The sequence below is a fragment of the Rhinoraja longicauda genome, chromosome 33 (genome assembly GCF_053455715.1).
Source record: "Rhinoraja longicauda isolate Sanriku21f chromosome 33, sRhiLon1.1, whole genome shotgun sequence".
Lineage (NCBI taxonomy): Eukaryota > Metazoa > Chordata > Chondrichthyes > Rajiformes > Arhynchobatidae > Rhinoraja > Rhinoraja longicauda.
In genome coordinates this window covers 23,820,374-23,892,462 of record NC_135985.1, presented here as the reverse complement: position 1 = coordinate 23,892,462, position 72,089 = coordinate 23,820,374, and the positions used below count along the sequence as shown (strand labels likewise).

Below are 72,089 nucleotides of genomic sequence, written 5' to 3'. Positions count from 1 at the left end.
ACCATGGGTCGGACAATTTGGAAAAAGCAAAAGTTAATGGTTTATGGTCCGTAAAGGCCACAAATGGGCAGCCTTCAAGGAAATACCTGAAATGACGAACAGCTAAATAGAGGGCCAAAAGCTCTCGGTCAAAGGCGTTATACTTCAGCTCAGCCGAACTCAGTTGCCGGCTGAAAAACGCCAAGGGCTGCCAATGACCACCGACCTGCTGCTCCAAAACCCCACCCACCGCCACGTCTGACGCATCAAACGTCAGGGCCGTGGGGGCAGAGGCGCTTGGGTGGACCAACATGGTGGCGTCTGCCAAAGTTGCCTTAGCTGCTGCAAAAGCCGACTCCGCGGCCGGGGACCATATCAACTCTACAGGTTTACCCGCAAGGAACTGGCAGAGCGGGAGCACAACCCGCGCAGCTGCTGGGACGAACCTATGGTAGAAGTTAACCATACCTACGAACTCCTGCAGATCTTTCACTGTGGTGGGCCGGGGAAATGCTCGGATAGCCTCCACCTTCTCGGGCAAAGGAGTGGCGCCGGCAGGGGTGATTCTGTGCCCTAAAAAATCGAGAGAAGGGAAGCCGAATTGACACTTGGAGGGTTGGATAATGAGCCCGTGGTCTTGGAGCCGCTGGAATACAATCCGCAAGTGGACCAGGTGTTCCTGCACTGAGGGGCTGGTGACCAGGATATCATCTAAATAAATAAACACAAAAGGTAAACCCCGACCCACACGGTCCATCAGTCGCTGGAAAGCCTGTGCCGCGTTCTTTAAACCGAAAGGCATACGCAACCATTCGAACAACCCGACCGGAGTGATCGTGGCAGTTTTTGGTATGTCCTTCGGCCGCACAGGAATCTGGTGGTATCCTCGCACCAAATCGATCTTGGAGAACCCCACCGCACCTTCCAGCCCAGACGAGAAGTCCTGCAGGTGCGGTATGGGGTAGCGATCAGCCGTGGTGACAGTGTTGAGACGCCAATAATCGCCACATGGTCTCCACCCCCCAGATGCTTTGGAGACCATATGCAACGGCGAGGCCCACGAGCTGTCAGACTGACGGACAATTCCCATTTCCTCCATCTTCCTAAATTCCTCTCGCGCCACCACCAGTTTGTCGGGCGGTAGCCTCCGGGCTCGAGCGAAAACGGGGGGACCCTTGGTGCGGATGTGGTGGACCACGCCGTGCTTGGCCGAAAGGGCGTCGAAACGCTGGATGAGCAGCTCTGGAAACTCCACCAGGACCTCAGCATACGAGTCGGGGGCCGCGACGACGGCCTGGACAGTTGGGTTGGGCGGGGTGGCTGTTGTCGGAGCAACGGGCTCATCGCTGGCGGAGGGTCGGAGGTCGTTACCGCGGACGTCGGGGACCAGTGAAAAGGCCCAGAGAAAATCTGCGCCTAGGATCGCTTGGCTGACGTCTGCTATAATGAATGGCCATTCATACGTGCGGAGGCCTAAAACCAGGGACATCTTCCGCGTACCAAACGTGCGGATGGGGCTGCCATTAACCGCGATGAGGGTAGGACCTGTCTTACCCGATCTGGTCTCAAGGTCGGTCGGCGGCACTATACTGACAATGGCTCCCGTGTCCACCAAAAATTCTGTGTCCGTGAATCGGTCTCGGACGTAGAGGCGTCGGTTCTGGCCAATCGCAACTGCCCCTATTGTACGATCGGCCGAGGCATTTCCCGCGAAGGTACAAGGTGAGCGGCAGTTGCGGGATTCTCCACCCCATCGTAGATGGTAATAGCACCAGCCGCGCTTGTGCGGATCCTTTTGGCGGGCTTTTGGAGAAATGGCGGGAGACGCGGCGCTATCTTGATGTTGCTGTGGCGTGGTCATTGATGTTGAGACCTTGTTGATCGAACCGCTTCCTTTCGATTTGGACGCCATGAGCGCATCAGTTTTTTCTGCGTATGCCACGGGGTCCTTAAAAGAACAATCCGTGAGCATAAGTTTGACATCTTCGGAAAGCTTCTCTCGGAATGCCTGCTCGAACATGAGGCAGTCCGTGTGTTCACCTGCTAGCATTAACATCTCAGCCATGAGAACGGACGGCAGCCGATCTCCGAGATCCGGTAGGTGCAGAAGTTTTTTAGCTCGGTCATGCCTATTGAACCCGAAGGTTCGTAGTAACAGTGCCTTCATGGCCTCGTACTTGTCTTCCGCGGGAGGGTTTACGATGAACCGCATCACGCGTGTGGTCGTCTCCGGCGACAGAGCGCTGACGAGGTAGTAGTATTTCGTCGCATCTGCCGAGATGTTTCTTAAGTGAAACTGGGCTTCGGTGTGGACAAACCAAGATTGTGGTTGATGTGTCCAAAACGACGGAAGGTGAACGCTGACCGCGCTTAGCTCTGGTGTGCTGGGCGGAGCGGCCAACAGCGGGCGTCGTGTCCATTCATGGTCGGTGATCGCCCAGATCACGTCGGGGTCACCAATATGGCGAGTCTGGAAACTTGTTCTTTGTTGAAGAAGTTTATTGCGACAGCAATATTCGATCACAAAGTTTTCTTAACAAGATTACAGACAACCATTAAAACTAACTGTCCTCTTCGAAGACGTCTCCCACCTACCACCCTTTGTGTGAAAAGGTTACCCCTCAGATTCCTGTTACATCTTTTCCCCTTCACCTTAAACCTGGGTCCTCTGGGTCCTCGATTCACCTGCTCTGGGCAAGAGACTCTGTGCATCTACTTGATCTATTCCTCTCATGATTTTATACACCTCAGGAAGATCACCCCTCATCCTCCTGTGCTCCAAGGGATAGAGTCCCAGCCTGCTCATGTATAGTCTTTCCGCTGACTGGTTAGCACGCAACAAAAGTTTCTCACTGTTCCTCGGTACTTGGGTCAATAAACTAAACTAAACTAAACTCCTCCTGTGAGTAGAACAACTTTGACTTTCTACAGGGCTACCAGGTTAGTAAACATGTGATAGATCTCAGAGCAAATCACGGTGCATAGAGCAGCCATCTCTCAGACTTAGAGCAATATTCAGTGCTTAAGTATTTTTGGTATGTTCTTTGATTTTGAGGATTATAATCAGCCATAAAGAAGATCTAAGAATGTGCATGCTTGATTGGACATGGCCAGGTTGTTGATGAAGCATATTTGTCCTATTTCCCACCAAATAGCTGTTGTTGTTGAAATCAAAGCTTGTCAATGATCTTGGCTGAGTTCTCTTGTGACCAGCAAAGATGGACTGGACCTGTCTACTTACTTCTATTGCCACCTCTTGAACAGGTTCATCGTCCCACTGCATACCCCAAAAAACTGTGACTCCCAATAGATTGTCTCTCTCTCCACTATGGAGTTACAGGTCAGTGTCGTTGATCATCAAATGTCTTTTCTTTCTCTGGAGATGTGTCTGTTGTAGTGACGATTCTTGTCACCAGCTGTAATTCATTGCAGTATGATCCATGAATGGTATTAGTAGTGATTATCAATAATAATGGTGTAATAATCTCTCGGGGATATCAGGGACTTTGAAACATGCGTTTTAATCATCTTAATGGAAAACAACACACGTGGTTCGATGGTCTACATTCTATTACATCATGTGTAGGATGCTGGTTTATACTGAAGATAGACACAAAATGCTGGAATAACTCAGCGGGACAGGCAGCATCTGTGGAGAGGAATGGGTGACATTTCGAGTAGAGACTCTTCTCCAGGGTCTGTAGAAGGGTCTCTACCCGAAATGTCACCCCATTCCTTTTCTCCACAGTTGCTGTCTGTCCCGCTGAGTTACTCCAGCATCTTGTGACTGTCTTTCATTATGACATATGTATAATAATTTCATTTTAGCACAAGCACATATGCCTCATTTACATATGAACACACCACATTTTCTTCCCCTTCCCAGCCCCACAATCAGTCTTGAGAATGGTCCTGACCGGAAACGTCATCTATCCATGTTCACACAAAATGCTGCCTGAGCTACTCCAGCACTTTGTGGCTTTTTGTGTAAACCAGCATCTGCAGTTCCTTGTTTCTATATGAAACATCCTATGGATTTATGGTCACTTTTATTAATACCAGCTTTCCACATACATTTATCTCTTTATCAGAATCCCACATTACCTAGCACAGGGTTATAGGTGGACAGTGACAATGGTGTTCCTGGAGGAGTGGAAGGAAATCAATGTTATTTTGTATTTTGTTTAAAACTGAAGTTTTGTAGGTTCACTGGGTTGAAGGATATTTTAACCAGAATCTCACAGTGACACAGTTTGAAATGGGTGAGATGTACTCTTGGTGGGTATAAAGTACTTCAACACATAAGGATAAAATCTAATGCAAAATCATTCAGTCAATGTAGTCTCAAAGTGGTAATTATAAAGTGTTTACCTTTTGTCAATTGTTAAGCTAGTTTCATAAGTAAAGAATTCAGTTAGTTTTATAAGTAAAGATTTATGTTGGTTTTATAAGTAAAGAAATACGTTTATTTTATAGGTAAAGATTGAAGTTAGTTTTATAAGTAAAGAATGAAGTTAGTTTTATAAGTAACGATTTAAGTTAGACATAAAATGCTCGAGCAACTCAACGGGTCAGGCAGCATCTCGGGAGAGAAGAATTTAAGCTAGTTTTATAAGTCAATAATTAAGTTAGTTTTATAAGTAAAGATTTGTTAGTTTTATGTCAATAATTAGTTCGTTTTATAAGTAAGGATTTATGTTAGATTTTTAAGAATTAAGTTAGTTTTATAAGTAAAGAATTGTTAGTTTTATAAGTAAAGAATTAAGTTAGTTTTATAAGTAAAGACTTCAGTTTGTTTTATAAGTCAATAATTAAGTTTGTTTTATAAGTAAAGATTTGTTAGTTTTATAAGTCAATAATTAGTTCGTTTTATAAGTAAGGATTTATGTTAGTTTTATAAGAATTAAGTTAGTTTTATGTAAAGAATTAAGTTAGTTTTATAAATAAAGACTTAAGTTAGTTTTATAAGTCAATAATTAAGTTAGTTTTATAAGTAAAGATTTGTTAGTTTTATATGTAAAGATTTATGTTAGTTTTATAAGAATTAAGTTAGTTTTATAAGTAAAGACTTAAGTTAGCTTTATGTCAATAATGAAGTTAGTTTTATAAGTAAAGATTTATGTTAGTTTTACAAGAATAAAGTTTGTTTTATAAGTAAAGAATAAAGTTAGTTTTGCATGTAAAACACACAACGTAATTGGATTTCAAAAGCACATAATCACATTGCGTATGCAAGTCAACATGAGTGTTAATAAGAAAGTGGACGAAAATGGATGGAGTGTACAAGTGAAAGTGTGTGTGTGTGTGTGTGTGTGTGTGTGAGAGAGAGAGAGACATCAGCTGGCATCTCCCCTCCCTCTCCAATGCACAGTCTGCTTTGAATAAAAGTCACCCACTCAATATGGGGAGGATGCTGAGAGTCTAGCACTGTGTCTCCCCATCTCATCTCCGACTCAAAGACAACAGGAAGCCTCCGTGTCTGGACTCACAGCGCCGTGGCTGGCTGCTAAACGTCAATCAAAACTGAAAAAGAGATGTCTGCTCCCGACCGGCCACTTTCTTCAGTGAACTTTTTTCCCCCCCCCCTCTTCTCCACCAACTTTAGCACCACATGTATTCACACACTTCAGGCAGTGCCTAGCAACAGGAAGCGTGATGGAAGGTGCTTGTCTGGGACGGGTAAAAGGGCCCTTTCTTACTCGGTGAGAGATTCATCGTCCCCGGTTTGAAAGCTAACTCCTCCCTTCTGCCGACACTTGCCGTGAACAATGGCCGGGCCACTCGGCGGAAAAGATCACTCCCTAATCGCTTGTACATCATTGCGAAGAGCTGACACCAACTTAAAACGGCTTCACTGAAGCCCACCAGGCCGCCCCCTCTCCCACAACCACCACCCCCAAGCCGACACAGCGTGAATACCACTGAGCCCCCTATTACACAGTTTGATTTGTGCTGCTCAGAATGTTTTATGCCTGTCCCTGCCCGCTCTGAGCCTGTGTAGATTTAGTACGGGAGTGGATCTGAATTAAAGCATTGTGCTGCCCTTCGGCAACTGGAATTCATCCCAACCTTCCCTCAACTCCATCCCTGTTGTACGTGGGTATGAAGTACCTCATGGATGTCATTAAACCTGTCTCCCTTCTTTGTGTAACCCACAAATTGTGGCACCGTGCGCAGAGCACCGTGAAAGAAAATGCACAAGGCTGAGGGCAATTTGTCTAAAGGGATGATTATTTATGTATGTGGGAATTTCTATTTCCCCATTTTATTTTGACTGTTGCCGCTGCTATTTTCTTTCCCCAGATGTCTAGGACGCAGTCGAGTGTTCGGTTCCAACTGCGACAACAGCTTGTGGCCTCACACAGTTCTCTACGCTCTCCCGACACCGTCAGCACTGGATCAGGAGAGCCAGCAGCATGATTCAAATGTTGGTGGGGCTGGGACGAAGGTGGGGGTCACCGGTGGACTTGAGGTGATAAGGGGCATCGTTTCTACGTCCCTCGAAGCTGAGTCGGTCCCGAAATGTGTGGAATTGAATGGGAGTCCTCGAGTTGAAATCCACAACCTGTCACAAGAGCACACCCATTCCTTCAGGCAACCCTGTTAGATTTGAAAAAAAAATAATCAGTGAAAAATGCATTTAAAAGATTTGTTTCTTCGAAATGGAGACAGCAAGTACCTCGATAAATGCAAAGCATGGAGGCACCAACCACACAGCTCCACAAGTGCAACATAAAATAATATTTAATTGCACAATAAATCTGAATTCATTTTAACAAACTAATGGTCTGGTTATGCTACTGGTTTTGCATTGAGGCAAAGCATTCTTAAATGGTACCTGCTCTATCAACAATGTCATAAAGTGTGCGGTCTCTGCTGAAGGTTTTGTTAAGGTTAACAGTGCAGCACTTGAAGTTACATAAGCTGGACTTCAATTTAGAAGCCTTAAAACATTGCTATAAAATCCTAAATACCATTGGTCATTTGCTTTAGGTAGACACAAAGTGCTGAGTATTTGGAGAAAAAGGATGGGTGATGTTATGGGTTGGAACCCTTCCACACCAACCCAGTGATCCACACCGGTCCACATCGCCCAGTGATCACCCTGCACACTAACACTATCCTACACACTAGGGACAATTGCGAAATGCAGATGTGCAGAACAGCCTACGGGTTTTGGTAAGAGCGAGATTGAGCCAATCTTAGCTGTGTGGAAAGATTGGACAGTATTAGTTACATGACACGGTTGTGCAAACTTGCATTTTTTTCTCCAGAACACTGGAAGTTGTGGGGAGACCTGATAGAACTATATAAAATTATGAGGCATAGATAGGGGAGACAGTCAGAACCTATTTCTCAAGGTGGAAATGGCAAATGCCGGAGGGTACGATATTAAGAAAGTTTAAAGGAGATGTGCCGGACAAACTCTGTACATCTGGTGGTCACCCGGAAAACACTGAAAGGAGTGGTGGTGGAGGCAGATACGATAGGGAGGTTTAAGAGGTGTTTTGATAGGCACATGGATATTCAGGGAATGGAGCAATATGGAAAATGGCAGATAAGAATAGTTTATCTTGCCATCATATTCGGCACAGACATTGTGGGCCGAAGGGCCTGTTGCTGTGCTACACTGTTCTATGTTCGATGCTACAGATAGATGAACTCCAGTGGGTCTGAACAGTGCGGATGCAAAGAGGCACAGTTAAGTAACTTGAAGCTGTTGAATTAACTATTGAATCTGGAAGGTTGCAATACACTTTGACCAAAGATAAGTTGCTGATATTCAAGCTTACATTGAATCATGTCATAACAATGGTCAGGACAGGGTTAGAGGGATGTGGACCAAATGCAGGCAGGTGGGACTAGTGTAGCTGGGACATTTTGGCCAGTGTGGGCACGTTGGGCCGAAGGGCCTGTTTCCACACTGTATCTCTGACAACGTGGAGCGTCACAGACAGATCGGTTAGTGCGGATGTAGGATGGAGAGTTGATGGGACCGGCAACAAAAAGCTCGGGGCCAGTACTGAGGATTGGATGAAGGTGCTCCACAAAACGATCATTAAAGTGCAGCGGTAGAGTTGTTGCCACACCGTGCCAGAGACCTGGGTTCAATCCTGACTACGGGTGCTGTCTGTTTGGAGTATGTACGTTTTTCCCGTTGCTTGCATGTTTTTTTTCCCAGATCTTTGGTTTTCTCCCACACTCCAAAGACGTACAGGTTTGTAGGTTACTTGGCTTGGTGCAAATGTAAAAATTGGCCCTAGTATGTACAGGGAGTTTTAATGTGTGGGGATCGCAGGTTGGTGCGGACTCGGTGGGCTGAAGGGCCTGTTTACAAGCTGTATCTCTAAGTGGCTGGTACAACAACAACATGTAAAGGATATTTGGACAGGAAAGGGTTAGCGGGATATAGTCTATGTACAGGCAAATGGAACTAGGTTGGATGGGGTATCCATGTCAGCATGGATGAGTTGTCCGTGCTGTATGACTCTATGACACCATCTGATTTAATTTCCTTGTTGCAAAAGAGACAATATTTTTACTTTTAGACTTTAGACTTCAGAGAAATAGGTCCTTAGGCCCACCGAGTCCATGCCGACCAGAGATCACGCTGTACACTAAAACTATCCACACATTCGAGACAATTTACAAACCTGCACATCTTTGGAGTGTGGGAGGAAACAGGAGCACCCATGCGGTCACGGGGAGAACGTACAAACTACATACAGACAGCACCCGTAGTGAGGATTGAACCCGGGTTCCTACCGCTACCAACGTGCATGCCACTGTGAAACACTCTACGCGCAAATAATCTGTCAAGATAGTTACAAAATTGGCAAGTTTTTATGAGATGTTATCTCTCCTAAATTCCAGAGAATATGGTCCTCACCTTCTCAATCTCTCCTCGTATGGCAACCTGCTCATCCCTTGAATCATTGTTGCACTCTCCCTGGGAAATATATTCTTTCTTGGGTTAAAAAGATCAAAAGGTTATACAATATTCTAGGTGTGTTCTCACCATTGCAAATAAGAATTCCTTATTATAGACAATAGACAAAGGGTGCAGGAGGAGGCCATTCGGCCCTTCGAGCCAGCACCGCCATTCAATCTGATCATGGCTGATCATTCTCAATCAGTACCCCGTTCTTGCCTTCTCCCCATTCCCCCTGACTCCGCTATCCTTAAGAGCTCTATCTAGCTCTCTCTTGAATGCATTCAGGGAATTGGCCTCCACTGCTTTCTGAGGCAGAGAATTCCACAGATTCACAACTCTCTGACTGAAAACGTTTTTCCTCATCTCAGTTCTAAATGGCCTACCCCTTATTCTTAAACTGTGGCCCCTTGTTCTGGACTCCCCCAACATTGGGAACATGTTTCCTGCCTCTAACGTGTCTAGGGCGGAACGGTAGCGCAGCGGTAGAGTTGCTGCTTTACAGCGAATGCAGCGCCGGAGACTCAGGTTCGATCCTGACTCCGGGTGCTGCACTGTAAGGAGTTTGTACGTTCTCCCCGTGACCTGCGTGGGTTTTCTCCGAGATCTTCGGTTTCCTCCCACACTCCAAAGACGTACAGGTATGTAGGTTAATTGGCTGGGTAAATGTAAAAATTGTCCCTAGTGGGTGTAGGATAGTGTTAGTGTGCGGGGATCGCTGGGCGGCACGGACTTGGTGGGCCGAAAAGGCCTGTTTCCGGCTGTATATATATATATGATATGATATGATAACCCCTTAATAATCCTATACGTTTCGATAAGATCTCCTCTCATCCTTCTAAATTCCAGTGTATACAAGCCTAGTCACTCCAGTCTTTCAACATATGACAGTCCCGCCATTCCGGGAATTAACCTAGTAAACCTACGCTGCACGCCCTCAATAGCAAGAATATCCTTCCTCAAATTTGGAGACCAAAACTGCACACAGTACTCCAGGTGCGGTCTCACTAGGGCCCTGTACAACTGCAGAAGGACCTCTTTGCTCCTATACTCAACTCCTCTTGTTATGAAGGCCAACATTCCATTGGCTTTCTTCACTGCAATAAGCCTCTTTCGGAAAGGTAGAAGCTGATGGGATATTTGACCATGTCGTCCACAATCTGTGGCAGGTTGACAAGGCGAATGGGAAGGTGCTACTTGCCTTTGCAAAAAAATGTCAAGGGAGCACGATGGCGCGGCGGTAGAATTGCGGCCTTACAGCGTCAGTACGGAGTTTATACGTTCTCCCCGTGACCTGCATTGGGTTTGTTCCTGGATCTCTGGTTTCCTCCCACAGTCCCAAGACACTCAAAATCTCTCACAGATATTTCTAAGTTAAGACCTTTTTAAAATTAATTGACCTCATGGTATCTTTAGGACTGGGAGATTCACCGGACTCCCCCACTGTCAGGTGGTACCGAACTTTATTTTGTACTGTCCAATTATTAAAAGTCGGATTCAGGTTACATAAACTGTTTTCACTTCCCATGACTGATCCCTAGTTAATCCCCATCTGCAAGCATTGTGGAGATCAACTTGCAATCTGACCAGAGCTGTATGGTTAGTGTCGTACCAAATGGGACATTGATATTCAAATGGACCCTGGAAGACTAGTTTACACTGAATGTGGTTTATATCTTATTATTGTATGCTTGTATCTTTCAAATATGATCAAAGTACAAATAAAAGAAAGCATTCCTGAGAGTGCATTTAATGCATTAAAAAATAAGGCTTACAGGTTTGTAGGTTAATTAGCCTGGTATAATTGTAAATTGTGCCACTTGTGTACAGGGTAGCGTTAGTGTGTGGGGATCGATGGTCGGCGCGGATTGGGTGAATCAAAGGGTCTGTTTCCGCATGGCATCTTTAAACTAAACTAAACTAAACTAAACCTACAACATAAACGTACTGTCATAGGTAAAATGATTAAACATAGAAACATAGAAACATAGAAAATAGGTGCAGAAGGAGGCCATTTGGCCCTTCGAGCCAGCACCGCCATTCATTGTGATCATGGCTGATCATCTACCATCAGTAACCTGTGCCTGCCTTCTCCCCATATCCCTTGATCCCGCTAGCCCCTAGAGCTCTATCTAACTCTCTTTTAAATTCATCCAGTGAATTAGCCTCCACTGCCCTCTGTGGCAGAGAATTCCACAAATTCACAACTCTCTGGGTGAAAAAGTTTCTTCTCACCTCAGTTTTAAATGGCCTCCCCTTTATTCTTAGACTGTGGCCCCTGGTTCTGGACTCCCCCAACATTGGGAACATTTTTCCTGCATCTAGCTTGTCCAGTCCTTTGATAATTTTATACGTCTCTCGAAGATCCCCTCTCGTCCTTCGAAACTCCAGTGAATACAAGCCTAGTCTTTCCAATCTTTCCTCATATGACAGTCCCGCCATCCCAGGGATTAACCTTGTTAACCTACGCTGCACTGCCTCAATAGGGAGGGGTCCAAGGACTAAAGAAGGTCTGAAACTCACTGCCTGACGTGGGATTAAGGCAGATTCCCTCATGTATGTGCAAACCTGGTCTGCATGACCCATCGTCAACTAATATGAATACAGTGGTCCGAATGGTTATTTCTGTGCCATAAATTTAAATGATTCAGTTTCCTCTGATTTAATATACTCTAGCCCAAAGATGGTTTTACTATCGTGAATTTGCAATAAAGCATTAAACTTGTCAGAATCTAGCTGTCGAGTTTAGTTTAGTTTAGTTTAGAGATACAGCGCGGAAACAGGCCCTTCAGCCCACCGGGTCCGCACCGACCAGCGATCCCCGCACATTAACACTATCCTACACCCACTAAGGACAATTTTTACATTTACCAAGCCAACTAACCTACAAACCTGTACATCTTTGGGGTGCGGGAGGAAACCGAAGATCTCGGAGAAACCCACGCAGGTCACGGGGAGAACATAAAAAAATGCACACCTCCAGATTCAGGGACAGTTTCTTCCCAGCTGTTATCAGGCAACTGAATCATCCCACCACAAACAGAGAGCAGTGCTGAACTACTCTCTACCTCTTTGGTGACCCTCGGACTATCGGCGAGACCAAACGCAGGCTCGGCGATCGTTTCGCTCAACACCTTCGCTCAGTCCGCCTTCACCAACCTGATCTCCCGGTGGCTCAGCACTTCAACTCCCCCTCCCACTCCCACTCTGACCTTTCTGTCATGGGCCTCCTCCAGTGTCATAGTGAGGCCCACCGCAAATTGGAGGAACAGCACCTCATATGTCACTTGGGCAGTTTACACCCCAGCGGTATGAACATTGATTTCTCTAACTTCAGATAGTTCCTCTGTCCCTCTCTTTCCCCTCCACCTTCCCAGTTCTCCCACTAGATTTCCTGTCTCCAACAACATCCTATCTTTGTCCCGCCCCCTCTCCTGACATCAGTCTGAAGAAGGGTCTCGACCCGAAACGTCACCCATTCCTTCTCTCCTGAGATGCTGCCTGACCCGCTGAGTTACTCCAGCATTTTGTGATACCTTCGATTTGTACCAGCATCTGCAGTTATTTTCCTACTATTTTCCTACCTTGATCGGACTTGCACTAAACGTTATTCCCTTATCTGTCAATGGCTAGATTGTAATCATGTATTGTCTTTCTGCTGACTGTATTGATGCAACAAAATATTTTCATTGTACCTCGGTATACGTGACAATAAACTAAACTGAAACTGGAACTCTTATCTGCCAGAGCTATCACTTGTAACATTTTCGCTTTTCTAATATCCTTTTTAATCCTCCCCTTAGTCCCCTGACCTCCTCCATAAATAGAAGGTATTTATTCACAAAATGCTGGAGTAACTCAGCAGGTCAGGCAGCATCTCAGGAGAGAAGGAATGGATGATGTTTCGGGTCGAGACCCTTCTTCAGACTGAAGAAGTCCTCCATAAATAGACATGATCACACCTGCATACACGTGGCCTATTGCTCCTTCTTTTTCTTGACCAGGGCTTCAATTTCTCTCATCATCCAGGCTTCTTTACTCCCACCAGCCTTGCTCTTCACATCAGTGGCAGCTAACTAGCTCTCTGATGATAATCTGTGCTGTTGTCCTTCACCATAGTTCACGATTTACCCCGATCGGTTTTGTAAATCCTCTTTAAAATCTTAGGTAAGAAAGGTGTGAAGAAGGGTCTCGACCCGAAACGTCACCCATTCCTTCTCTCCTGAGATGCTGCCTGACCCGCTGAGTTACTCCAGCATTTTGTGTCTAACTCTTTAAAATCTTACACGTTCTCCCCTCCATCCGCCTTTGAATAGTCTTTCTGAATAGTTATTCCCTCAGATATATAAAGTAAATCAATCTTCCACTTCCTCATCAGTGAATAGAGTTTGCTTTGATCTCTCCATTGCTTTGTTCTTGTTCCATTTTTGCCAAAAATTGTCTCGGCTCGAATGTGTCTCAAAGGCCCAAACTCTTTAATTAATGTTTTATTCACAAAATGCTGGAGTAACATCTGCAGTTATTTTCTTATACTCTTTAATTAATGTTTGTACTTTCGCCTAATTTCAATCCTGAAAGATGACAACTGGTAAAAGATTTTGCAATCAATCATGTAGGGAGCATTGTGACGCAGCAGTTAGTGATGCTGCCTTATTTTTTAGTTTTAGTTTAGAGATACAGTGAGGAAACAGGCCCTTCGGCCCACCGGGTCCGTGCCGACCAGCGATCCCCACATATTACTACTATCCTACACACACTAGGGACAATTTTCACATTTATACCAAGCCAATTTACCTACATACCTGTACATCTTTGGAGTGTGGGAAGAAACCGAAGATCTCAGAGAAAACCCACGCAGGTCACGGGGGGAACGTACAAACTCCGTACAGACAGCACCCGTAGTTGGGATCGAACCCGGGTCTCTGGTGCTGCAAGCGCTGTAAAGCAGCAACTCTACCACTGCGCCACCATGCCGGATTTGGGATTAATCCTAATGTCGGATGTGGTTGTGCAGAGTTTACACATTATGTTGAAGATAGACACAAAAAGCTGAAGTAACTCAGCGGGTCAGGCAGCATCTCTGGAGAGAAGGAATGGGTGACGTTTCGGGTCTATCTTCAGTTTAAAGCAGCATCTGCAGTTCCTTCTTACACATTATGTTACAGTGAGGGTTCCTGAAAGGTGCTCCGGTTTCCTCTCATGTGTTAATCCTCTCATGCCTTCATTACGAGAGGATTTGAGAACAGGAGTAAAGAGGTCCTTTTGCAGTTGTACAGGGCCCTGGTGAGACCACATCTGGAGTATTGCGCGCAGTTTTGGTCTCCTAATTTGAGGAAGGACATCCTTGCTATTGAGGCAGTGCAGCGTAGGTTCACGAGATTGATCCCTGGGATGGCGGGACTGTCATATGAGGAAAGATTGGAAAGACTGGGCTTGTATTCACTGGAGTTTAGAGGGATGAGAGGGGATCTTATAGAAACATATAAAATTATAAAAGGACTGGACAAGCTAGATGCAGGAAAAATGTTCCCAATGTTGGGGGAGTCCAGAACCAGGGGCCACAGTCTTAGAATAAAGGGGAGGCCATTTAAAACAGAGGTGAGATGCAACTTTTTCACCCAGAGAGTTGTGAACTTGTGGAATTCTCTGCCTCTGAAGGCACTGCTGGCCAATTCATTGGATGAATTTAAAAGACAGTTAGATAGAGCTCTAGGGGCTAGCAGAATCAAGGGATATGGGGAGAAGGCACGCACGGGTTACTGATTGTGGATGGTCAGCCATGATCACAATGAATGGCGGTGCTGGCTCGAAGGGCCAAATGGCCTCCTCCTGCACCTATTTTCTATGTTTCTATGACAAGCTGATGTAGGTTAATTGTCCACTGAGATGTGTCTCCAGTGGAACTACAGAGCGGGAGGTTCATTTAGGATGTGGGGAGTAAATGGGAATGCAAGAGGGAAGATGGGTTAGTGTGGATGGTAACGGATACAGTTGGCTTGATGAAATTGCAATCATTACTTATATCATATATCATATATATACAGCCGGAAACAGGCCTTTTCGGCTCTCCAAGTCCGTGCCGCCCAGCGATCCCCGCACATTAACACTATCCTACACCCACTAGGGACAATTTTTACATTTACCCAGCCAATTAACCTACATACCTGTACATCTTTGGAGTGTGGGAGGAAACCGAAGATCTCGGAGAAAACCCACGCAGGTCACGGGGAGAACGTACAAACTCCTTACAGTGCAGCACCCGTAGTCAGGATCGAACCTGAGTCTCCGGCGCTGCATTCGCTGTAAAGCAGCAACTCTACCGCTGCGCTACCGTGCCTCTCTTTTTCAAGGGGATGTTCTTTGCTCTGTTATTGTTCAGCAAACTTGCATTTATACAGCATTGTGAATGCAGCAAAATGGCTCACGGTGCTTAAGAGAAGTATTTGGAAACATAATTTGCCATTGAGCCATTGTGGGGGAATATTGCTAAATATACCAGGAACTACGAGGAAAACTGCAAAAAGCTCAGTCAAGGAGAAAGATTGTCCAGGGCAAATGAATGGTGGAAAAGGATCTACAGAGGTGGAGAGATATAAGAATGGAATTCCAGAGTTTAGGGGTCTTTGCATCTGAAAACACAGAAGATGCACACGAGACTAGAAGGGAAGATGTCGAGGATTGTGGAAGGCTCTACAGAGATCATACAAAGGGTGGTCAGAGGGGGATTAGAAAATCCAAATAAGTATTTTTACAATTAAGTCATGATTAAGGGTTTTTAATTGTTATATCTATCGCCAAGGAAACAATGAAATTCTTACTTGCAGCAGTATAACAGGCCTGTAAACGCAATACACATAGATAATCTATAATAAACAAAAAAAAATCAATAAATTAATAACACAAATGACCCGAAGTAAGTGCAAGCAATGAGAGTGCGTATGAAAAGTACACAAAGTGCTGGAGTAACTCAGCAGGTCAGGCTGCAACTCTGGAGAACATGCTGAGGTGACATTTCGGGTCGGGACCCTTTGGGGCTGAAGATGGCTCCCAACCCAAAAAGTCACCCATCTCTCTTCTCCAGAGATGCTGCTTGATGCACTGGGTTACTCCAGCACTTTGTGCACTTTTTTTGTGCTGCTCCACCATCTGCAGTTTCTTGTTTCTACATTTTGAGAGTCGATGGAAGTTCATAGCCGAGGCGAGTGGTGTGTGGTGACCAAGAGCATGATGGCTGATGGGAAGGAGCTGTTCTTCAACACAGTGCTTAGAGTTTTCAGACTCAAAATCCTGCCTTCCAAAGGTAGGAGTGAAATGAGAATGAAGAGGGTTTTAATTATACTGACAGCCTTTTTGAGGCAGTGCCTGCTATAGATTCTTTCAATGCTGACCTGGGAGCAGGACAGTAACAAAAGGATGATGTAAGATCAGGACTTTAGTTTAGTTTAGAGATGCAGCGCAGAAACAGGCCCTTCGGCCCACCGAGTCCACGCCGACCAGCAATCCCCGCACACTAACACTATCGGGAGGCACGGTGGCGCAGCAGTAGAGTTGCTGCCTTACAGCAAATGCAGCGCCGGAGACCCGGGTTCAATCCCGATTGCGGGCGCCGTCTGTACGGAGTTTGTACGTTCTCCCCGTGACCTGCATGGGTTTTCTCAGAGATCTTCGGTTTCCTCCCACACTCCAAAGAAGTGCAGGTATGTAGGTTAATTGGCTGGGTAAATGTAAAAATCGTCCCTAGTGTGTGTAGGATAGTGTTAATGTGCGGGGATCGCTGGTCGGCGTAGACCCGGTGGGCCGAAGGGCCTGTTTCCGCGCTGTATCTCTAAATCTGAAAAAAAATCTAAATAACTAAACTTAACAGAGGAAACGGATGCCATGAACTCATTGAACATTTTGTACACATAAACCTTGGTGGATTAATACACAGAGCAGCGTCAGATCTTTAAAGTGGCGTCACTCACTTGCAATTCCTCCTTTGGATACCGTTGAGCAAATAATGATCCTATATTAAACAGGACTGTGTAATTCTAATATGGACTCACCATTTGAACATGCACCCTTGGGATTATAATTGGATAGTTTACTGCAGGGGAAACTCCTTTACAACCATTCAGATTCAATCACATCAATGTCTAACAACCTTTTATACTCTGGGAGAGTCACACTCTATTATTCAATGCCCCTGGAGGATCCTGGCCTCATGACCTCCTTTGACCCAAAGGCAAAAAGCCTTGTGTCCCTACATTAACAAGCATCTGGTGGCTTCAAGAGCCGGCAAAGAATATTCATTGTGTCTATTCAAGTGGAACGAGGGAGTGGGGAGGAGGGAGGTAGTGGTGGTGGTAGAGGGAAAGTGTGTGTGTGTGTGTGTGGGGGGGGGGGGGGGTTGTGATTGGTAAAGGGAAGCAGAGAAGGTAGAGGGGCGTGGAAGGTGAACAGCGGTAAAGTGGATAGAGGGGGTGGGGGGAAGAAACAGCAAGCTGCACTTCATTCTAAAAATGACCTTTGAAAAAGAGACCCCATATTAAAATCTAACCTCTAATGGGTGTCAGGGGTTAGGGTGAAATGATCATAGATGATCAGTGGATGGGATTGAGAGGCGGGTGAGAGGGTGTTGGTGATGTACAGCTAGTCTGTATTACAGAAGGCATCTCCCCATCCTGATACAATCTGTACTGATACCTGGCCCTGTGCAGTGAGAACTGATGAAATCTAATACAATGAGGAGGAAAATCTATGTGTGCTAAATATGAAATAAAATTGATGGAGTAAAATTGATGGAATTGATGAAATATGAAATAAAATGGATGGAAATATATCTAAGCTCACAATGCTCCTTGAGTGTCTTCGAGTCATAGAAAGTATAAATGCTTCAAAGTGTCATGTCATGTTTCCAATTCAAGCATTAGTTTAATGAAATTCCATACGTATTTGTCCACATCACATAAAATTAAAGGTATTTATTTCACAAACTGCTGGAGTAACTCAGCAGGTCAGGCAGCATCTCAGGAGAGAAGGAATGGGTGACGTTTCGGGTCGAGACCCTTCTTTTCTCGACCCGAAACATCACCCATTCCTTCACTCCCGAGATGCTGCCTGACCTGCTGAGTTACTCCAGCATTTTGTGAAATAAATACCTTCGATTTGTACCAGCATCTGCAATGATTTTCTTACATAAAATTAAAAGTCATTTCAGTTTTGGTTTTGTTTATTGTCACGTGTACAGTGAGAAGCTTTTGTCGCGTGCTAACCTGTGGAAGGAACTCCCTACCTGAGATGTATTGCACCCAGAATTATTTGGCATGAAATGAACAACATGGAGTGTCAAGCAAAAAGAAATGACAAACCAGAAATGGACATTTTAGACTTTGGGCTTTAGAGATGCAGCGCGGAAACAGGCCCATCGGCCCATTGAGTCCGCGCTGACCAGCGATCACCATAAACTAGCACTATCCTACACACACTAGGGACAATTTACAATTTTTACCGAAGCCAATTAACGTACAGACCTGCACGTCTTTGGAGCGTGGGAGGAAACTGGAGATCCCTGGAGAAAATCCACGCAGGTCACGGGGAGAGCGTACATATTCCATACAGACCCGAGTCAGGATTGAGCCCGTGTCTCTGCCGCTGTGAGGCAGCAACGCTACTGCTACGCCACCGTGCCGCTCCTTACGCCAAGGGGGCGACCCATTGACCAAAGTTGATATCTGACCACCTCATTCGCACCAATTGGTATCTCATTTGTCTGTTGTGTTTCTCTATTCCATCATCCATCTTTTTGTCAAACCCCTTGCATCCTAAAGAAAGCTACAACGAGCTAGAGTGGAGATGATGGTAGAGTTCACAGACTACTAAACTGCTAGTATTGACTACTAGATGGGTAATTTTAGTGATGGTTGAACTGCAGTAATGTCAAATTGGATGGCCATTGTACACATGTCCGAATACTCAGGTTTCTGGCCATTACATTGAGTATGTGTTATATTGTTATTGTGGCACCACATGTGTTACTTCTGCAATAACAAGGTGTAAATGTTGACAAAGGCTCTTTGACCTGAACAGTCACCTCTGTTTCTCTTTCCAGAGATGCTGCCTGCCCTGCTGAGTGTTTCTGGCATTTTCTACCTTTGTTGTAAGTATCCTCACCAGGTTGTTGCTCTGTGCATCAGTGAGTCATCGGTATCCCTGGAGTCCCTCGGGTCAGTGCAGTAGAAGTTTGGGTTTACAGATACAGCGTGGGAACAGGCCCCTCGGCCCACCGAGCCCACGCCGACCATCGATCACCTGTTCACACTATTTCACAATCAGAATCGGAATCAGAATAAATTTATTAGCCAAGTATGTAGATTTTAGATTTAGAGATACAGGGCAGAAACAGGCCCTTCGGCCCACTGGGTCCGCGCCGCCCAGCGATCCCCGCACATTAACACTATCCTACACCCACTAGGGACAATTTTTACATTTGCCCAGCCAATTAACCTACATACCTGTACGTCTTTGGAGTGTGGGAGGAAACCGAAGATCTCGGAGAAAACCCACGCAGGTCACGGGGAGAACGTACAAACTCCGTACAGACGGCGCCCGTAGTCGGGATCGAACCTGAGTCTCCGGCACTGCATTCGCCGTAAGGCAGCAACTCTACCGCTGCACGGTGGCTCAGGAAGGAACGTCGATTAGCAAGGAATACACTCGGGAGCGGGAGTGATAATATTTCTATATTATCCACTCCCTACACACTGGGGCCAATTTACAGAGGCCAATGAACCTACAAACGCACACGTCTTTCAGATGTGGAAGGAAACCGGAACACCGGTTATTGCTGCACATCCCCACCCTCAGTTTGCCTGTTGTAGTTTGCCTGTTGTAGTTTGCCTGTTGTAGTTTGCCTGTTGTAGTTTGCCTGTTGTAGTTTGCCTGTTGTAGTTTGCCTGTTGTAGTTTGCCTGTTGTAGTTTGCCTTTGTAGTTTGCCTGTTGTAGTTTGCCTGTTGTAGTTTGCCTGTTGTAGTTTGCCTGTTGTAGTTTGCCTGTTGTAGTTTGCCTGTTGTAGTTTGCCTGTTCACCCTGTGACCACGTGGGCTTCTTCCAGGTGCTCCCCTATCCCAAGGATGGTGGTTGATGTCTGCTGAGGACCAGTGGATCGTGGGCTGTGCTCCTGTGCTGTGTCTCTCAGTGACATTCTGTGACAGGTATCTGACAAAGCCAGCATTGATAATCCTTCTTCATTTCCCTCGAAGTTGAGTGCTTTGCGCTTCCATTTCAGGGGATAGTTAAGAGTCAGCCCCATTGTTGTAGATCTCACATAATCAGTCATCCAAGGTCTGTAATCTGCAGGAAAGAACTGCAGATGCTGGTTTAAACCAAAGATAGACACAAATATTGTAAAATGCCAGAGTAACTCAGCGGGACAGGCAGCATCTCTGGAGAAAAGGAATAGGTGACGTTTCGGGTCGAGACCCTTCTTCACACTGAGAGTCAGGGGAAAGGGGAATCTGTACTTTACCTTAAAGTGAACAAGATGAGTTTTTCATGACAACCCAATTATTTTGTCGTCTCCATTTCCAAAATAGTGACAGATTTTCATTAATTAATGGAATCTAACTTTCCGAGTCTCGTTCCCACTGTACCGCCGACTCTTAATTGCTTCTGGATTAGTAAACATCTTAATTGAAAATGATTAGTTCAGGTTAAGGAAGGGCTACCTTGCAGGGAATCCAATGACAGCAGGTGGCAGGTTAAGAGTGAACAAGAGAGTTTCTGTCCAGTCTGACCAAGCACGTCATTTGATTTCACTTTATATTGAGTCTCAGTGTTCAGCGATAGTTTGGTGTATCTGACCTTAGAGTTTATGAAAGTGGTAGAGCAAAAATATGTAAGTATGCAAAACAAGGCATTTCACTGTGCTTAGGTGCATATAACAATAAAGTATCATTGAATAAGTCAGAAACTTCTGTTTTTCTGCATAAACCTGCTATAATTCTTTCATTTCACTGAACAGCTACCCTAACACTACGCTTAATTAAACTAGTGGAATATCTACTGCAACAGAACACAAAGTGTTGGAGGAACTCAGCAGGTCAGGCAGCATCTGTGAGACGGAATGGACAGGTGACATTTCGGGTCAGGACCCATCTTCAAATTAGAAACTGTATCCAGTAATGAATATCATGAACCATTTTACTATTATTATTATTATTTTCAAATTGTTTTCAAAATGTATGGGAGAATATGAATGACGTCAGCTCTCTGTAAACAAGGTCATTCGTAACGTAGAGAGCTCCTGTATTTTGGTCTCAATGAAAGTGGAGTGTTATTCACAGTAAAAAGCAAGACACGATGTGCTGGAGTAACTCAGCGGGTCAGGCAGCATCCCTGGGGAGCATGGATGGGTGACGTTTTAGGTGGGGACCCTTCAGATTGACCCTTCTTGCTATGGAGGGCGTGCAGCGTAGGTTCACTAGGTTAATTCCCGGAATGGCGGGACTGTCGTATGTTGAAAGGCTGGAGCGATTGGGCTTGTATACACTGGAATTTAGAAGGATGAGGGGGGATCTTATTGAAACATATAAGATAATTAGGGGATTGGACACATTAGAGGCAGGAAACATGTTCCCAATGTTGGGGGAGTCCAGAACAAGGGGCCACAGTTTAAGAATAAGGGGTAGGCCATTTAGATCGGAGATGAGGAAGAACTTTTTCAGTCAGAGAGTGGTGAAGGTGTGGAATTCTCTGCCTCAGAAGGCAGTGGAGGCCAGTTCGTTGGATGCTTTCAAGAGAGAGCTGGATAGAGCTCTTAAGGATAGCGGAGTGAGGGGGTATGGGGAGAAGGCAGGAACGGGGTACTGATTGAGAGTGATCAGCCATGATCGCATTGAATGGCGGTGCTGGCTCGAAGGGCTGAATGGCCTACTCCTGCACCTATTGTCTATTGTCTATTGTCAGGGAGGGGAGGGGGAAGAAAGCTGGAAGAGAGGAAGGGCAGGACAAACCCTGGCAGGTAACAGGTGAACACTGAGGATAGGGGGTTCTTATGCCTCCTGTACAATCAGCCTGAAGAAGGGTCCCGACCTGAAACGTCCCCTATCCGTGTCCTCCAGAGATGCTGCCTGACCCGCAGAGTTAAAAAATTTGCATCTGCATTTACTTGTCTGTAAAATTTTGACTGCTCTTGACAGTGTTTGCACCCTCAACGTGTAACATGCCCTGGCTCCTATTGCCCTCCCCCCCCCCACCCCCCATCCCACCCACCCCCCCCCCCCAACCTCGGCAGTGCCCGCGTTGACGTTTTCTTACCGAATTAGCACATGAAAGGAGGAGGTGTGCTTTTCAAAGCAAGGCCTGTGCCGAAGCCCATTTGAACAGCTCTACTATCCACTCAAGCAAACAATTTGGCCACCAAATTGACATAATTATAGAGAACAGTGGAAGAAAGGAAACTGCCCTCAGTGGGGCAATTTGTGGAGTGGGCTGAGCAGCCTCCTGCGGTGAGATTTGAGGCCTTTATTCAATGCAGTGCCACGTAGTCATTAAAACTCCGGTGTACTCTCAATAGCCATAAGCATGAGGACCGAGTCTTCTAATCTGATTATATTTTAGGGAAATCTTCAGAGGGTCTGACAGTTTCACACACCAGAGGTTTGTTTTAACTGCACGGGGATATGATCTAAGTAGGCTGTCTCACTTTAAGGAGCACTGTGGCAGGCCATTCAGGAGGAGTCAGATTCAAGCCCACCTGCCCCATCCATTAAGTAGGGGATTAGGTGGTGCTGCGCTCGGCAGTCTGAATATCAGCCCGAGAACTGACGTCCTTCCGTGAGAATCCATTGACCTATTTTTGTTTTTAAAGCTAAAGATCAGATGGATTAGCCTGAAGGGCAAGGCCCAAAAACACGAGCATCATTCCCCTGCAGTGGTTCCCCACCCCGCCCCCCCTCCCGTTCTGCCCTCCCCCCTCTTTGCCCCCCCTCCCCCCACATCCATGGGAACTCACTCACTCACTCACAGGGCCGTCTCAGTCAATTTCACCTTCTCCTCCCATCCAATTTGTCAGCCCTAATCCAGGCAGCCTGTTGTAGGCCTCACCTCGACTGGGCATCACAATGGTTAGTCCTTTGCCCCCGTCCTTTGTCATTCACAGATACTGCCTCCCTTTGTCCCCATCTCCGTGCCCTGTGCTGTACCGCAATGAGCAAAGGCAGGAAAGCTAATGAAATATGTGAGGTGTCTCCCAGTGGCCTTGTCCCACCAATAAAACAGTGGTTTGCGACCTTGTTAAACCAGTGAGAGTCATTTGATCCCTTGACCTTCGACCACGGGACACCGCAGGGATCTGTAGCCAAGTAAATGCGGCATAAAGTGAATACAGCTTGTATGGTCACACTCCCAGAGGTGATTAATCACTGGAGAAAATCCACAACAGAAATGGATGACCAAAATATTATAGAGAAGTGATCCTCATGAAACAAAATCTTACATTAAGACAATTTTTTATTGTTTTAAGAAATATGTTCTGGGGAGAAAAATAAACTGCAAAGCAAACTTGTTAGAAGAAAGTGAAACCCAATGAGTTGCTACTTACTTTAGTTTAGTTTAGAGATACTGCGCGAACACAGGCCCTTCGGCCCACCGAGTCCACACCGCACATTAACACTACGCTACAACACCAGGGACAATTTTACATTTAAACCAAGCCAATTAACCTACTACCGTGCACGTCTTTGGAGTGTGGGAGGAAACCGAAGATCTCGGGGGAAAACCCACGCAGGTCGTGGGGAGAACGTACAAACTCGGTACAGACAGCGCCCGCAGTCGGGATCGAACCCGGGTCTCCGGCGCTGGAAGGCAGTAAGTAGCTCTACAGCTATGCCACTGTGCCGCCCATTCTTTACATAATCATAGAACATGGATCATAGAAAAGTACAGCAGAGGAACAGGCCCTTCGGCCCACAATGTCTGTGCTGAACATGATGCCCAGTTGAACTAATCTCTGCCTGCACATGATCCATATCACTCCATATCCAAGTGCCCAACTCAAACCTTCATGAACGCCACGATTGTATCTGCTTTTACCACCACCCCTGGCTCCCTGTGTAAACAATATTCTTTAAACCTTTCCCCTCTCATCTTAAAGTTGTGCTCTCTAGTCTTTGACATTTTCAACCTGGGAAAAAGGTTCTGACTGTCTGTGGTCACACTCCCAGTGGTAGTTAATCACTGCAGAAAATGCTGGAGTAACTCAGGGACAAGCAGCATCTCTGGAGAGAAAGAATGGGTAATGTTTCGGGTTGAGATCCTTCTTCAGATTTCTGCCTATCCCACTGAGTTACTCCAGCATTTTGTGTTTATTAATCTCAAGCAAAGCTAATTTCAATGGAATATCATTGGTTTACCTTCTCAGCAGAAGATCTGGTTGAATCAGTTCCTTCCTACATATTTCATCCAAGATACCCCATCTACACTAGTCCCATTTGACCATGCCTGACCCATTTCCCTCTAAACCGTTCCTATCCATGTACATTAACCTAAATGACACATTAGCTCTGGCCTTGCCAACTTGTTAATGCTTGTCTGTAGATACTTAAAGCTGATGCTAAGTCCAGGATGCTCCCCAGTACAGAACAGATGAATCTAAAGACAATTAGTTTAACTGTAACCACGTCCAATTTAGTAAAATATAAAACCCTTGATTAAAGGAAATCCATGTATATGAACGGATGTGCATGGAACTGCTGATGCTGGTTTAAATCGAAGATAAACACAAAAAGCTGGAGTAACTCAGCCAGACACACAGCATCTCTGGAGAGAAGGAATAGAGAGTTAAAATGGCGATCTTGTGTCCAGAAGTGTCCTGTTTTGGTCTCCAACTTAATGCGTGCTTTTGGGAATGATACTGAGTAGAACGTATCAGCATCTTTCTCCAGTAGCTTCCAACTGGGTGTGAGTGTATTCAGCTGCTTCATTGCCTGGAATGGCTTCCCATCTTGATCTAGACTGCGGTCCACCTCCATGTGCAGGGGACTCCATAGGCCTCGGTCCCCAGGTCCCATGTACAGCCACGGGGGACCGGCTCGGCGGCTACCCCCCCCCCCACCCCACCACAGGCAGCGACCCTCTGGCAGCTTCAGCCTCATCCATTAGATGGCAATCTCTAGAGTTCCCGACCATGGGCGCCATCTGTACGGCGTTTGTACGTTCTCCCAGTAACCGCGTGGGTTTTCTCCGAGATCTTCAGTTTCTTCCCACACTCCAAAGACGCACAGGGTTGTAGGTTAATTGGATTGGGTTTGTATACTTGTCCCTAGTGTGTGTAGGCTTGTGTTAATGTGCGGGGATTGCTGGTCAGTGCGGACTCGGTGAGCCAAAGGGCCTGTTTTTGCGCTGTATCTCCAAACTAAACTAAACTAAAACTAAAGATAGACACAAAAATCTGGAGTAACTCAGCGGGACAGGTAGCCTCTCTGGAGAGTAGGAATTGGTGACGTTTCGGGTCGAGACCCTTCTTCAGACTGACTAAACTAAAAATAAGTTGTTTGCTAAAACACCCTCCTGAAAGGCCTCCCATGTTGTACCCTTGATCATCCTGATGTCCTCACCCTGGCTCTGCTGTGACTCGCTTTGGAATCACCCGCATCCCTGTGACCAGCAGAGCGAGCTGTCCGTCAAGGAATGTTGCCGACTGGCCCGCTGCAGACTGCAGGAGTACGTGCTGAGGGACGCACTGAAGCTTGGTGCAGCCAACGCCAAGGCTCTGTGGGGGAGGGCCACAGTCTAGGGGCCTTCCGCTGCTGGACATGGGGGGCAGGGTGTGGTGGAGAGAGACGCCCCTCCAAATAAGGGATACTGTGTAAATGTCTGTACATTTGGAAGTGAATGACTGTATCGAATGTGTAACCTCCGGAAATGTCGGATGGGTTTTGTTAAAAAAGATGTTTTGTAAATATTTATTACTTGAATAAAGTATTTTTTGATATTAAAAAAATGTATGCTTTAACCAAGGTTACAGTCACCTGCCACAATACCTCCTGGTGTGGGTGGCAAGATTTGGCTGTTAGTGGGAACATAAGTAGTAACAAAGATGCTCATAACTCAGGGACTCGGCCCAAAACGTCACCCAGCATTTCATGTCTACCTTTGGTGTAAATCAGCATCTGCAGTTCCTTCCAACACAGTCATTCTGGTAGACCTCCTCTACACCCTTTCCGAAGCCTCCACATCCTTCCTGTGTTGGGGCAACCAGAACTCTACGCGGGACTCCAAATGCGGCCTCACCAAAGTCCTACAAAGCTGCATCATAGCTTCCTGACTCTTATGCTCAAATCATTATCTTTTTCCAGATTAAATAAGTTGCAATAAAATCAACCGAAGGCCATTATGGCTGGAGCTGGGGATTACTGTACTGCCTGTCACTGAGAAGTGTGTGGTTACAAATGAAAGAGGATTCAAATCTTTGATCAGATCTCTTCACAACCTCCTCTATTCCATGGAGAACAACCATGACTTTTGGTTTGATTTAGCGATACAGCGTGGAAACAGGCCCGTTGGTGCACCAAGCCCACGGCGACCATCGATCACCCAATGACAGTTCCATGTTGTTCCACTTTCCCATCTTTCCCTACACACGAGGGGCAATTTACAGAAGCCAATTAACCCACAAATCTGTACGTCATTGGGATGTGGAGCGAAACCTGAGGAAACCCAGGCGGTCAGATGGAGAAGGTGCAAACGCCACACAGACAGCATCTAAGGTCAGGATCGAACCTGGGTCTCTGGTGTTGTGCGACCATGGAACTAACCGCTGCACCACTGTGCCGCCCATCTTACAACGAAACATAGAAAATAGGTGCAGGGGAAGGCCATTCGGCCCTTCGAGTCAGCACCGCCATTCATTGTGATCATGGCTGATCATCTACAATCAATAACCCGTGCCTGCCTTGTCCCCATATCCCTTGATTCCACTGGCCCCTAGAGCTCTATCTAACTCTCTCTTAAATCCATTTGACCTTCACTGCCCTCTGTGGCAGAGAATTCCACAAATTCACAACTGTCTGGGTGAAAAAGTTTTTTCTCACCTCAGTTTTAAATGGCCTCTCCTTTATTCTAAGACTGTGGCCCCTGGTTCTGGACCCAGCTATCCACAGAACGATGGTTCTTCACCTTGTCTGTTCCTCATTCTGACCCAATTTAACACCAGCTCCTTTCATACCTCACCTCATGCTGTCCAGTGGAGTGGAAATGGCAGACATTTCATACTCTCAGGAGTGGACGTTTCATTTTAACATTAAATGTAACTCGGAAACAAATCCAAGACTGAAAGCAAAGCTTACAATGAAATAAAGCTTTAATGAAAGCATTTCCCTGAAAGAAACATATTGAGGAACATCCTTTTAGACTAGATAATTAGGGGATTGGACACATTAGAGGCAGGAAACATGTTCCCAATGTTGGGGGAGTCCAGAACAAGGGGCCACAGTTTAAGAATAAGGGGTAGGCCACTTAGAACGGAGATGAGGAAGAACTTTTTCAGTCAGAGAGTGGTGAAGGTGTGGAATTCTCTGCCTCAGAAGGCAGTGGAGGCCAGTTCGTTGGATGCTTTCAAGAGAGAGCTGGATAGAGCTCTTAAGGATAGTGGAGTGAGGGGGTATGGGGAGAAGGCAGGAACGGGGTACTGATTGAGAGTGATCAGCCATGATCGCATTGAATGGCGGTGCTGGCTCGAAGGGCTGAATGGCCTACTCCTGCACCTATTGTCTATTGTCTATTGTCTATTGAATTCCGTGCCAGATTCCGCTCGCCAGTCTCCCGGTTGTCACAACCCAGTTCCCTGTATTGTGCAGTGCTACTGGGCTTGCAGTGCTACTGAGATGCTGCAGTAGTCAATAGTCAATAGTCAATTTATTTGTCACATACACATAAATGTGCAGTGAAATAAAAAATTACCCGCAGTCCAACAGTAAGACCAATAAAAATAAGCATTGAAAATAAGCAATAACACACACAATCATAAACCAACACCAAACAAAAGAAACATCCATCACAGTGAGTCTCCTCCAGTCACCTCCTCACTGCCGTCTTCTCCCGCGGTCAGGCTGTTGGAGTTGCCACGTCGGGGCGGTCGGGGCTCCCGACATTGAAGCCCCCGCCGGGCGGTGGAAGGCCCACGGCAGGCCGACCCAAGCCCCGCGATTCGGGGCGAGCGAAGACGCTGCCGCTGCCACTGCCGGAGCTCCCGATGTCGGCCCCCACCCAGGGCAGGGGCTGCGAGCTTCCGACATCCACGCGGCCCGCAGCCGAAGTAGCCTCTGGAGACGAGTCGCAGCTCTGGGCCCATATAATCACGAGTGGCAGAGATAAAGTGAACGCAGTCCTTTTCCCAGGGAAGTTGAATCAGAAACTCGAGGGCTTGGGTTCAAGTTGAGATGGGCAATGTTTAAAAGGAACATGAGGAGCAACTTCAACAGATGGTGATGCGTACATGGAACAAGCTGCCAAAGGAAGTGGCTGAGGTGCAATAAGGCATTTGGACAGGTACATGGATAGGAAAGTTTGAAGTGATATGGGCTAAGCATGGGCAAAGTATTAGCTTCAATGGGCATTTTGGTTGGCATGGGCGAGTTGGGCCACAGGGCCTGTTTCCATGCTGCAGCACATTGTGCTTCCCTCACCAGGTGCTGCCTGTACCACTGAGCTCCTCCAGTACTTTGAGATAGGCGCAAGAAGCTGGAGTAACTCTGCGGGTCAGGCAGCGTGTCTGGAGAGAAGGAATGGGCGACGTTTCAGGTCGAGGCCCTTCAGTACTTTGTTTTTCCGCTCCAGATTCCAGCATCTGCAGTTTCCAGTTGAGTTCCCACCAACCTCTGTATATAACACTACTGATGTTTGCAGCGGATGAGGTGCCTCTCGGACTCAGGGAACTGATCAAGTTCCACATCAACTGGACTCTCGAGTGGGGATAACCCAGAAGAGTCGACATTTTACCTGCCATTCATTCTCGGTGACCTCTCTGCTGCCATTGCCCACTGTCTCTGTAGATGTAATTCAGATCTATATATTTTACAGTTTTCTGGGGAAAATATTCTGCTTCTTTTAGGGCAAATGATGCAGTCTCGGCTTCCGCTGCTCAGTTAGGACTAGTGTAGATGGAGCATAAAGGTCAGCATGGGTAACTTGGCCCCAAGGGCCTGTTTACATCCTGCAAGACTCTTTGACGCTGCTCTTTAAACAAACACTGTTTTCTGAGTAACTTGATTTTGCTCGCTGTACAATAGTGAAGCCTAATCTCCAATTTATAAGTTGGCCCAGCAACGTTTATTGCTTTTGAATTACGTTGGAATTCAAAAAAACACCGCGTTACTTAGATCCTCATCTGAAGAAGGGCCTCAACACAAAACGTCACCCATTCCTTCTCTCCAGAGATGCTGCCTGTCCCGCTGAGTTACTCCAGCTTTTTGTGTCTGTCTTTACTTAGATCCTCTCCCAGTTTAGTTTAAGAAGATAACTGCAGATGCTGGGACAAATCGAAGGTTTTTATTCACAAAATGCTGGAGTAACTCAGCAGGTCAGGCAGCATCTCGGGAGAGAAGGAATGGGTGACGTTTCGAGACCCGAAACGTCACCCATTCCTTCTCTCCCGAGATGCTGCCTGACCTGCTGAGTTACTCCAGCATTTTGTGAATAAAAACCCAGTTTAGTTTAGTTTAGTTTAGTTCAGTTTAGTTTAGAGATACAGCATGGAAACAGACCCTTTGGCCCACCAATTAGACCGTAATGATGTATCTTTATTGTTTTGATGTGTTTATGCTTTATTCTTAATTGTTAACTGTATGTTTGTGTTGTCATTTGTGAGCGGAGCACCAAGGCACATTCCTTGTATATGCACATACTTGGCCAATAAACATATTCATTCATTCATTCATTCATTCATTCATTCATTCATTCATTCATTCCACGCTGACTATCGTGGTCACCCATTCACATGAGGATATATGTTTGAGATGAGAGTGGCAAGATTTAACACAAACCTGAGGGGCAACTTTTTCACACAGTGTATGGTGGGTATATGGAGTGAGCTGTCAGAGTGGAGGTAGTTGGGGCAGGTACTATAACAGCATTTGAAAGGCACATGCACAGGTTGGAAAGGTTTAGAGGGATATGGGCCAAATGTGGGCAAATGGGACAGGCTTAGATGAGGCATCTTGGTCGTCATGGACGAGTTGGGGTGAAGGGCCTGTTTCCGTGCTCCATGAGTCTATGGCGAGGGGATTAGAGGCCAGTGGCAGTCAGCACTCTATCAATGAGCAGGGCAGTCGTTACAAAGCAAAACACTCAAAGCCCTCCAGTAAAAGTAAGTGTTCCCAGGCTGGAGAGTCGGAGAGAAGGGCCGGGAGATAGCCCGCCACCCACGAGTCTCTTGGAATGTCCGTGCAATTGCCCGCTGAGTTCTCTGAAGAGGCTGCATCGCGTAGTGGAGAGAGAGCAGAGAAGTGATGGACAAATTGGCCCTCTTGGTAAAGGCTTGATAGCGTTAAACACACAATCATCTACAAAGACAAAAATGGAATGGCTTTGTGAGTACCATTATTTTCAACCGGCCCGCCACCCTCTCACTTCATGTGACTGCTGATTTCTCCCAGTAAAGATTGAAGAGATCTGTTCCTGCATTTACTGCCCCTTGGTCTTATGTGCTCAGCTCTGCTCCCTGGTGGCACAGCAGTGAAACTGCAGCAGGCAAGAACACAAGAGGCTTCAGAAGTAGTCTTTCATTGAGAGTCCAATGGCAATAAAATGAATCGGTCAACCTGGGCAATTGAGACTCCCTTGAAGAAGAAGTTTAATTTAGTTCAGAGATACAGCATGGAAACAAGCCCCTCGGCCCACCGATTCCATGCCCCCCATCTATCACTGTTCACACTAGTTCTATGTTATCCCACTTTCTCGTCCACTCCCTACACACCAGGGGCAATTTACCGAGGCCATTTAGCCAACAAACCCGCATGTATTTGAGATGTGGGAGGAAACCGCAGCACCTGGAGGAAACCCACGTGGTCACAGAGAGAATTTGTAAACTCCATACAGACAGCACTTGAGGTCAGGATCGAGCACGGGTCTCTGGTGCTGTGAGGCAACACCTTTACCAGCTGTGCCACCATGCCACCCCCAAGTTGAGTTTAAAATCTGACAGTCTGTACAAGGTTCTCGACCCGAAACATCACCTAAGCCCTTTCTCCATTGATGCTGCCTGACCCGCTGAGTTACTCCAGCTTTTTGTGTCTATCTTCGGTTTAAACCAGCATCTGCAGTTCCTTCCTGCACTTAAAATCCTGTCCATTTGACTGACTGATAAATAATGCTAACACTATTCACCCCTCCCCCATTCAAAATCAAACATTTTAAATGAGAAGGTAAGAAACGCAAATTTTCTCAGCCCAAGATCAAACTTGATGGTTGCAGATACTTGCTAAAAACAAGATGACGCGGAGTGTGGTGACTCTTTGCAAGCCCTTGCCAGAAGATGATCTACTGTGTCACAGTCCACTGTGAACTAAACCAGACTAAACAACTAAACTGCGGCACGGTGGCGCAGCGGTAGAGTTGCTGCCTTACAGCGCCAGAGACCCGGGATCATTCCTGACTACCTGTGCTTGCCTGTACGGAGTTTGTACGTTCTCCCCATGACCCGCGTGCAGTTTCTCCAGGATCTCCACAATCCAAAGACGTACTGTTTTGTGGGCTAATTGGCTTGGTATAATTGTAAATTGTCCGCAGTGTGTGTAGGATAGGATAGTGTGCGGGGATCGCTAGTCTAGGTGTACTCGTTAGGCCAAAGGGCCTGTGTGTGTAGGATAGGATAATGTGCGGGGATCGCTAGTCTAGGTGTACTCGTTAGGCCAAAGGGCCTGTGTGTGTAGGATAGGATAATGTGCGGGGATCGCTAGTCTAGGTGTACTCGTTAGGCCAAAGGCCCTGTGTGTGTAGGATAGGATAATGTGCGGGGATCGCTAGTCTAGGTGTACTCGTTAGGCCAAAGGGCCTGGTTCCACACTGCATCTCTAAAATAAGCTAAACTAAACAAAATTGTTCTGCTTTGGCTGCCAGGTTAAGGATGGAGAAGTTCTTTACATTCCATTGGGATTTTATAGCACTTTGTTCGATCTGATCTCCAATAGTTATTCCAAATTCTGAATCTACATCAGTAGCATTTTTATTTTCCAGATTATTAGTCGAGATTTCCAGCTGAACAGTCCATGACGTAACCTCAACATTAACTCACGAGTGGTAGACCTGTAATACGTCACACGAAGGTACACTCACCTGGTGTCACTGTTCAATGTCCCCGTTAACATTTGGTTTCAAAGGCGGTGTTTTCGAGGAGACGACAGTGTACAGTGAATCTTCTGGAACCTGGAGAGTCAAAGATGTAACTCGATTTAGTTTAGTTTAGTTTAGTTTACATGGAAACAGGCCCTTCAGTCCACCGAGTCCGCGCCGACTAGCGATCCCCGCACACTAACATTATCCTACACACTAGAAACAATTTATAATTTTTACCAAAGCCAATTAACCTACAAACCTGTACGTCTTTGGAGCATGGGAGGAAACCGGAGCACCCGGAGAAAACCCATGCAGTCAGCCGGACAGGCAGCATCTCTGGAGAGAGGGAATGGGTGACGTTTCAGGGCTGAAGAAGGGTCTTGACCCAAAACATCACCTATTCCTTCTCTCCAGAGATGCTGCGTGTCTGGCTGAGTTACTCCAGCTTTTAGTGTTTATCTTTGATTTAAACCAGCATCTGCAGTTCCTTCCTACAAATCCATTCATATACACGGATTTCCTTTATTCAAGGGTTTTATACGTTACTAAATTGGACGTGGTTACAGTGAAACTAATTGTCTTTAGAATCATCTGTTCTGTACTGGGGAGCATCCTGGACTTAGCATCAGCTTTACGTATCTACAGACAAGCATCAACAAGTTGGCAAGGCCAGAGCTAATGTGCCATTTATGTTAATGTACATGGATCGGAACGGTTTAGAGGGAAATGTGTCAGGCATGGTCAAATGGGACCAGTGTAGATGGGGCATCTTGGACGAAATATGTAAAGGAACTGCAGATGCTGGTTTAAACCGTAGATAGGCACAAAATGCTGGAGTAACTCAGCAGGACAGGCAGCATCTCTGGAGAGGAGGAATGGGTGACATTTTGGATCGAGACCCTTCTTCAGACTAGTCAGGAGAAAGGGAAACGAGATATAGAAGGTGATGTAGAGAGGTAGAGAAAAAAATTAATGAAAGATATGCAAAAAAGTAACGATGTTGCTTGGTGAGAACGAGAACCTGGTGCGACTTCGTTAGTTGGGCCGAAGGGACTGTTTTCTGTGCTGTGTGATGCTATGACTTGTGAGGAGTCTGGAGTTTAATGTGCTAAAGTCAGTCCGACAGCAGGGTAGCCTTAAGGAGTTCTCATTGGAATGTGGGACATTGATGAATAGGTTTCAGCATAAGATTAGAGATAAGCTGGCATGAGGGTCAAACATATTTAATTAAGCAGCGACCAGGGACAGATGCATCTCTCTAAAGTCACCAGTATCCACATTCCTCATGCAGACAAAGTCTCATCTTCACCAGAAGGCATCCTTCGTGAAGGCAGTGCAACCATGCAAAATTGGTTCGTCCTCTTTACTGCATTAAAGTTACTGGTAGCTGATGGAACGTTACTGGCAGCTGATGGGAAGTTACTGGCAGCTGATGGGAAGTTACCGGCAGCAGATGGGAAGTTACTGGCAGCTGATGGGAAGTTACTGGCAGCTGATGGGAAGTTACTGGCAGCTGATGGAGAGTTACTGGCAGCTGATGGGAAGTTACTGGCAGCTGATGGGAAGTTACAGGCAGCTGATGGAGAGTTACTGGCAGCTGATGGAAAGTTACTGGCAGCTGATGGGAAGTTACTGGCAGCTGATGGGAAGTTACTGGCAGCTGATGGGAAGTTACTGGCAGCTGATGGGAAGTTACCGGCAGCAGATGGGAAGTTACTGGTAGCTGATGGAGAGTTACTGGCAGCTGATGGGAAGTTACTGGCAGCTGATGGGAAGTTACTGGCAGCTGATGCGAAGTTACTGCAGCTGATGGAAAGTTACTGGCAGCTGATGGGAAGTTACTGGCAGCTGATGGGAAGTTACTGGCAGCAGATGGGAAGTTACTGGCAGCAGATGGGAAGTTACTGGCAGCTGATGGGAAGTTACTGGCAGCTGATGGGAAGTTACTGGCAGCTGATGGAAAGTTACTGGCAGCTGATGGGAAGTTACTGGCAGCTGATGGAAAGTTACTGGCAGCTGATGGGAAGTTACTGGCAGCTGATGGGAAGTTACTGGCAGCTGATGCGAAGTTACTGCAGCTGATGGAAAGTTACTGGCAGCTGATGAGAAGTTACTGGCAGCTGATGGGAAGTTACTGGCAGCAGATGGGAAGTTACTGGCAGCAGATGGGAAGTTACTGCAGCTGATGGGAAGTTACTGGCAGCTGATGGGAAGTTACTGGCAGCTGATGCGAAGTTACTGCAGCTGATGGAAAGTTACTGGCAGCTGATGGGAAGTTACTGGCAGCTGATGGGAAGTTACTGGCAGCTGATGGGAAGTTACTGGTAGCTGATGGGAAGTTACTGGCAGCTGATGGGAAGTTACTGGCAGCTGATGGGAAGTTACTGGCACCTGATGGGAAGTTGCTGCAGCTGATGGGAAGTTACTGGCAGCTGATGGAAAGTTACTGGCAGCTGATGGGAAGTTACTGGCACCTGATGGGAAGTTGCTGCAGCTGATGGGAAGTTACTGGCAGCTGATGGGAAGTTACTGGTAGCTGATGGAATGTTACTGGCAGCTGATGGGAAGTTACTGGTAGCTGATGGAATGTTACTGGCAGCTGATGGGAAGAGTTGCAGCTTTATCCCGTCACTTGTTCCTCTTTATACCAGTTTGCAGATGCAGCACAGAACGCCAGCGGAGATCCCTTTTCCCTGTGACTGTCAAACTGTACAACTCCTCCCCCTTCTGTCGTGGGGTAGACTGGCTCCCCTTCCCCCTCAACACCCCCCCTCCCCAATCCTGGACTTTCCACTCGGCACTTTAAGTTCGTGTTTCATGTATCGTCTTGTGTTTTATCATTGTTGGCAGACCAATTTCCCTCCTAATTGTATCGTGTTGTTAAACTGTTGAACTGGGAAACACAGTGGCTCCAAGAAATGCAGGTGTTAGGAGGAGTTGCAGTTCCTTCCCATCACTTTCTCCTCATTATTTGTTTTAGTTTCGTGATACAGAGCAGAAACGGGCCCTTTCTGACCTCTGAGTCCGCGCCGACCCACGACCCCCGACCCCCGTACACTAACACTACCCTACACACACGAGGGACAATTACCGACCTTTACCGAAGCCAATTAACCTACAAACCTGCACGTCTTTGGAGTGTGGGAGGAAACCGGAGCACCCAGAGAAAACCCACACAGGTCACGGGGAGAACGTACAAACTCCTTACAGACAGGACCCATAGTCAGATTCGAACCAGGGTCTCTGGAGCAGTAAGGCAGTAACTCTACCGCTGCTCCACCGTGCTGCCCCCAAACGGCTGTTGAAAGGAATGGGAGAGACTCTATGACAAGAGGTGAATGTATGTCCGATGGTAGATCTGATTATGAACAACACCTCAGGTACAGGCTGAAGAGAAGGCTGATTGGCATAAGGAAGCCCTGAACTGTGGAAGTGGAATCAGCAGAGGAAGGAAGTCTAAATGTATAAGCCATCGTGTTTGTACACCAAAGACATCCATTGTATCAGCAAAATCAGGAATGAGAACAGAATTCCAAAACCCAGGAGCAACCAAACACATGTTTTGCTTATGCTTGTCAGTCACAGGCATAAGATATGAACTGGGACATAAAATTCATCGTTGCTTCAGCTTTACAGTCACGTTACATGCAACAAGAAATATTTACAGTAAGTTATCAGCTATCCTAAGAAAACTAGATCGTGGTAGTGCAAACACTACACTGGCTGGTGGAGCCGCTGCCTCACAGCGCCAGAGGCCTGACCTCGGTTACTATCTGTATGGAGTTTGCACGTTCTCCCTTTGACCACATGGGTTTCTTCAGGATGCTCCGATTTCTACCCACATCCCAAAAAAGTGTGGGTTTGTCGGTTTCTGCAAATTGCCCCTAGTGTGTGGGGAGTGGATGTGGACGTGGGATAATAAAGAACTAGGGTGAACGGGCGATCGATGGTCGGCGTGGACTCAGTGGGCCAGAGGGCCTGTTCCCAAGCTTTATCTCTAAACCAAACTAAATATATAATTTAAGAGTAAAATCGCGTGCTATCTAAAAGTGCTCATTTTTAACCTGCATTATTTAAACAGCTCTATCTAACTCTCTTTTTAAATTCATCTGTGGCAGAGAATTCCACAAATTCACAACTCTCTGGGTGAAAAAGTTTCTTCTCACCTCAGTTTTAAATGGCCTCCCCTTTATTCTTAGACTGTGGCCCCTTGTCCTGGACTCACCGAAAATTGGGAACATTTTTCCTGCATCTGGCTTGTCCAGTCCTTTTATAATTTTATACGTCTCTATGAGACCCCCTCTCGCCCTTCTAAACTCCAGTAAATACAAGCCCAGTCTTTCCAAATGAAAAAAAATAAAAATTTCATTTTCACTAATGAAAAAAAACCCTGAGCATTAGTGCATCGAAGAGAGATTGTAGATCACAGTTTAGGGCCTGTTCCTTTAGATTTAGATTTTTTAGATTTAGAGATACAGCGCAGAAACAGGCCCTTCGGCCCACCGGGTCCGCGCCGCCCAGCGATCCCCGCACACTAACACTATCCTACACCCACTAAGGACAATTTTTACATTTGTCCAGCCAATTAACCTACATACCTGTACGCCTTTGGAGTGTGGGAGGAAACCGAAGATCTCGGAGAAAACCCACGCAGGTCACGGGGAGAACGTACAAACTCCGTACAGACGGCGCCCGTAGTCAGGATCGAACCTGAGTCTCCGGCGCTGCATTCGCTGTAAGGCAGCAACTCTACTGCTGCGCCACCGTGCCACAGTATGCTCAATCACTTACCTCCCAGTACACCTCATCTTCAAAGCAGTTTTCATCTGGTGGATCCCCCCAAATGGGCAATTTCAGAATAAAACCTTTAAAAAGAAACAACATTGATCAATTTGTAATTGTAGACAGCGAGATTATGAAGAGCATTGCTGGGGCAAACCGTTTACGTCAGAACAAAAATGTCTAAAGTGTATCTTCCTCAATTTCATTTATGTTTCACAGGATTAATATGGGTGGGGTTTTTTTGCCTCTCTACCTTCATCTGTTCAGGTCCCTATTCGAAGGATCTGAGAGATTCCTTTGAATGAATTGATCCAAGTCTCCCTGCTGTAGCTTCTCGGATGCAAGGAGGCAACTGATGAAGATGATGAAGGATGTGTTCAGGGGGAGGATGTGGAGAGAATTACTTTCCACAGAAGAAGAAACTGCTGGAAGTGGTACACAGGACCCGTGCTAAGTCCATACTATGTAAACCAAAGCAGCAGGCAGTAAAGGAGAGATGATCGGGACAGTACTCTGGGAAATATTTCAAATACCTTTTTTCCTACATTTTGTTGTACAATTTCTCGCAAGCGGAAAGTATTTTAAAGTAGAATTTTAACACCACATTCAAAGTATTGCTACAGAAAACACATGGAGTTTTAGTTGTACTGAGCTGTAATAAGCAAGTGCCACCATTAGGCGGCAGCCAAGGTCCACTAGTTCCACTGTTTGCAAGCTGTATCCCCTTCGTTAGCACATCTTCACCATCAACAATGAGCCATTATGGATCCACCTGTGCTGAGGTCATCTGTTGCCGGCCCTGATTGTACTGGCCTTTACGGTGGCACAGCAGTAGAGTTGCTGCTTTACAATGCCAGAGGCCTGGGTTCGATCCTGACCACGGGTGCTGTCAGTACGGAGTTTGCACATTCTCCCTCTGACGTGCGTGGGTTTTCTCCAGGTGCTCCGGTTTCCTCCCACACTCCAGAGATGTACAGGTTTGATCACCCTGTAGACTGGCACTATTCCACTATTCTACTATAAAATTTACCATTTTAACCAAAGCCAATTAATCTGCAAACCTGCACGTCTTTCGAGTGTGTGGAGTGTGTGGAGGAAACCGGAGCACCCAGAGAAAACCCACTCGGTTACATGGAGAACGTACATACTCCGTACAGACAGCACAGTAGTCAGAATTGAACCAAGGTCTCTGGCACTGTAAGGCAGCAACTCTACCGCTGCACCACCGTGCCACACCTAAAGTGAAGTTGGGTCAATAACCTGTGCAGTTGTGGATGTAATGAATGGCGTGGCTTCCCGCCGTGAGGTTTAGTCACGGTGTCATTCAGCACAGAAAATGTTGCACCCCTTTAGGCCCATTGCTCAAAACCATGCACTCATATACACTCATATACACTGATATACACTGATATACACTGATATACATTGATATACACTCATATACACTCATATACACTCATATACACTCATATACACTCATATACACTCATATACACTGATATACACTCATATACACTGATATACACTGATATACACTGATATACATTGATATACACTGATATACATTGATATACACTGATATACACTGATATACATTGATATACACTGATATACACTGATATACACTGATATACACTGATATACATTGATATACACTGATATACATTGATATACACTGATATACACTCACCACCCCAGGCATTCCGACTTATCCTTTCTCCTTTCGGGCAGAAGATCCGAAAGCTTGAAAGCATGAACCCCCAGATTCAAAAACAGCTTCTTCAGATTAAAGAAGGGTTCCGACCCAAAACGACCCCTGTCCAAGTCCTCCAGAGATGCTGCCTGACCCATTGAGTTACTCCTGCACTTTGAGTCTTTTTTTCCCATCCCCACTGTTATGCTTGGAACTCTCCTGCTAAATTCCTGATCTTGCAATCTACCTTGTTGCTGCCCTTGTACTTTTTATAGATCTGCACTTTCTCTGTAGCCATAATACTATGTTCTGCACTTTGACTATTTTTCTCTTTGCACTACCACAGAAGGCTGTGGAGACCAAGTCAATAGATATATTCAAGGCAGAGATAGGTAGATTCATGATTAGACAATAGACAATAGGTGCAGGAGTCGGCCATTCGGCCCTTCGAGCCAGCACCGCCATTCAATGTGATCATGGCTGATCATTCTCAATCAGTACCCCGTTCCTGCTTTCTCCCCATACCCCCTGACTCCGCTATCCTTAATTAGTACAGGTGTCAGGGGTGTGGGGAGAAGGCAGGAGAATGGGATTAGGAGGGAGAGATAGGTCAGCCGTGATTGAATGGCGGAGTAGACTTGATGGGCCGAATGACCTAATTTTGCTCCTGTCATTAATGAACTTGTGAATTTGATTGTACTCATGAATGGTTTGACTTGCCAGGACTGCAAGCAAAGTTTTTCACTGTACACATGGCAGTAGAACCGAACACCAAGAGCAGGTACAGGGGAGGACACCCTCTACTCACCCACAACGATGCCTCCAGCCAGGCTGATGAGGAGAGTCACGCAAAGGGCTGCAGCCTGAAACCCCCCCTGCATACTGGGAGTCCGCCCTTCAAATCTACCCTCGAAACCAAACGCAGCGATCAGCCTGAGGAAAGCAAGAGGGCCATCACAAAGGGCACAAGGCAGGGAGTACAACTGTAACCATGCTGAGTACAGTCCCATCATCTCACCTCTGGGATAATCGAGTTAGAAACTGTACTAATAAACAGACTCCTACCGCAAGCATCCGTTTATACTGAAAAAGACACAGAGTGCTGGAGTAACTCAGCGGGTCAGGCAACATCTCTGGAGAACATGTATAGACGACGTTTCACAGAGTGCTGGAGTAACTCAGCGGGTCAGGCAGCATCTGTGGAGAACATGGACAGGTGACAACAGACTGGGAGATGATGGCCTGGTGTTCACAGTGGGGTTATGGGTAAGGGGCGGGTATGAGGGAGTATCCAAAACCTGGAGCAGGGTTACTCCAGCACTTTGCGTCTTTTTGTTGTAAACCATCATCTGCTGTTCCTTGTTTCTACATTTCTTTAACCGTTTTACTAATTCGTCAGGAATCCTATATTATTTATTCCCACTAACTCTCCCAAGATTTGGGACAGAAGTATTGCTGGGAATTTAGCCTTCAGTCTGTGTTTTGCTTTTGTTAGCTCTGGCCACACTCTGTATCCCGAGATATTACATTCATTACGATTGTATCATATCATATCATATCATATATATACAGCCGGAAACAGGCCTTTTCGGCCCTCCAAGTCCGTGCCGCCCAGCGATCCCCGTACATTAACACTATCCTACACCCACTAGGGACAATTTTTACATTTACCCAGCCAATTAACCTACATACCTGTACGTCTTTGGAGTGTGGGAGGAAACCGAAGATCTCGGAGAAAACCCACGCAGGTCACGGGGAGACAGGGGTATGTTCATTGCAAAGGGGTATGTTCATTGCAAATTTGAATTGTGTGTCTAATATTTGTTGATTCTTACACGGGTAGTCGGAGTGTGAAGGAGGCACCAAGGTCAAGACAGAAAGACTGATAGCTGAGGCAAAAGATAAAAAATAAAGTGAATGAAACACAAACGGGGAGAGAGGGCGGGAAAAGCATTAGCAATGTGGAGGTTCCAGAGGAAAAATAAAGTAAGAAGAAGCAAGGAACTTCAGATCGTGGTTGACAAAAATGTCACAAACTGCAGGAGTGACTCAACGGGTTCGGCAGCATTTCAGGAGAACGTGGATAGGTGACGTTTTGGGTCGAAAGCCTTCTTCAGACTAAATAAAGTAAAGCAGTCTCAGAGTTGTAGCAGGTCAGAGATGGAAGTAAAAACAGAAAGACAATGGCAGCGAATACCTAAAAAAAATGGCAACAGATAATGGGAGAGATGAGATGAGATGAGATGGGGTTCTCAATGAAGCAGATACGTGGACAACTACAGAGGCGGAGAGACTGACAAGAGGTACGGAAGAAAACGTGCAGGGGAGAGATGGAGAGAGAGTTCAGGAGCTGGACAGAGATGTGTGAGAAGGAGGTGAAGACGTGAAGAGAAGGGAGACTTGCTGCAAAAGGGGTCAAAATAGAGAGAACAGTCAAAAGGTGGAGAGAGTGAGAAAGCAAAAGAGGTGGAGAGATAGGGCAAAAATGGAGATAAACAAAGAGAGGATGAGAACATGAAAGTGGGAAAAACGTATGACTGAAAGGTGGGGAGAGTGAAAGAGAGACAGACAGACACACACATAGAGACAGACAGACACACACACACACACACACATAGGGACAGACAGAGACAGACAGACACACACACACACACACACACACACATAGAGACAGACAGACACACACACACACACATAGAGACAGATAGACAGACACACACACACACACACACATAGAGACAGACAGGCACACACATAGAGACAGACAGAGACAGACACACACACATAGAGACAGACAGACACACACACACACACACACATAGAGACAGACAGACACACACATAGAGACAGACAGACACACACACACACACACACACACACATAGAGACAGACAGACACACACACACACACACATAGAGACAGACAGAGACAGACAGACACACACACACACACATAGAGACAGACAGACACACACACACATAGAGACAGACAGAGACAGACAGACACACCCACACATAGAGACAGGCACACACGCACACACACATAGAGACAGACAGACACACACACACATAGAGACAGACAGAGACAGACAGACACACCCACACATAGAGACAGGCACACACGCACACACACAGACAGACAGACACACACACACATAGAGACAGACAGACACACACACACACACACATAGAGACAGACAGACACACACACACATAGAGACAGACAGAGACAGACAGACACACCCACACATAGAGACAGGCACACACGCACACACACATAGAGACAGACAGACACACACACACACACACATGGAGACAGACAGACACACACACATAGAGACAGACAGAGACAGACAGACAGACACACACACACACACACACACACACACACAGAGACAGACAGACACACACACACACACAGACACAGAGAGACAGACAGACACACCCACACATAGAGACAGACAGACAGACACACACACACACACACACATGGAGACAGACAGACACACACACATAGAGACAGGCAGAGACAGACAGACACACACACACACACACACACATAGAGACAGATAGACACACACACACACACACACACACACACACACACACATAGAGACAGATAGACAGACAAACAGACAGACTGACAGACAGACAGACAAAGAGTCAGACAGACAGACAGACAGAGGAGAGAGAAAGAGGGAGACAGTAAGAGCAAAGAGGGAGAGGGAAGAAGGGTAGAGAGGGAGAAAGAGGGTGGGAGAGAGAGAGAGGGAGAGGGACGACAAAGAAACTGAGAAAGTTGTGCAAGACAAAGGGAAGAGCAGGCAGGTGATGGGGAGAGGCTGGCACAGTGACAGGGGGTAGATGCCTCAGGCTCGGACCAAGTACCTGAGAGTGAAGGTGATGGGGAGAGGCTGGCACAGTGACAGGGGGTAGATGCCTCAGGCTCGGACCAAGTACCTGAGAGTGAAGGTGATGGGGAGAGGCTGGCACAGTGACAGGGGGTAGATGCCTCAGGCTCGGACCAAGTACCTGAGAGTGAAGGTGATGGGGAGAGGCTGGCACAGTGACAGGGGGTAGATGCCTCAGGCTCGGACCAAGTACCTGAGAGTGAAGGTGATGGGGAGAGACTGGCACAGTGACAGGGGGTAGATGCCTCAGGCTCGGACCAAGTACCTGAGAGTGAAGGAGAGGCCAAACACAATTGAGGAGTGGAGGAAGCAGGAAGAGCAAAAATAGAGAATGAAAGAAAAAGTAAACCGCAAGAGAGGGTGATGAATGTAAAGAAGCGATAGAACAGAGTGGTCATAAAATGGAAAATAAATCAGCACAGTGCTACAGCTGGTGGAGCCACAGCCTCACATCGACAAACACCCGGGTTCAATAGTCATCTTGGGTGCTGTCTGTATGGCGTTTGCATGTTCTCCCGATAACCGCGTGGGTTTCCTACCAGGTGCTCTGGTTTCCCCCCCCCCCCCACATCTCAAAGACATGCGGGTTTGTTGGTTAAATGGCCTCTGTAAATTGCCCCAAGTGTGCAGGGAGTGGGCGAGAAGGTGGGATAACATGGGACTGGTGTGAGCGGGCGATCGATGGTTGGCATGGGCTCGGTGGGCCCAGGGGCCTGTTTCCATGCTGCATCTCGGGAAAAATAGAGAGGCCAAGAAATGAGGAATTGGGCAGGAAATCAGCTCAAACGTGTGCGAGAGGCAAGCACACAATTAGGTGAAGGAGTAGATATAGAAGGGGAAGGTTAGTGAGAGAGAGGGCCGTTAAAGAGGAGTAGCTGTGGTGTTAAAGTTAGTGTGTGGTTTAGTATTTCCCAGGTTACCTCCACACACAGACAGTGTTGACCCTATGGCAATGCTGGGTGTAACTCACCCCCGCCAACTCCACCCCCCACCTCCATCCCCCCCCCCCCCCCACCTCCATCCCACACCTCCACCCCACACTTCCCACCTCCACCTCCACCCCCCCACCTCCCCAACTCCACCCCCCACCTCCCCAACTCAACCCCCCCACCTCCACCCCCACCTCCCCAACTCCACCCACCCCCACCTCCACACCCCCCCCACCTCCACCTCCCCCCCACCTCCACCCCCCACCTCCACCCCCCACCTCCCCAACTCCACCCCCCCCTCCACCCCCCCACCTCCACCCCCACCTCCACCTCCACCTCCACCCCCTCCACCCCCCACCTCCACCTCCACCCCCTCCACCTCCACCCCCTCCACCTCCACCCCCTCCACCCCACACCTCCACCCCCCACCTCCACCCCCTCCACCCCCCCAACCCCACCTCCATTCCCCACCTAGACCCTCCACCTCCACCCCCCACCTCCACCCCATCCACCCCCCACCTCCACCCCCACACCTACCCGTCCCTGCTGTAGACACCCTCGGTGGCAGCGGCAGCGGTGACGGCCCCCACGATGGCCCCGATCAGCCCCGGCATGGCGTGCAGGTTGTGGACGCCACACGTGTCCTGGATGTGCAGGTGTTTCTCCAAAAGCGGCTGGAGAGGGAGAGACAGAGGCCAGGAGCAAGGATGGTCTAGCACACTGAGATAGCCACATACCCACCACAGTGATCACTGCGTGTGTGTGTGTGTGTGAGTGTGAGTGTGTGTGTGTGTGTGTGTGTGTGAGTGTGTGAGTGTGTGTGTGTGTGTGTGTGTGTTTGTGTGTGTGTGTGTGTGTGTGTGTGTGCGTGCGTGTGTGTGTCTATGTTGTGTGTGTGTGTGGTGATATGTTCATGTGTGTGTGTGTATGTGTGTATGTGTGTGTCTATGTCTAGGTCTACGCATGGACACATGCACATACACACACAGAATCCACACACACACACACGCATAGAATGCACACACACGTGGAATGTATACTCACGCACACACACACATGTATGTACACACACGAACACAAATACACACACACACAAGCATGCATACAATCATAAACAAAGATTCACACACACAAACATACTTACACAAACATAATGGAAAACACGGAACAACACACATGTGCTCACACATATGGGCACACACGTACACACAAACATATGAGCACACACATGCACATACATGCACACACACGCGTGTACACAAGCATGTATGAAGCCATCCCCGATGTGTCTCTCCTCGGGCTGACTCACCGACAGGTAGATGAATCCCAGCGTAGAGATGGTCCCGGAGATCGCTCCGACAATCAGCGCTCCGTATGGCGTCAGCATCATCTCGGCGGCCGTGCCCAACGCTACGCCCCCGGCCAGCGTGGCGTTCTGCACGTGGACCTAGCGACAGGAACAGGGAGATCACCCTCCTGCCCCTTCACCACTCACCTGCCCCGTCTCCTCCCACAGCCCACCTGGACAGTGAGACATGCCCAGGTCTCTGAGCCTCACCAATGTCCTATAAAGCTGCATCATGACATCCTGAGTCTTACACTCAATGTGTTGGAAACTTGGGCAGCTTACAACAGCAGTATGAGTATTGATTTCTCTAACTTCAAGTAACCCTTGCATCCTCTCTTTCTCTCTGTCCCTCCCCCACCCATCTTTGTACTTGTTTCAAAGTCGTCTTGTTGAGCCTGATTGTAACTCGTTTTCACCGGTAGATCGCTGGGTGGCGCGGACCAGGTGGGCCGAAGGGCCTGTTTCCGCACTGTATCTCTAAACTAAACTTTCTGTGTACAAATAAATTATCCTGCACATCTTATTCAACTTTGCCCCTCGCACCTTAAATCTATGCCCTCTGGTCTTTGACATGTCCATCCTGTGATAGAGATTCTGACTGTCTACCCTGTCTATGCCTCTCATAATTTTACATACTTCTAATAGGTCTTCCCTTAATCTCTGAGGTTTCAGGGAAAACAATCTAAGTCCATTCAATCTCTCTTTATACTGTGGGTGATACTTTCTAATCCAAAGAGCGTTCTGCTAAAACTCTTCTGTACCCTCTCCAAAGCCTCAACATGCTTCCTGTAATGTAGCTACCAGAACTGCACATCCTTCAAGTGTGGCATGACCAAAGCTGGACTATGACTTCCTGATCTTACACTCAGTGTCCTGACCGATTCAACTTCTACTCCCTAGCATTTGAGGCCCTCTGAGGGGGCGCTGTGAACTGTTTATGTATGTGCTGTTATGTTTGTGTGTTCGTTCTTAGTACCTGAACTGATGTACAGCACTTTGGTCAACGTGGCTTGTTTTTAAATGTGCTATACAAATAAAATTGACTTGACTTGACTTGACTTCTATATTCAATACTCTAAAGTGCCAAAAGCCTCTTTGGCCACCCTATCTACTTCAGAGGCCACTTTCAAGGAAGTGTCTTGAAAGCCTCGTCTTAGGACAAGGGGAGGACTTCAGTCTCCTGAGACCCAATGACTGCGTCTCCAGTCCAAATGTTCCCATGTGAAGGGATCGCTCTAATTGCAGTGTGGATTAACACCAATCTCACACCAGGACTGTCTGAAGTTGGAATACGTTTCTGTTCACTTTGGAGTCAAGCCTAGATTCCTGTGGCAAATGATCCACATCTAATCATCGTTGGTGTTCTGTTCCCTCTCCCACCTCCCCCACACTTGGTGGGTAGCTGTCTCTGAGGTTACCCCAGACTAGTAGCGTTCAGTTTAGTTTAGTTTAGAGATACAGCACAGAAACAGGCCCTTCGCCCAGCGAGCCCGCACCGACCAGCGATCCCCGTGCATTTACGCTATCCTACACTGGAGACAATTTTTAAAACATTTATACCAAGCCAATTATCCTACAATCTGTACGTGCTTGGAGTGTGGGAGGAAAGCAAAGTTCTCGGAGAAAACCCACGCGGGTCACGGAGAGAACGTGCAAACTCCATACAGACAGCCGCCGTAGTCAGGATGGAACCCGGGTCTCTGGCGCTGTAAGTGCTGTACGGCAGCAACTCTACCGCTGCACCACCCTGCCCATGTGTCACAGTGTGTTAAGCCCCAGTCCAAATACCCCACGGTTTCCGGATACCCTGCAGTCCACATACCCCACCCCCAGCTACCCCAGCCGCCACCATCCACATCCTACCATGTTGATCTTCCCTTTCCTCTCTAAGAGGCTGGAGACGGCGATGGTGGTGAGGACGCTGGAGGCCAGCGAGGCGTAGGTGTTGATGGCGGCACGGTGTTGCCCGTCCCCATGATGGGAGATGGCGGAGTTGAAGCTGGGCCAGAACATCCAGAGGTAAAGAGTGCCTGCGGATGAGAACAAAGAGCCTTGACGCCAGTGGATCCTCAGGGCCACAGTCACTGGGGACCGCAGGTGCTGGAGTATGGAGCAAAAGACAAACTGCTGGAGGAGCTCAGCGCAAACCCACGGGGTCACAGGGAGAACGTGCAAACTCCACAATGACAGCGTCCGAGATCTGGATCCAACCCAGGTCTTGGGCAACGTGAGGCAGTGGCTCTACCAGCTGCACCACTGTGCTGCACTTTCTCCGAATCCCGTCCATTAACGAGAGACTGTGATACAGTGCAAAACAGAGGCCGAGACTGAATGTGGAGAGGATGCTTCCACTGGTGGGAGAGTCCAGGGCCAGAGACCACAGCCTCAGAATAAAAGGACGTACCTTTAGAAAGGAGATGAGGAGCAATTTCTTTAGTCAGAGGGCGGTGAATCTGTGGGATTCATTGCCGCAGACTGGCTGTGGAGGCCAAGTCAGTGGATATGTTTAATAAATTCTTGATTAGTGTGGGTGTCAAGGGTTATGGGGAGAAGGCAGGAGAATGTGGTTGAGAGGGAAAGATAGATCAGCCATGATCGAATGGCAGAGTAGACTTGATGGTCTAATTCTGCTCCTAGAACTTGTGAACTTATGAACATTTCATTCTCCCTGTTATTTTCTCAATACCCCTCCTACATCCGAAAGAATGTAAATCAGTTGACTGCCGTCCAACAATAGACACTGCCCCACACCTCACCACCAGCACAAGCCCACTTGCCCTCCCAATTCAGATCGGGGGGCAGACCTTTCCTGGTCATTAGATAGACACAAAGTGCTGGAGTAACTCAGCGGGTCAGGCAGCAACTGCGGAGCAAAGGAATAGGTGACGTTTCGAGTCGACACCCTTCTTCTGATGTTTAAAGGGATATGGGCCAAACGCAGAAGATGGGGTCAGTATAGACGGGGCACCTTGGTCTGCATGGGCAAGTCGGGCCGAAGGGCCTGTTTCCATGCTGTACGACTACTCCAGCATCTGCGGCCTCTTGTGTCTCCACTCCCTTCATCCCATTGGTTGGCGGGGATGGGTGGGATGGGGGAGGTCTTTCCCCTGACATTCCCGGAGACTAAACAGAGAGACCCTCACCAATCATGGAGAAGAGGTCTGAATGGTAGACGGACTCATTCTTCCTTTGATCCAACTGAGGCCTGTACAGAACACGAGTGACCGCGAGTCCAAAATAGGCGCCAAACATGTGGATAACCATCGAGCCCCCTGCGTCCCGCGCCTTGAAAACAGAAAACGCTCATTAAATAACATATATTTACACTTGAAGAACCCATTCATCCCCCTCCTCTCATCCCCTCACCCTCATTCTCCACTCTCCTTTTCTTCCCCTCCCCCTCCTCCCCTCCCCTTCCCCTTCTCCTCCCTTCCCACTCACCTCCCCTCCCCCTTACCTCCATTTCCCCTCTCCTCCTCCCCTCCTCCCTTCCCTCTCTCCACCCAGCTGAGTTGGGGCAAGTGGCATGTTTCCTGTTTTATGACTCTATCTGCTGTATTCACCACAGTGCTTTGCAGGCACATACTATTTTCTGTTAAATTTCCCTCTAAGCCTATGGCCGCTAGCATTGACAATTCCCCCTTGGGGGAAACAGACTAATTGACCACCCGATCCATGCCTCTCTGATGAATTAGGTCCATCGGAATGGTTTAGGATTGTTGGTTGTCATCAATGTTAGGACCTCTCTAAGTAGGTGCACTGTAAGATTAGTTTTAGTTTAGTTTAGAGATACAGCGCAGAAACAGGTCCCTCGGCCCACCGAGTCCACGCCAACCAGCGATCCCCAAACACGAACACCATCCTACACACACCATGGTCAAATTTTATAATTTTACCAAAGCCAATTAGCCTACAAACCTATACATCCTTGGAGTGTGGGAGGAACCCGGAGCTCCCAGAGAAAACCCACACGGTCATGGGGAGAACGTACAAACTCCGTACGGACAGCACCCGTCGTCAGGATCGAACCGGGGTCTCGGGCGCTGTGAGGCAGCAACTCTACCGCTGCGCCACCATTGGTGCCGCCCTAAAGATTAGAGGCAGGCGAGACAAACAGAAGGGGGAGAATGTTGGCAACTCACCCCAAGAAGGTTGAGTAGGATGTACTCGTTCACTGCGTATAAGGTCACCTCAAACAGGGACATGACCATCAGCTGCACGGGGCTAACCTTTCCAAGGACGGCTCCAAAGGCGATGAGCACCGAAGCAGCACAAAAGTCAGCATTAATCAGACTGGGAAAGAGGGATCAGAGCAACAAGTTAATGAGAGTCAGACATCAACCACCAGAAGAACAAGATGGCGGCCAACCCAGGCGACCATTGGCGTGCTAGCTACAGAAGCAGATCTACAATCACATATTACATTCACTCCACACTCCACAGCAACATTTCTTACTTTAACAATGATACTGTATCTGTAAACTGTAAATGGCTCGATTGTAATCATGTATTGTCTTTCTGCTGACTGGGTAACACACAACGTAAAGCTTTTCACTCTACCTCAGTAAACTAAACTGAACCGAACTGAACTGAATCTTGTTACGGTAGTGACAGGGATCTATTGATCAATGTGACCATTGATCCTGTACGACGTCCTTGGTTTGCAGATTACAGAACCGATTGTGAAAAATGTTCAATATTAGACTTTAGACTTTAGAGATACAGAGCGGAAACAGGCCCTTCGGCCCACCGAGTCCATGCCGACCAGCGATCACCCCGTACACTTGCACTATCCCACACACTAGGGACAATTTACAATTTTACTGAAACCAATTAACCTACAAACTTGTACGCCTTTGGAATGTAGGAGGAAACCAGAGCACCCGGAGAAAACCCACACAGGCCACAGGGAGAGCGTACAAACTCCAAACAGACAGCACCCGTAGTCTGAATGCAACCTGCATCATTGGCACGGTAAGGCAGCAACTTTACCGCTGCACTACCGTTCTTTGTTGTGTTATTTCAAGAATACTATAACTAATTTTCATTTTCATACTTGTCTTTCACACTAACTCTCCCTTAAAGCACCAACTCTTTCCCAGATCTTGCCGATCTTCTAAAAATATCCATTTTTGTTTGAGATTTTCAACACCTGCCCAACGTTTTTGGTTTTAATCCGGGTTGCATCGCGACCTATTCTGCTGCTTGAAGGCCCATGTATAAAAGAGATTGTGCAAGAGTCAGATGCTGGTTTGTACTGCAGACAAACACAGAATGCCGGAGTAACTCCCACACTCCAAAGACGTACAAGTCCGTAGACAAATTGGCTTGGTAAATGAAAAGATTGTCCCTAGTGTGTGTAGGATAGTGTTAATGTGCGGGGATCGCTGGTTGGCGTGGACCGGTGGGCCGAAAGGCCTGTTTCCGTGCTGTATCTTTAAACTAAACTAAACTAAACTAAACTAAACTAAACTAAACTAAACTAAACTAAACTGTGGCTCAGGCAGCATCTCTGGAGAAAAGGAATAGGTGACGTTTCGGGTGGTAACCCTTCTTCAGATTATCTTTTTTTTACCAAGAATAATTCAAATCAATTATTTACAAAAATGCTATTTACAATACAAAACAATACAAACAAACCCACCACCACAATACAAGCAAAACAAATATTCTCAAATTACTATTTCGCCATTCAGATTATCTTTGGTATGAAGGCGATTGTGGCAGACACTGCCCAGACCATCGCAGGGTAAGACCTCCCCACCATTGAAGGGATCTACAGCAACAACTGCCTCCAAAAGGCAGACAATATCTTCAAAGACTTACACCACCTGGCCACCCTCTAATGTTGCTGCTACCATCGGGAAGAAGCCTTGAAAACCATGACCGCCATGTTCAAAAACAGCTTCTTCCCAATTAGTACAGGTGTCAGAGGTTATGGGGAGAAGGCAGGAGAATGGGGTTGGGAGGGAGAGATAGATCAGCCATGATTGAATGGCGGAGTAGACTTGATGGGCCGAATGGCCTAATTCCACTCCTATTCCTTATGACCTTATGGCCTTTTATCCATCAAGCTCGAGAACACTACACACTAACCTCGACTGTGAACTTCTGCGGACTGTCTTTGGTTGCACTCAGGACTTTAGGTTTTCTTTGCACTACTGCTGTGGTTATTAATTTACCTCATTTTGTTTATTACATTTTATCAATGTGTATTATTTTTTATAGGCCTGTTATGAGTTTAGTTTATTGCCACGTGTACTGAGGTACAGTGAAAATATTTTTTGTTGCGTGCTATCCAGTCAGTGGAAAGTCTATACATGATTATCATCAAGCCATCCACAGTATGCAGGCAGAGGATAAAGGGAATAAGGTTTAGTGCAAGATTAAGGCCAGTGAAGTCCAATTATAGATAGTCCAATGAGGTAGATGGCAGGTCGGGACCGCTCTCTAGTTGGTGGTAGGATGGTTCAGTTGCCTGATAACAGCTGTGAACAAACTGACCCTGAATCTGGAGGTGTGTGTTGTCACACTTCTGTACCTCTTGCCTGGTGGAGAGGGGAGAATAGAGAGTGATCAGGTTGAGACTCATTGTCAGCATATATTGACCAGCGATCACCCCGTACATTAGCACTTTCCTACACACCATGGATAATTTGCAACTTACCAAAGCCCATTAATTTACAAACCTGCATGTCTTTGGTGAGCAGGTGGAAACCGGAGCACCCGGAGAAAACCCACCTGGTCACCGGGAGAATGTACAAACTCCTTGCAGACAGCACTCAGGACCAAATCTGGGTCTCTGGCACTGTGAGGCAGCAACTCTACCGCTGCAACACATTGAATGCTGAGAGCATGCAATGGCCATTCTGTAATGAACAGCATTTCGTGCAGGCCAAGATTAACATGAGTGACCATCTCACTGCAGGTAACAGGGATGAACATGATAACATGAGTGACCATCTCACTGCAGGTAACAGTAATGAACATGATAACATGAGTAACCATCTCACTGCAGGTAACAGTAATGAACATGATAACAGAACAGGCAAAGCCAGAGAGAGACGAGAACCGCAAAAGTAAAATATTGGGGGCATTGGAAATTTGTGGGTGTGTCCAGGACCAGAGGTCAGAGCCTCAGAATTAAAGGACCTTCCTTTAGCAATGAGATGAAAGGAATGTCTTTAGTCAGTGGGTGGTGAATCTGTGGAATTCATTGCCACAGAACACTCTAGAGGCTGTCAATGGATATTTGTAAGGCAGTGATAGATTGGTGTCAAAATGCTTGTAGTCCATCAGTCTGAAGAAGGGTCTCGACCCAAAACGTCACCCATTCCTTCTCTCCTGAGATGCTGCCTGACCTGCTGAGTTACTCCAGCATTTTGTGAAATAGATAGATTGGGTGTCAGGGGTTATGGGGGGAATGCAGGAGAATGGGGTTAGGAGGGAGAGATAGATCAGCCGTGATTAAATGGCGGAGTGGACTTGATGGGCCGAATGGCCTGATTCTGCTCCTATCACATATGATCTTATGACCTTGTGACTTCTTTAACACTCTAAAAGGGGCAACATTTTCCACACAGAGGGTGCTGGGTGCGTGGCTCAAACTGCTAAAGGAAATGGTTGAGGCAGGAACTATAACAAAGTTTCAAAGACCATTAGACAGGTACATGGATAGAGAAAGGTTGGAGGGGTATAGGTCAAATGGTACGAGCTGAGATGAACATCTTGGATGATTTGGATTGAAGGGCCTATTTCTGTGCAGCATAACTCTATGATACAGCGGTGTTTCCGTACATCGGAATGTATGTGGCTCAATTCTGCTCCTTAATTTATGAACATGAACTTGTGTTTCAGATTTCCAGCATCCGCAGGTTGTTTGTGGCTTACCTCTCCACGCCGATTTTGATTTTCCCATCGCTGAAATCCAGGGAATGAAACCATCCTTGCATCAGCAGAGCCCACTGGATACTGAAGGATGCAATAAGGAAGTTGAAGCCGACACTTCCGAACCCGTATCTCTTCAGGAACGTCATCAGGAAGCCAAATCCCACAAAAATCATCACGTGGACATCCTGGAAACCTGTAGTCAGGGTAAGAAAATCACCTGATTTACAATTTGTGAATCTGTGAAGGTACTACCCAAAGTGCAGCCTTGTTATCCACGCCTGCCCAGAGCTTTGCATCAGGGAAGAAAAATTCAAGGTATTCACAAATCTCTGTGATCGATGAGGAACTTTAGAGTACCTCAGCGGGTCAGGCAGCATCTTTAGTCAGCAGGTGGTGAATTTGCGGTCTTTAGTCAGAGGGTGGTGAATCTGTGGAATTCACGCCCACATAAGGCTGCGGAGGACAAGTCATTTGGTACTGTTAAGGTGGAGATTCACAGATTCTTGTGTAGGAAGAAACTGCGGACACTGGTTTAACACCGAAGATGGACACAAAATGCCAGAGTAATTCAGCGGGTCAGGCAGCATCTCTGGAGAAAAGGCATAGGTGACAATTCGGATCAAGACACTTCTGCAGACAGGTTCTTGATCAGTAAGGGTGTCAAGGGTCATGGGGAGAAGGCAGGAGAATAGGGTTGAGAGGGAAAGATAGATCAGCCATGATTGAATGGCAGAGTGGACTTAATGGGCCGAATGGCCTAATTCTGCACCTGTGACTTATGAACATGAACATTAACTTATAAGCTTCGCCGAAGAATATGGACATATGATGTTTTGGATCAGGACCTTTCAGAGTCTGAAGTGTATTTTTACAACCAGCATCTGTAGTCCCTGAAGCGAAGTCAATTTACCCTTGGTAAATTGCAAATACAACAATATATCGATCGTTTTGGAACTGAGATGAAAATTGACCTGAACGCACCTTAATATCTGATTAGCACTCTGCTGGACTGCTTGGAAGAAAATAATTTCACTCTGCTTTTACACTTAGCACACGTGACAATAAAAGCAACATTGAACATCTACTTGTGCTGCCACTTTCAAGGAGCTCGGAACTTGAGCGTCTGAGAATAACCTGGAGTCTCATGGAATCATCTTTGAGAGTCGATCGCTATTCACACGTAATTTTCTCCCCGATGATTAAATGAGTGATAAAATGTACAATGAGATGTTGTGTGCATGGCCACATTGTACAGAATGGACAGGGACTATCTGTGGAGCAAGGAACTGCAGATGTTGGTTTGGACCGAAGATAGACACAAAATGGTGGAGTAACTCAGTGGGTCAGGCAGCATCTCTGGAGAGTAGGAATGGGTGACAAGTCTGAGGAAGGGTCTCATAGAAACATAGAAACATAGAAAATAGGTGCAGGAGTAGGCCATTCGGCCCTTCGAGCCTGCACCGCCATTCAATATGATCATGGCTGATCATCCAACTCAGTACCCCGTACCTGCCTTCTCTCCATACACCCTGAAACCTTTAGCCACAAGGGCCACATCTAACTCCCTCTTAAATATAGCCAATGAACTGGCCTCAACTACCTTCTGTGGCAGAGAATTCCACAGATCCACCACTTTCTGTGTGAAAAAAAACGTTCTCATCTCAGTCCTAAAAGACTTCCCCCTTATCCTTAAACTGTGACCCCTTGTTCTGGACTTCCCCAACATCGGGAAAAATCTTCCTGCATCTAGCCTGTCCAACCCCTTAAGAATTTTGTAAGTTTCTATAAGATCCCCCCTCAATCTTCTAAATTCCAGCGAGTACAAGCCGAGTCTATCCAGTCTTTCTTCATATGAAAGTCCTGCCATCCCAGGAATCAATCTGGTGAACCTTCTCTGTACTCCCTCTATGGCAAGAATGTCTTTCCTCAGATTAGGAGACCAAAACTGTACGCAATACTCCAGGTGTGGTCTCACCAAGGCCCTGTACAACTGCAGCAGAACCTCCCTGCTCCTATACTCAAATCCCCTCGCTATGAATGCCAACATACCAATCGCTTTCTTCACTGCCTGCTGCACCTGCATAGACCTGAAACATTTAGGAAAGATTGAAAAGACTGGGCTTGTATTCACTGGAGTTTAGAAGGATGAGAGGGATCATATAGAAACATATAAAATTATAAAAGGACTGGACAAGCTGGATGCAGGAAAAATGTTCCCAATATTGGGCGAGTCCAGAACCAGGGGCCACAGTCTTAGAATAAAGGGGAGGCCATTTAAAACTGAGGTGAGAAAAAACCTTTTCACCCAGAGAGTTGTGAATTTGAGGAATTCTCTGCCACAGAGGGCAGTGGAAGCCAAATCACTGGATGGATTTAAGAGAGAGTTAGATAGAGCTCTAGGGGCTAGTGGAATCAAGGGATATGGGGAGAAGGCAGGCACGGGTTATTGATTAGGGACGATCAGCCATGATCACAATGAATGGCGGTGCTGGCTCGAAGGGCTGAATGGCCTCCTCCTGTACCTAATTTCGACGTTTTTCTATGTTTCTATCACCCATTCCTTCTCTCCGGAGATGCTGCCTGTCCCGCTGAGTTACTCCAGCATTTTGTGTCTTCAGACAGGGACTGACAGAGTGGCACAGGGGCTTGCACAGTGATACGATGGGAGGTCACACCTCGTGAGCAGCACACTGGGAGTGTTCCCAGCAATGGGGCCAGGCCCTGCAGTAGGCCCGTTAGGCCCTGTAGACCCTGCTGGCCCACCGCAAATGTCAACAAGACCCGTGCCGTGAAAGTGTGGAGAAATCCGCCGAGAGCGAGGGGGGTGGGGGGTGGGGGGGGCATCAGAGAATGATAGGGGGCGCCAGAGAGCAAGGTGGGGTACAGCAGAGGTGGGCTGCTGCCACCTGGGGTCCGACTGTAGTTCGGACTGGTCGGTGAACTGTTGTAACTTAGTCGGCACCAAAACGTGGACTGGAATGCTGCCTGGTGAGGTCTGCTACATGATATGGGGAGAAGGCAGGCACGGGTTATTGATGTTACATGATGATGCTACATGATGATGCTACATGTTACATGATGATGCTACATGATGATGCTACATGATGATGCTACATGATGATGCTACATGATGATGCTACATGATGATACTACATGATGATGCTACAGGATGATACTACATGATGATGCCACATGATGCTACATGATGATGCTACATGATGATGCTACATGATGATGCTACATGATGATGCTACATGATGATGCTACATGATGATGCTACATGATGATGCTACATGATGATGCTACAGGATGATACTACATGATGATGCCACATGATGCTACATGATGATGCTACATGATGATGCTACATGATGATGCTACATGATGATGCTACATGATGATGCTACATGATGATGCTACATGATGATGCTACATGTTACATGATGATGCTACATGATGATGCTACATGATGATGCTACATGATGATGCTACATGATGATGTTACATGATGATGCTACATGATGATGCTACATGATGCTACATGATAATGCTACATGATGCTACATGATGATGCTACATGATGATGCTACATGATGATGCTACATGATGATGCTACATGATGATGCCGCATGATGATGCTGCATGATGATGCTACATGATGATGCTACATGATGATGCTACATGATGATGCTGCATGATGATGCTACATGATGCTACATGATGATGCTGCATGATGATGCTACATGATGATGCTGCATGATGATGCTACATGATGATGCTACATGATGATACTACATGATGATGCTACATGATGATGCTGCATGATGATGCTACATGATGATGCTGCATGATGATGCTACATGATGATGCTGCATGATGATACTACATGATGATGCTATATGATGATGCTGCATGATGATGCTACATGATGATGCTGCATGATGATGCTACATGATGATGCTACATGATGATGCTATGAGTCGTGTGCAAAACACAGCGTTTCAATGTAGGTACATGAGACAATAAAGTATCATTGAATCTTGCCCCTCCACTGACCTGCCTGACCTGATGTGTACTTCCATCACTTTTGGCTTTCAAGCCACGACCATCACACAGCCTGAAGTCACTTTGCAGAAAGAATATTGGCTGTCAGATTTCCTTGCTGCTGTGCATTGCCTGTGGTTGTTTCTCGAGACAGTTGCTTCACTTCCTCTTCTCCTTGTCAAGTTTGTGTGATGTCTCGCACGGTTTCTCTCCTCTCTACTCCACTCTGTAATGATCTGTTTATCTGTCTTACTCTTTCTCTCGATGTCCTCTATCATCCCTCTGTACCTGGTCATCATATTTCCTCCCTGTCAATCCCTATTGTGCATTCCTTGTTATGCAATTATCTTCCCTTTATTACACTCTTTATATCTCTCCTTCCTGTCTATCACATGCCATTGTGGTGGCTGTTTACATTCCTACGTCCGCCAGCCCGCTGTGCACGCGTGACATCATCCACACAGTCACCGCGAGACTCCGGACACAACACCCGAGTCGCCATCTCAGGGGACTTCAACCCCGTGATTTTGGACACTACCCTACCCACCTTCACTCAGTTTGGTGACTGTCCCAGTCACTTTGAAAACATTGGACCTGCCGTATGCCAATGTTAAAGAGACGTACAGCTCCATAGACCTTCCGCCACTGGGAAGATCCGACCACAACCTGGTTCATCTCCTACCCAGGTATCAGCCAGTGGTCCAGAGGCTGCCTGTGACCACAAGCTCAGTGAGGAGGTGGTCACAGGACCGCTGCGACGCTCTCCAGGGCTGTTTTGAGGTCACAGACTGGGACGCACTCTGCAGTCCCCATGGAGAGGACGTTAGTGGACTGACGGACTGTGTTACCAGCCACATAACGTTCAGTGTGGATAACGTTGTCCCTGAGGAGACTGTACACACTTTCCCCAACAGCAAGCCCTGGGTCACCAGGGACATAAAGGCCCTTCCCGACCAGAAGAGGGCCTTCAGGAGTGGTGACAGGGAGGAGGTGAAGCAGGCGCAGAATGGCCTGAAGGTGAGACTGAGACAGGGCCAAGGGCGAAGACAGGAGGAAGCTGGAGCGGAAATGTCAGCAGAACAACATGAGGGATGCATGGTGCGGGACGCAGAACATTACAGGCTGCAAGACCATTGGCCTGTGGAGGGAGAGCAATCAGGACTGGGCCAACCAGCTAATCATGTTTTTTAATAGATTTGATGGAGGGGCCTCTGGCCACCCTCGCCCCTGCTCCCTGACAGTCTCTCCCCCTCAATCCCCCTGGTCCACCTCATATCATATATCATATCATATATATACAGCGCGGAAACAGACCTTTTCGGCCCACCGAGTCCGCGCCGCCCAGCGATCCCCGCACATTAACACTATCCTACACCCACTAGGGACAATTTTTTACATTTACCCAGTCAATTAACCTACATAACTGTACGTCTTTGGAGTGTGGGAGGAAACCGAAGATCTCGGAGAAAACCCACGCAGGTCACAGGGAGAACGTACAAACTCCTAACAGTGCAGCACCCGTAGTCAGGATCGAACCTGAGTCTCCGGCGCTGCATTCGCTGTAAAGCAGCAACTCTACCGCTGCGCTACCGTGCCGCCCTGTTTGTGCCTTGTCTTTGCCACACCTGACCATCGAGGCTGAGCAGGTGAGGAAGGAGCTGAGCAGACTCAGGGGAGCAGTGTCAAGTTAGGAACAGGGGACGTACAACGAGATCTGGGTGTCCTAGTGCATCAGTCACTGAAAGGAAGCATGCAGGTACAGCAGGCAGTGAAGAAAGCCAATGGAATGTTGGCCTTCATAACAAGAGGAGTTGAGTATAGGAGCAAAGAGGTCCTTTTGCATTTGTACAGGGCCCTAGTGAGACCGCACCTGGAGTACTGTGTGCAGTTTTGGTCTCCAAATTTGGTCTCCAAATTTGAGGAAGGATTACTAGGTTAATTCCCGGAATGGCGGGACTATCATATGTTGAAAGACTGGAGCGACTCAGCTTGTATACACTGGAATTTAGAAGGATGAGAGGAGATCTTATCGAAATGTGTAAGATTATTAAGGGGTTGGACACGTTAGAGGCAGGAAACATGTTCCCAATGTTGGGGGAGTCCAGAACAAAGGGCCACAGTTTAAGAATAAGGGGTAGGCCATTTAGAACTGAGATGAGGAAAAACTTTTTCAGTCAGAGAGTTGTGAATCTGTGGAATTCTCTGCCTCAGAAGGCAGTGGAGGCCAATTCTCTGAATGCATTCAAGAGAGAGCTAGATAGAGCTCTTAAGGATAGCGGAGTCAGGGGGAATGGGGAGAAGGCAGGAACGGGGTACTGATTGAGAATGATCAGCCATGATCACATTGACTGGCGGTGCTGGCTCGAAGGGCTGAATGGCCTCCTCCTGCACCTATTGTCTATTGTCTATTGACTCCACCCAGGCAAAGCCATGGGTCCCGACAGTGTTAGCCCGAGGTTACTCAAAGCGTGTGCCAGCCAGCTGTGTGGAGTGCTCCAGCACATCTACAACCTGAGCCTGAGCTTGGAGAGGGTTCCTGTGATGTGGAGACATCCTGACTGGTTCCTGGACCAAAGAGGACGTGTCCCAGCTCCTCCAATGACTACAGACCGGTGGCGCTGACTTCACACATCATGAAGTCCCTGGAGAGGCTGGTGATCACTCACTCACCTGCGACCCCTGGTTAAACCCCACCTGGACCCCATGCAGTTCACTCACCAAACAAAGATGGGGATTGAAGACGCCATCATCCACCTGCTCCATCGTTCCTGTGCTCACCTGGATAAGCCCAGAAGCATTGTGAGAGTCATGTTCTCTTACTTCTCCAGTGCTTTTATCACCATCCGGCCTGCACTGCTGGGGAGCAAACTGACGAAGATGCGGGCGGATGCTCCATTGGTGCCCTGGATCACCAACTACCTGACTGGACGACCACAGTATGTCAGGCTACAGAACTGTGCCTCGGACATGGTGGTGAGCACCACAGAGGCCCCACAGGGGATGGTCCTCTCTCCCTTCCTGTTCACCGTTTACACCTCGGACTCCAGATATAACTCGGTCCCCTGCCACCTGCAGAAGTTTCCAGACGACTCTGCAATTGTGGGCTGCATCAGTGAGGGGAGGGAAGCTGAATACAGAGGTGTAGTCAACGACTTTGTTGAGTGATGTTGGCTGAATCACCTGCAGCTCAACACCGACAAGACGAAGGAGTTGGTGGTGGACTTTAGGAGGAGAGGAATACCCCTGGCCCCTGACTCCATCAATGGTGTGGATGTGCAGTTTACCAGGGAGTACAAATGCCTTGGAGTGTACCCGGACAGTAAACTGGACTGGTCCAGGAATGCTGAGGCCCTGTGCAAGAAGGGACAGAGCAGCTGTACTTTTTGAGAAGACTGCTCCTTCAAGATCTGTAATAAGATGCTGCAGATGTTCTACCAGTCGGTGGTGGCCAGTGCCGTCTTCTTCACTGCCGTGTGCCGGGGCAGCAGGGCGAAGGCAATGGATGCCAACACGATCAACAAACACATCAGGAAGGCTGGCTCCGTCCTGGGGGCGGAGTTGGATTCATGGGAGGTGGTCTTGGAGGGGAGGATGTTCCTCAAACTGCGGAGCATCTTGGACCAATACAGCTCACCCCCTCCATGGCACACTGGTCAACCTGAGGAGCACCTTCAGCAACAGACTGGTCCCATCAAGATGCAGCACAGAACGCCACAGGAGATCCTTCTTCCCTGAGGCTATCAAACTGTACAACTCCTCCCCTTCTGTCGTGGGGTAGACTGAGACTGACTCTGACTCCCCCTCCATCCCCCCCACTCTCCAATCTTTGCACGTCCCCAATCCTTTCCACTCGTTACTTTAATTTCATGTTTCATGTGTCTTGTGTTTTATGACTGTTGGCAGATCAATTTCCCTCCTGGGATGAATAAAGTTCCATCGTATCGTATTGTATTTCTCCATTTTTGTTCCTGCCTGTCATACATTCTGTTGCACTCTCTGCCTCTAACTCTGTCTCTGTCTCTCTTCCTCTCTGTCTCTCTGTGTTTATTTTCATATTTATTTTCATATTTCAGATACAGCGCGGAAACAGGCCTTTTCGGCCCACCAAGTCCGCACCGCCCAGCGATCCCCGCACATTAACACTATCCTACACACACTAGGGACAATTTTTTACATTTACCCAGTCAATTAACCTACATACCTGTATGTCTTTGTACCTATCTTTCTTTCTCTCTGTCCCTCTGTCTACCTTTCTCTGTCTCTCTTTTAGGGATGCTGCAGTATGATAAAGGTTAAAATAGCTGTACAGCACAACAACCTTTAGGCAATGCATTCATTCATGCACATCAATATTCCAGATAGGCACTCCTTGAGGCACACTACAAGGTTCTTGATAGTCATCCTTACAGAAAATTAAACAAAGGGTTTAACAGCATGCAGTTTTACTCGTATTAGTGCTATTGCATTTGTATTAGTGTTTTGAGAAGGTACTGTTATTGATGATAAGAAGTTAGAAATTGTGCACAATTTCAAGGGTCAAAATCTGTATAATAATTGACCGTTGTGAGTGGATCTTTAGAGTAGTACGGTGACTGGGTCTATGCCTGCTCGCCTAGTGCACAAGTAAATAAAATGTATTTGGAAAACGAGTGCAAGTTGTCAGAGTCCAGTTGATCAACGATGACACACTTTCTCTCTGTCTCTCCATCTCTCCGTCCCTCTGTCTCTTGTTCTATCTGTCCCGTTCTTTGTTCCTCTGTAACTCTCCCTATGTCTCACTGTGTCTCTCTGTGTTTCTGTCTCTCTCCGCCTCCTCTCTCTTATTTTCTGTCTGTCATCACTTTATATCTTTGCTGGCTGTCCTTACAACCCACCATCATCCTGATGCCCTTATATTTCAAACGTGCTTGTCCCTGCCTCTTCCCAATGTTCCCCTGGCAAGGCTCCCATCTGTCCCCCTCATTAGACCTCAGCAACTGTTCATATTCCTGCCCAGAGTAGTTCAGTCCAGGACCCATTGATGTACATTGATTCCCATTCCCACAAGACTCCAATTTCAATTTCTCAACTTCTGTCAACATTGACTATTTACAGAACATCTCTAAGACATCGAAAATACCTTGAGATGCAAGTGCATTATCAAACTCAAAACTGATTCCAAATCATATAAGGAAATATTTTGCAGAGTGCAAAGCAAGTCTGACATGTCCCGCAAAAAGTGTTTCGGGTCAAGGAGTCTCCAAGGAAAGGGCAAAGAGATGAAAGACCAAAATGTAGAAACAAAGAACTGCAGATGCTGATTTACACCAAAGATAGGCTTAAAGTGCTGGAGTAACTCAACAGGTCAGGCAGCATCTCTGGAGAACATGGATAGGTGATGCTATGGATAGGTGCTGTCTGACCAGCTGAGTTACTCCAGAAAAGAAAGGAAAGGGTTTAGGAAAAGAGTTCCCAGAGGCTGGGAACTTGGAAAATAGAGGGTTGACAGACAAAAGCACTGAGGTTTAATTCAGCAAGATGATAACATTTGAGACAGCAGCTTCAAATGGTAATGAAGCTATTAAGGGATGTCAGGAAGTAAAAACAAGAAATTTAACATTGCAGGCATCTATTCAGAGACAGAGGGAACTGCACGTGCTGGAATCTTAAATAAAACACAAAGCGCTGGAGTAACTCAGCAGGTCAGGCAGCAGCTGTACCTTTTCACACCTCTAGTTTCCCTCTCCCCTGACTCTCAGTCTGAGGAAGGGTCTCGACTGAAACGTCACCTGTTCCTCATCTCCAGAGATGCTGCCTGACCCGCTGAGTTACTCCAGCATTTTGTGTCTATTTGTGGAAGACATGGATAGATGATGTTTTGTGCTGGGATAGTTCTTCAGTCTGATTGTAGGGGGCGGGGGGAGGTGTGGGGCGGGGGGAGATAGCTGGAAGAGGTCCGTGGGCAGGATAAAACATGGCAAGTGATAGGTGGATACAGGTGAGGGGCATTTGGACTGGCAGATGGTTGGGGCCAAAAAAACAGAGATGGAAAGGAGGCAAAAGGTTGTTAGATAAGGAGAGAAGAGGAGTGAAATCTAAACCTTGTGGGAGAAATATAGGTGGAGGGGTATCAGGATGAATGGGAATTGTGGAAGAAATGGGCGGGAAAGGGTGGACAGGAAAGATGAGGGACACACATAAACTGGCAGAACAGCAACATATTGCACTTTGGTATCTTACAATGTAACTGTGTGAACATTTAATCCCAATCTTAGATAACATCCCCCCCCCCTTCTTTTCCTCCTCTCTTTCCCCCTCTCCTCCCCTCCCTCACACTCATGTGCATCCATTACTCACACCATCTCACCCTCTCTCCCTCCCCCTGTCCCCACCCCCTAAGTCCCTCCCTCCGACTTCACATTTCATTTAGTTTAATTTAGTTTATAGTCAGGTCCAGTGAAAAACGTTTTTGTTGCACACTATCCAGTCAGCGGAAAGACAATGCACGATTAAAATCAAGCTGCCCACAGTGTATAGACACAAAATCAACGTGAATTATGTTTAGTGCACGATAAAGTCCTGTAAAGTCTGATCAAAGACAGTCTGAGGGTCTCCAATAAGGTATATGGCAGTTACAGTTAGAGTCTAGTTTATTGTCACGTGTACAGTGAAAAGATAGACAGAAAATGCTGGAGTAACTCAGCGGGACAGGCAGCATCTCTGGAGAGAAGGAATGGTCGACGTTTTGGGTTGGGACCCTTCTTCAGCTTTTGTTGCGTGTTATCCAGTCAGCAGAAAGACAATACATGATTACAGCCGAGCCATTCTTATGGTAGATCAGGACCCATCTCTAGTTGGATGGTTCTACTCTTCCCTCCATATCCAACACCCCTTTGTCTCCTTTTCCACTCTAGCCTTTGTCATTTCACCCATCTAACAAATGAACCTTTCCTCATCTGTGTCCACCTCTCACTTGCCAGGCTTTGAACCTTTTATCCAGCTTTGCCCCCCTCCCCACTACAATCAGTCTGAAGAAGGGTCCTGACCTGAAACGTCATCTACCCATATCCTCCAGAGAAGCTGCCTGACCCGCTGAGTTACTTCAACACTTTGTGTTTTATTCAGGCAATTATCCACCCTTGATTATTCACCCTTGATTATTCACCCACTTATTTAGCAAACTTGTGGGATGATGATGTTGAGATCACTCAGAACTAGTTTCATTTAGGATGCAATTTAGATTAGATCAAAAGATTCCATCGGTTTGAAACGCCTCGCTGCAGCTCAAACACAGAATGTGAACAATAAACTGTATTTTGACAGTAAAATTCACCATGTAAAGAATGTCACCCTTTAATAAGCCTGTAAAAATAATCAGGATTTAAATAAATAAATAAAGACTGCAAACGGTGGACAGCTAAAAAGGGTACATTTTAATCACAAAAAAAACCCTCACAAAGTGCTGGTGTAAATCATTGGGTCAGGCATCAACCCTAGAGAACAGCCGAGATGCTGCCTGACCCGCTGAGTTACTCCAGCACTTTTTGTTTTGTAAACCAGCACCGGCATTTCCTTGTTATCCAAACCCGCATCTCCGCATTTACCAATGACATTAAGGTAAATCGGCAACATTAACCAACCCTCCAGTTACATGAAAAGCAAAAAATAAAAACGTGCAAATGCTAGGAATTTTGCGATAAAAAATTTGAAAACGCTGGATGTCTGTGGAAAGAGAAACAAATTTCTTGGTTAAAAACAAAAAGTCTTTCCGACCCGAGATGGTCTGTGCCATAGGTTTATGGAATCTGGCCGAAGGCGACGTGATTAAAGATACATTTTTAGTATCTAACTCTCTCGTCCAGTTTGATCCGGAATAAACAGTAGCCCTGCGGACTTCCCTGAAGTCTGAACAAGGGCCCCGGCCCGAAACATCACCTGTCCATGTTCTCCACAGATGCTGCCTGACCCGCTGAGTTACTCCAGCACTCTGTGAAACATCACCTATCCATGTTCTCCAGAGATGCTGCCTGGCCCGCTGAGTCAGGGCCGTTTTTACAGCATTATGGGCCCCTGGGCAAAGCAGTGTACTGGGGCCCCTACCGTTACTCTCCCCCACCCCCCTTTCCCTACCAGCCCCCCTGTCGTGCCGGCGAAAAGCACTTACCGAAAAGCACTTAGCGATGGACTTAGGGTGCTACATTGTTGTGAAAAGCACTTACAGATCGCTGTGAGAAGCACGTAGGGACCGAAAATGTTGCGAAAAAAGCACTTATTGAACCTACATTTTTAAAGTAGTATTTATTTATTGCAAGTCACTTAACATACACAGATCAGCATGGGGCCCCTATGCCCCGGGCAAGTGCCCATCAGGCCCATGCGTTAAGACGGCCCTGCGCTGAGTTACTCCAGCACTCTGTGAAACATCACCTGTCCATGTTCTCCACAGATGCTGCCTGACCCGCTGATGGGTGTCGGAAGGAAGCGCGGATGCTGGTTTAAACCGAAGACAGACACAAAATGCTGGAGTAACTCAGCGGGACAGGCAGCATCTCTGGAGAGAAGGAATGGACTTCTTTCTGAAGAAGGGTCTCGACCTGAAACGTCACCCATTCCTTCTCTCCAGAGATGCTGCCTGTCCGGTTGAGTTACCCCAGCATGTTGGGTGGCTTTTTGTAAAGCAGGGCGGTCACGGTGGCGCAGCGGTAGAGTTGCTGCCTGACAGCGAATGCAGCGCCGGAGACCCGGGTTCGATCCCGACTGCGGGTGCTGTCTGCACGGAGTTTGTACCAAATATATTGTTTGTACATTCTACCCGTGACCTCCGAGATCTTCGGTTTCCTCCCACACTCCAAAGACCTACAGGTTTGGAGGTTAATTGGCTTGGTAAATGTAAAAAATGTCCCAAGTGGGTGTAGGATAGTGTGCGGGGGATAGCTGAACGGCGCGGACCCGGTGGGCCGAAGGGCATGTTTCTGCGCTGTATCTCTAAACCAAACTAAACTAATCTGTAGGTCCTTGTTTCTCAACGTGACGCCTGTAGCGTTTATGTTTCCAGCTTTTTCTGCTATTTTCAGTGTGTGTGTGTGTGTGTGTGTGTGAGTGCGTGCGTGTGTGTGAGTGCGTGCGTGTGTGAGTGCGTGCGTGTGTGTGTGAGTGCGTGTGTGTGTGTGAGTGTGCATGTGTATATATGTTGGGAGACGATTACAACATTTAATCAAGAGTTAAAAGAGTGCAGTTACTAGGGATTTCTAGGGAAACAGAAAATAGCGGACATTTCCAGCAAAACGTGTTTCGGGCCAATGAGTCTTCAAGGAACGGGCCACGGGAAGAAAGACCAAAATGTAGAAACAAAGCACTGCAGGTGCTGATTTACACCAAAGATTGACGCAAAGTGCTGGAGTATCTAAGTGGGACAGGCAGCCTCTCTGGAGAGAAGGAATGGGCGACGTGTGGGGCCGAGACCCTTCTTCAGAAAGAAGTTCTTCAGAAGGGTCTTGACCCGAAACATTACCCGTTCCTTCTCTACGGAGATGCTGTCTGTCCCATTGAGTTACTCCAGCCTTTTGTGTCTATCTTAGGTGGAGCTATAAATAGATGCTGCTCGACCTGCTGAATTACTCCGGCTTTTATTGCGACTATCTTCGGTCGATCACGGAGCGTGGCAGCGGGTTCTGCAGAGTATGAGAGCTTTGGGTGACAAAGGTAGAGATGGGATGGGATGGGGATGGGCTGGGGTGGGATGGGATGGGGTGGGGTGGGGTGGACTGGGATGGGATTGGGTGGGATGGGATGGGATGGGCTGGGGTGGACTGGGATGGGATGGGATTGGGTGGGATGGGATGTGCTGGGATGGGGTGGGATGGGATGAGCTGGGATGGGATGGGATGGGATGAGCTGGGATGGGCGGTCACTGTACTTACTGGGGTACCTGAAGTAGAAGTCGTTCTCTAAATCGCTGGTGATGTTTCGGGTTTTCTTGGTTTCGATCCAGTGTGCGTCTGATTCTTCATCGTATCTGATGAAAACGCCGAAGAGTATAATCATGACCAGCTGCCACAGGAGGGAGACCAGCGGCAGTTTCCACCGCATCTCGGTGTTCTTCATACTGCTCTCACTCGAGGAGGGTGTTTATTTTAATCAAAAGAAATAAAACCAGGCTTAATTCGTTAGCAGCGGTTGACGTTAACACCGTAAAATTCTTCTCGAGAGGTACGAGGGAGGAACCGCTTGGACTTTCAGAGTCCGCTGTCGAGCCGCGAGTGCATCTTCGCTTCTGCGGTCCGCGTTATTTAAAGCTTCGAAGTCACCTTGTGCCATCGGGAAGGCGGAGCGAGGTGGCATCAAGATGACATCTCACTCACTGCCTGCCTCAGGGGAAGTCAAGTCAAGTCAAATCAAGTCAAGTCCATTTTATTTGTACAGCACATTTAAAAACAACCCACGTTGACCAAAGTGCTGTACATCTGATTAGGAAAAAAAAAGAAACATACAGTGGCCGACAGCCAAACACAACGGGCGGATTGGATGCCACATACCTACCACACCTCTACTCCCCTCCCAAAAAAAAACCAAGTTGCAATTTCCTCTCGCGTTGTTGCCCTGTCAGCTTACCTGCCATACAGGTATGGGGAGGTGTTGGAAGGAATTGCAGATAGACACGTGGGCCAAGTGCAGGTGGCCACCTGTAAGAAGGAACCGCAGATGCTGGTTTAACGGGAAAAACTGGTGTACCTCAAGCGGCATCCCTGGAGAGAAGGAATGTGTGTGGGTTCGGGTCGAGACCCTGCTGCGGACAGGAACTGCAGATGCTGCTTTACACCAAGGTGTGAAGTGGTCATCACCAGGCAAACCCTTGCATTCGTGTAGCGCCTCCAATGGTTCATCGGGCGATTGAGATCAGGAGTTAGAAAATCACGAGAAGAATAGATTGGGTAAGACGTACGGTGTCCCTTGTCTAGAATAGGAAAATCGAGAACGTGAGGACATAATATTTGGTGAAGGGGGAAGATTTAAAAGGAGTCCGAGGAATCTGACTTTTAACGCAAAGGCTGGTGGGCGCATTGAACGAGGTGCCGGGGAAGGGAGGTAGTTGAGGCAGTGAAGAACGCAACGTTTAAGAAACATGGAGACAGGTACATGGATAGGACAGATTTAGATGGATATGGGCCAAACGCAAGCAGGCGGGACCAATGTAGATGGGACATGTTGATTGGTGTGGGCAAGTTACATAGAAACATAGAAAATAGGTGCAGGAGTAGGCCATTCGGCCCTTCGAGCCCGCACCGCCATTCAATATGACCATGGCTGATCATCCAACTCAGTATCCTGTACCTGCCTTCTCTCCATACCCCCCTGATCCCTTTAGCCACAAGGGCCACATATAACTCCCTCTTAAATATAGCCAATGAACTGGCCTCAACTACCTTCTGTGGCAGAGAATTCCACAGATTCACCATTCTCTGTGTGAAAAAAAACGTTCTCATCTCGCTCCTAAAAGACTTCCCCCTTATCCTTAAACTGTGACCCCTTGTTCTGGACATCCCCAACATCGGGAACAATCTTCCCGCATCTAGCCTGTCCAACCCCTTAAGAATTTTGTAAGTTTCTATAAGATCTCCCCTCAATCTTCTAAATTCCAGCGAGTACAAGCCGAACCTATCCAGTCTTTCTTCATATGAAAGTCCTGCCATCCCAGGAATCAATCTGGTGAACCTTCTCTGTACTCCCTCTATGGCAAGAATGTCTTCCCTCAGATTAGGAGACCAAAACTGTACGCAATACTCCAGGTGTGGTCTCACCAAGACCCTGTACAACTGCAGCAGAACCTCCCTGCTCCTATACTCAAATCCCCTCGCTATGAATGCCAACATACCATTCGCTTTCTTCACTGCCTGCTGCACCTGCATGCCTACTTTCAATGTTGCATCTCCCCTTCTCCTAATCGGCCACCATTCAGGTAATAGTCTGCTTTCCTGTTCTTGCCACCAAAGTGGATAACCTCACATTTATCCACATTATACTGTATCTGCCATGCATTTGCCCACTCACCTAACCTATCCAAGTCACGTTGCAGCCTCCTAGCATCCTCCTCACAGCTAACACTGCCCCTCAGCTTCGTGTCATCCGCAAACTTGGAGATGTTGCATTCAATTCCCTCGTCCAAATCATTAATATATATTGTAAATAGCTGGGGTCCCAGCACTGAGTCTTGCGGTACCCCACTAGTCACTGCCTGCCATTCTGAAAATGACCCGTTTATTCCTACTCTTTGCTTCTTGTCTGCCAGCCAGTTCTCTATCCACATCAATACTGAACCCACAATACCGTGTGCTTTAAGTTTGCATACTAATCTCTTTTGTGGGACCTTGTCGAAAGCCTTCTGGAAGTCCAGATATAACACATCCACTGGTTCTCCCTTATCCACTCTACTAGTTACATCCTCGAAAAATTCTATAAGATTCGTCAGACATGATTTACCTTTCATAAATCCATGCTGACTTTGTCCAATGATTTCACCACTTTCCAAATGTGCTGCTATTCCATCTTTAATAACTGACTCTAGCATTTTCCCCATTACCGATGTTAGACTAACTGGTCTGTAATTCCCCGTTTTCTCTCTCCCTCCCTTTTTGAAAAGTGGGGTTACATTAGCTACCCTCCAATCCTCAGGAACTACTCCAGAATCTAAAGAGTTTTGAAAAATTATCACTAATGCATTCACTATTTCTGGGGCTACCTCCTTAAGCACTCTGGGATGCAGCCTATCTGGCCCTGGGCATTTATCGGCCTTTAATCCATTCAATTTACCTAACACCACTTCCCGACTAACCTGGATTTCACTCAGTTCCTCCATCTCATTTGACCCCCGGTCCCCTGCTATTTCCGGCAGATTATTTATGTCTTCCTTAGTGAAGACAGAACCAAAGAAGTTATTCAATTGGTCTGCCATGTCCTAGTTCCCCATGATCAATTCACCTGTTTCTGACTGCAAGGGACCTACATTTGTTTTAACTAATATTTTTCTCTTCACATATCTATAAAAGCTTTTGCAGTCAGTTTTTATGTTCCCTGCCAGTTTTCTTTCATAATCTATTTTCCCTTTCCTAATTAAGCCCTTTGTCCTCCTCTGCTGGACTCTGAATTTCTCCCAGTCCTCTGGTAGGCTGCTTTTTCTTGCTAATTTGTACGCTTCAACTTTTGTTTTGATACTATTCCTAATCTCCCTTGTTAGCCACGGATGCATTACCTTCCCTGATTTATTCTTTTGCCAAACTGGGATGAACAATTGTTGTAGTTCATCCATGCGGTCTTTAAATGCCTTCCATTGCATATCCACCGTCAACCCTTTAAGAATCAATTGCCAGTCTATCTTGGCCAATTCACGTCTCATGCCCTCAAAGTTACCTTTCTTTAAGTTCAGAACCGTTGTTTCTGAATTAACTAAGTCACTCTCCATCCTGATGAAGAACTCAACCATATCATGGTCACTCTTGCCCAAGGGGCCACGCACATCAAGACTGCTAACTAACCCTTCCTCATTATCCAGTCTAAAATAGCCTGCTTTCTCGTTGGTTCCTCTATGTGGTGTATTTACCATTTTGAGTTTTGTGTTTTGGCAGCTGAGCCTTGCCGTAGTTCTGGGTATAAAGCATTGTGGGATACCTGATTACACTCTCTGGTGGGGTTGAAGTAAAGCAGCCATATGTTGTATGCTAACCTGTCTCACTCGTCAATTCTTATCATAATACACCACAGTTAAAGTTGGCGACGAGGATAAAACAAGCAGAAAATGCCTATGATAGGTTCCATAGGGGAGTTCGCCCCGAAGACAGAGTCTTGGTCGGCGTATGTGGAACGTTTAGAGCAGTTTTTTTAGGCTAACGACATTGCAGTGGAGAAGCAAGTAGCTACTCTGTTAAGTGTGATGGGAGCATCTACATATGGTCTGTTAAGGAACCTGGTGCAGCCGCTGAAGCCAAAAGATAAGTCCTACGATGACATTGTGAACATTTTAAAGACTCATTTTGAACCCAAGCCGTTGCTTATTGCGGAGAGATTCCGCTTTAACCGATGCAACCAGCGGGCGGATGAATCTGTGACCAGTTACGTTGCGGAGCTGAAACAGTGTGCAGTTAACTGTGAGTTTGGAGCGACGTTGAACGAGACGCTTCGGGACCGTTTTGTCAGTGGGATTTGTAATGAGGCAAGCCAGCGACGGCTGTTGTCGGAGTCCAACCTGACTTTTGCACGGGCATTTGAAATCGCCCTCAGCATGGAGACTGCGGAGAGAGACACGCAGCAGCTGCGGGGACACGAGGTACGTCCGAACCAAGTGCATAAAGTGGATGCGCACACGGTTAAGCAAACGGGGAGGAACTGCCATAGATGTAACGGCAAAAATCACAGCCCACAGGTGTGTCGCTTTAAAGATGCAAAGTGTTACAACTGTGGTAAAACCGGGCATATTAAAAGGGCATGCAGAGGAAAAGTGGCGGCGGCACCGACACAGAGCAGATATAAACGACAGACTGATAAAAACACAAAGTATGTGGAGGCAGAGGAAATAGTGTTGCCAATGTTTTCATTAGTAAATGGCAACAACTGTAAACAAGCATACCGGGCATGTTTTGTGGTTAATGGCAAAGAAGTCAAACTAGAAATTGACACCGGAGCTGCCGTGAGCATTATCTCAGAGGAGTTGTTTCAGACCACCTTTTTAAAGCAACCACTAGGGCTTGCTGAAGTCACACTGAAGACATACACAGGGGAGGTTATTCCTGTGTTGGGACAGTTTGAAGCCACTGTCAAATATGAGAGTCAGAGTGAGCAGCTACCAATGATTGTGGTAAAGGGAGCAGGACCAGCTTTGTGTGGAAGGAACTGGTTAAAAAAGCTCACCTTAAACTGGAAAGAAATTAAACATGCCAGTGACAAGTCTCATCAGGAAGACATAAAGCATATTAAGGAGATGCCTCACCTGACATCAATACAGGATGTACTGGAGTTACACGCTGAAGTGTTTAAAGATGAACTTGGCACTCTGCGTGATGTCAAAGCAACAATTCTGGTGGAACCAGGGGCCCGCCCAAAGTTTTGCAAAAGCCGCCCACTGCCATTTGCCAGGAAAGCACGAGTGGAGGCTGAATTGGACCGACTGGAAAAGGCCAACATAATTACTCCAGTCAAACATAGTGAATGGGCAGCACCCGTTGTTCCGGTTGAAAAAAAGGACCATACCATTTGTCTGTGTGGAGATTAGAAACTCACTGTAAACCAAGCTGCCACTACAGAG

At 47.0% G+C, this 72,089-nt stretch overlaps 1 protein-coding gene across 1 annotated transcript; it reads right to left on the bottom strand.

Annotated features, from left to right (window-relative positions):
* Positions 1-32,228: 32,228 nt before the first annotated feature.
* rhcgb (Rh family, C glycoprotein b) lies at positions 32,229-52,962 on the bottom strand. The gene is made up of 9 exons (XM_078427410.1): positions 52,775-52,962; positions 49,027-49,177; positions 48,028-48,169; positions 46,748-46,914; positions 44,846-44,983; positions 44,074-44,210; positions 39,506-39,630; positions 37,014-37,087; positions 32,229-32,312 (listed from the first exon to the last, which is right to left on the bottom strand). Exons 1-9 carry the CDS (start codon positions 52,945-52,947, stop codon positions 32,229-32,231), a joined length of 1,191 nt encoding a protein of 396 aa, XP_078283536.1. The 5' UTR covers positions 52,948-52,962.
* Positions 52,963-72,089: the final 19,127 nt, after the last annotated feature.

Bases quoted from the DNA above. Each gene is read 5' to 3' on its own strand.
- rhcgb (XM_078427410.1), bottom strand. From the start codon at position 52,947: ATGATTTTTGTGGGATTTGGCTTCCTGATGACGTTCCTGAAGAGATAC. The intron at 46,915-48,027 runs GTGAGGGTCTCT...TCTCATCCGCAG, and splicing joins AGACCTCTTCTCCATGATTG to GCACTCTTTACCTCTGGATG. The intron at 37,088-39,505 runs GTGAGTAGAGGG...TTCTTTTTAAAG, and splicing joins GGCTGGAGGCATCGTTGTGG to GTTTTATTCTGAAATTGCCC.